This window comes from Panthera tigris, chromosome A1 (genome assembly GCF_018350195.1).
Source record: "Panthera tigris isolate Pti1 chromosome A1, P.tigris_Pti1_mat1.1, whole genome shotgun sequence".
Lineage (NCBI taxonomy): Eukaryota > Metazoa > Chordata > Mammalia > Carnivora > Felidae > Panthera > Panthera tigris.
The window spans coordinates 88468112-88539360 of NC_056660.1; the positions used below are offsets into that span (position 1 = coordinate 88468112).

Consider the following 71249-nt stretch of genomic DNA (forward strand, 5'->3'; position numbering starts at 1 on the left):
CATGGCATAGTGGGCAGGATATCACAGAAACTTACCTGAGAACGCCTGGAGGTCTTTGGGAACTCAGTGCTTCGTACCAGCACAGGGCCTTTGTACCCCCTCTGACTTCTCAGCATCTGAAAGTGTATCCATGAGTTCTGCTGATACCTGGAACTCCTCAGTTTGAGTTGGTGTGCCTGACTTTTATTCCAGTCGTTAAGTGTTACTGTTTATGTTCTCTAGGTGGGAATACCATAGAGGTGTTGGCCTTGATGGGTCGGTTGTTTTAATTTGACTTCATAGTAATTGCAATTTTCTGGCTAGAATTATGAGACTAAGGCATTCATCTCCAATAAAAAAAGGGCCTTGTTCCTTCCAGCTGAATGTCACCTTTTGGTGGCTGAAAGTCTAGTGCACGTGTCTGAGGATGTTCCTTGAGATGTGTATCAGTCCTAGAGGAACTTCCTATTCCATAACGTAATTAGAGATTGTCTCATCCAGAGATGCACACATACGAATTGATCTTCCAATGCTCTGAGCCCCCTCAATGGTTTGAGCCCCCCCTTGGAGAACGTGACACCCATGAGAGTCTATTGTGGCCTTTTGTAAGAGACACTCACAAGCAGCACCCTCCCAAATCACTATACTTACCATTTTTTATTTTGCTTAAGCTTTATTCTAAAACTGAAACTAAATGAATGGGGAATTGTGCTTTCAAAGCCAAAGGCTTCTGGAAAAGCAACCACCACCCACAGGAATTCCACAGGATATAGATACAATGTATATGGAACCTCTGTTTGGAAGTGCTTACTTAACTGGGAAAATTGACCAAGAATAACTTGGGTCACAGATGGCCCAGATGTGCTCTTGTTGACATGTCTAAATGAGTTTTCTTCTATACAGAGTTAGAGAAACCCAGCTATAACACTAAGCAACCAGAGGCTAGGAAGCCATGTAGTTCTGTCAGTGAAACCCCTGACTTCTTGAGAGGAGCCGATGCTCACAGAAGCAGACTGGGCTTCACTTGGTGTGCTGGTTGCTGCAGCATTTGGCATCTTTGGACAAAACTGGTCGTATTCTAGTCAGAAACTGGAAAATAGCTAATTCATACATCCATAAATTGTCATGCTATCTTGCCATTTGATTTCCTTTAATAATGGGGAGATCATTTGAAATTGGATCTTTCATGTTCACTCCACAAATATCAGTGAAACAAGGGCTAGATTTTGTCTGCATCTTGATTGTGTATATGTGCCCATATGTGTTAAAAGTGTGACCTATATTTTTTCTACCTCTGAATAGTATTCCTAAAAATAATTTATAGGTGAGCTCTACTTAATTGGCTTAAAATCAAGCACTTGTGGAAGACTGTGCCTTCTAAACCTCAGAAAAATAAAAACTAAAAGTGTTTTTCAAGTTCACATGATCTGGGATGAAATCACCTACACTCAGCTTTCTTGTGACTCCATCATAAAGATGCCTCATGGGGAGGATCCCAATTTATGGTCCAAAAAGATTAGGATGGGTGAAAATCTACAATACCGGACACTCTTGCCAATCGTCAGGATAATGAGAAAAAGAAGAAAGAAGACAGGCTGACACTGGAAATACTCAATCCACCTCCTCAAGCAGGAGCACCAGCTGTCCAACCCATTTCCTGCTCCTCTGCCTCCACCAGAGGGCTCAAAAGCAAGTATAGAAAAAGACATGTTTTGCAGGAGGAACAGACAGGAGTCGGTGACAGCAGAATGTTAGTCCAAACTTTGAACCTGCTTCTGGCCTTGCTGGTGGCATCCCTACCAACACACCTCTGCCCCTGCCTTCCCCTCCTCTAGTTCCTGTACTACCAGCAAGGCTTCCACTGTCACAGTGGACTCCTATCCTATCCTCCACACCTCTGCCACTATCAGATCTTGCTTCCCCTACCCTCACTGTTGAGGAGCAAAAGTACCCCAGGCTGTTGGTTTGCAGCCTTATGAGGCTCAGAGTGGAGCATCTACCAAAGCAACATGAAAAGGCTCCAGGCCTGCTTTGGCATTAAATTGCCCACTTGAGATTTCCCTATGGGAGCCCCAGGTAAAATTGTTGTGGAACAAAGTGATTAACTTTTAGTGGGTACAGATGTCACATATTTCATACTAAACATTGTTCTTTCAAGGAAGAGAGATATGTCTTCCTGAGTTATCAGTGTCAAACGTGATATAGATAATCCACTTTTATTCTACCTGAATTTATTAGTTAAATTCATGTTGTAATTATTGCTGTCAGCAAGGATTCCTGAAAGTGCTGAATGATTTTGCCTATTTTATTAAGTATTCGCTGGTTTCATGAAGTTTACTAGATCAAAGGGTAAGTTGAGTTAACGTCACTAGATGTCTAAGTCTTCCAAAGAAGCTAAAACATTAAACCATTCATTGCTAAACAGAGGTTTATCAGTTTTTGGCTTCTTATTATAGAGATGTAAAGGTAAATATGGGTGTATTGGAAACATGTTTCGTGCATTATGAAAGAGTTGTACTATGAAAGAACATGTTCTAAAAGTTACAAAATATTCATGAATTTGCTAACCTAAAGAATTCTCCTGTGATAATTCACAACTGGTCACTACTTAGTTTTCAGCAGATAAATGGAATTGAGACTGTTGAATATTATAAGGAACAATCTTTTATTTTTTTATTTTTGTTTATTTTTGAGAGAGAGAAAGAGAGAGCAAGCAGAGGTGGGGAAAAGATACAGAGAGAGATAAAGAATACCAAACAGCCTCTGTAATGTCAGTACAGAGCCTGACTTGGGGCCTGAACTCACAAATCATGAGATCATGACCTGAGCCAAAACCAAGCATTGGACGCTTAGCGAACTGAGGCACCAGGGCACCCCAAAGGAACAATCTTGTATGTAAAAAATCACGAGACATATATAGAAGGAATGAGAAGTGAGAATACATTTTTCTTGAAAGAAAAGAATGTAATTTTGCTATGAAACAAGAGAGATTATTTGGAAAGGGAAAAACTTAGGACCGAATCTCAATGAAAGAGAAAGTTGTAGGAGAATGTGAAGGCAAATTTTCAAAAAAAAAAATTATGTATGGAAAGGACTGACTGACCTAACTTCAAGCTATATTACACAGCTGTAGTCATCAAGACAGTATGGTCCTGACATAAAAACAGGTACATAGATCAATGGAACAGAATACAAAACCCAGAAATGGATCCACAACTCTATGGTCTTCTAATCTTCAACAAAGCAGGGAAGAATGGCCAATGGGAAAAGGACCATCCCTTTAACATATGGTGTTGGGAAAACGGGACAGCAACATGCAGAAGAAGGAAACTGGACCACTTCCTTACAGTGTACACAAAAAGAAATCCAGACTGGATGCAAGACCTAAATGTGAGACAGGAAACCATCAAAATCCTAGAGAAGAACACAGGCAGCAAAATCTTTGTCTTTGGCCTTAGCAACTTCTTACCAGACACATCACCATAAGCAAGGAAAACAAAACCAAAAATGAACTATTGGGAATTCCTCAAGATAAAACATAAAACACCACCACCACCAACAACAACAACAACAAACAAAAACAAAACAAAAACTTCTGTGCAGTGAAGGAAACCATCAACAAAAGTAAAAGACAGCCTATGGAATGGGAGAAGATATTTGCAAATGACATATCCAATCAAGGTTATTATCCAGAATACATAAAGAAGTTATACAACTCGATGCCCCCAAAACAAAGAATCCAGTTAAGAAATGGGTAGAAGAGGCATTCTGGGTAGCACAGTTCTGTGTCCAACTCTTGATTTCAGCTCAGGGCACGATCTCATGGTTTATGGGATCGAGCCCTTCATCGGGTTCTGTGCCAACATCATGGAGCTTGCTTAGGATTCTCTCTTCTTTCTCTGTCTCTCCCCTATGTGTGTGTGCTCTCTCTCTCTCTCTCTCTCTCTCTGTCTCTCTCTCTCTGTCTCTCTCTCTCTGTCTCACGATAAATTAATAAATCTTTTACAAATGAAATATAAGATATGAATAGACATTTTTGCAAAGAAGACATAGAGATGGCTAAAAGACACATGAAAAGATGCTCAACATCACTCATCATCAGGGAAATACCAATCAAAGCCATGATGAGATCCCACCTCACCCCTATCAGAATGGTTAACATTAACAACACAAGATACAATAGGTGTGGTGAGGATTCAGGGAAAGAGGAAGTCTCTTGTACTGATGGTGGGATTGCAAACTGGTACAGCCACTCTGGAAAACTGTATGGAGGTGCCTGAAAAAGTTAAAAATAGAACGACCCTATGATCCAGCAATTACACTCCTACTTACCCAAGCAAGAAGCAGAGGCCCAGCCTGCATCCTCCTCTGACCTGAAAGTAGGGACTGGCTGCTCTACTGAGAAGCAGAGCTATGGAACAGGAGGCACACAAGTGTCTGGGGTGTATCATCGGATGGGGCCTGAATGAAGCCCAGGCCTGGCCCTGCACCCAGGCTGGGGCAGGGGTGCTGTTCAGGAGGTCAGAATGAGGGGAGTGTGGGCTCTTCCCTGCCCCCTGGGTCACTCCCAGGTACCCCGATGACCTCAGTGCTGGCTTGCCCTCTGAATTCCTCAGGTATCCACTCAGTCCCAGGGGTCGCTCCCTTCCCAAATAAGGCCTTAACCTCATAAAGAGTCTGTAGATAGTATTGAGGAGGGCACCTTTTGGGATGAGCACTGGGTGTTGTATGGAAACCAATTTGACAATAAATTTCATATATTGAAAAAAAAGAGTCTGTAGATATTGGAAACTGCAGGCTACACCTGAAAAATGTGTACAAATTATGTCTCAAAAATTGTGCTAGTTGTACCATTCTAAAGAAATAGAGATTAATGGTATACATGTACCCTTCAGTACAAGTATGAGAGTCAAAATATTGGAATTGGCCCAATTATTCAACTTGTAGAGACACAGAGTAAATGATGATGTGTGGCCACTGAGGATGCAGAAGGGGACAGGACTTGAGCCTGTCCATTGTGGGGACATCAGGTACTAAAGAGCATACTGATGGAACCCTGCCCGCCCAACCTGTAACACAACTCATACACACACACACACACACACACACACACAAATTGCTGCACTCAAAGAGAAAGAACTGGAAGGATGGACCCCGTGTCTAATGGCAAATATTTCTTGACAGGGGTATATCATTTTCTTCATTTGTATTTGTATTTATTTATTTATTTATTTATTTAATATTTTTTCCTAATTCTTAATTTTGAGAGGGAGAGAGAGAGAGAGAGAGAGAGAGAGAGAGAGAGAATCCTGAGGAGGGCTTCCTGCTGTCAGTGTAGAGCCTGATTTGGGGCTTGATCCCATGAACGATGAGATCATGACCTGAGACAAAATCAAGTCAGACACTCAACCAATTGTGCCACCTTGGCGCCTGTCATTACTCAAATTTTTATTTTTTATTTAAGAAACAACATCTGTATAAAACCTATATCAGTAGTAAATGAGAAGATTTCATATTTGAATTTGATATTTGTTTAATATGCACCTTAAACTAATTTAAAAATGGCCTATCCAGGAAAATGAAAGGTCTTCAAGGTATTACTCTGCTCCAGACATTTCTCTTGTGGCTTTTGGCTCTCCAGTCAAACTTCTAAATGGGATCCTTATCCCAGATAATGAAGATATTTTAAGTAGGGGGCTTCACATAATCTTTGCTCTTTGGGGAATATTCCTGTGTCATAAAAATATTAGTTTCATTGAATATTTAACCAATTACTAATCACTCTCATGTTATGTAGCCAGACACAATAAGCCATGTTGTGTGATTGCACACACCTGAAAACCCCAGAGGAGCTAAAGCAGCAGAAACTGAGGTCAGTGGTTGCAGAGACCAGGGTGAGGGTTGAGCCATGGCTGATGGGTAGTATACATGTGTCTGTGATGGAAATGTTCTAGGAGTACATAATGGTCATGGTTGTATAATTCTGTGAATGTACGTAATGTCACGTCAATGTATAATTTAAAAAGATCAGAGTAAAGTTTTATCTGAAGTTATGTTTTATTTACAAAAAAAATATCTAAGGCCATTAAATATCTCTATACAAACCACAAAAATTACAAAGAACACAATGACAGCAGAAGGGCAGTCATCCTTTGGGGTTGCAGCCAACATGAGCCGCTGCTCTGGAGCTGAGGCTGGTTGCCCAGCTGCAGCAGGTGGTTGCTCCAGCCCGTCCATGACCTCGCCAGCTGGGGCTGGAGGCTGCTCAGGTTGTGGGTCCACCAAAGGGGCAGGTGGCTCTTCCAGCTCCTGACAGTGAATCAGAGCTAGGACTACCACTTCCACTGGTGGGGACGCTGCAGGGAGGGTCACCACTTCTTCTAATTGCTGAGCTCCAGAATGAGTGGTGGCTTCAGGCAGCCTGGGCTGTGAAGCTGCAGTGGGCACCACAGAGATAGCGGGGGCCAGCTCCTGAGGGACATCTGGATCTTGCTCTGGAGCTGGTGCCATAGCTTCAAGAATAGAAACTGTCATCACCATGATTGCCATTCCATGGCCCTTCCAAATAAAGGAAACCTCTCCCGCAGACATTGTCATCTGAGTCAAAGAACCCACCAGGAAGAATTCTCCCCAGATGGCAGGCTAATGGAACAGTGATATGAGACTATGCACTCCTCCTAGCCCAACCGCAGTCTCAGGAAACATGCACTGTGTGGCATACCCTGTCCCCTCCTCATGCCCACATCTCCCACACAGAGTCCTCCTCACCCACAGACTCTGGCTCATTGGGCTCAAGGTATCTCCACAATGAGAAGAGAAAGTGGGCACGGTGCTCCAGCTCTGAGCCTTGCATGTTCAGCCCCACGTATGCCAGCAGCATTTTCAGGCTGAGGAATTCTGGGGCTGGAAAAATTCCTCAGGGTAGTAGTCCATCCAGGTGCCCAAAATGGAGGAGATAGCCCTGGCGATACAAAAGTAGCCAGAAGAATCAGGACGGGGTGCTCCTCCCGCACTGATGTTCAGAACATCCCTGTTGGACCTGGCCTCTATGCCTCCTGCTCCTGGCTGTCCAGAGGCTGTTCCTACACCTTGTCCACCTGTGATTTCAGAGTCCTGCTTGAGATAGTTTAGTCACTGAAGAGGGGCTGGCCAAAGTCTTTTTGACTGGGACCCATTAACCAATGATGTGGCCAAGTCTGTCCTTCTTGGGGAAGCCAGACATACTCCTTGGTGTGTCGACCTGCCTACCTCCCACTTGAACTGAACTCCGTGCGTGAGTGGCGGGGTGGTGTCAGGATGAGTCAGTGCCTTCACTGCACACACTAGTGCTCCATGAAAATCTGAACAAATATGGGACAAAGGGACTCTGTCTCTTACCTGGGCTTGCTGGGACCCTCCTCATACCTTAAACGTGACGACCTGTGCCTATATGCTGCCTCATTCACTCAGTGCACATGTGGGTGTCCTCCCACTGACACTGGTCTCCCACAGGGTGGGAGATATCTGGTCCTTGAACCCTCACTGGGTCTCCTGAACACTTGCTAAGCACGCACTGTTGAAGTTCCATAAGGTGGTGAGCGTGCTGCTCCCCAAAACCTTTAATCTGGGTCCCCTGGTGGGGGTGGAGGCAGGGATGGGAGTGGGAAGGGATAGGATTGGACTCTCTAAGGGGCTGACTCTGTCCTCTGGTGCCCTTTTCTATTTCACTGTGCCCACAGCCTATCCTCTAACCTACAGGACAGGACCCCTTTCCTTGCTTCCAAACAGAAGCCCTCAGACATTTGCCCTCTCACAGGACTCTCAGATTTGTGGGATGCTGGGTCCTGCAGCCCCTCCCCCCACAGTCCCGGCACTGCCCTCTTGGAGAAGGAAGGCCTTCTAGCATGACCTCAGCCTACTCACATTTTCTCCTGCTTCCAGGGTCCGCCATCCTCCTCAGTGTCAGGAAGGAAGCAGCCATATCTGGAGGAGGCCAGAAGGGCATCATATAAGCTGTCCTGTGGATACTACCTCTTGTCGTATCCAGGGTCACTGACTGCTGACTAGAATGGAGCTCTGGAGGGGAGGGTGCTGTCTGCTCTGTGCATTGGATCCCAGTCAGCTCCTACAGAAGTGCTTGCATGTAGTGGGGCTTCCTGTATGTTTGATGATTTTTAGGGCCCCATTCCACCCCATCACACATATTGGAGTGGGCCTGGGCCTCATGCTTATTCCCCGGTATTTTGCTCTGGTTTGCCCCAGGATTCATACCCCCACATGGAGCCTCACATCTCATTTTCAAATGGGAAAACAGCCCAACTCAAGATCTGGTGAAATTGAGTGATGAGGCAAAAACCTCATTATGGGGTAGAGGACAATGATATCCCAGGGAAGACACAGCCCTGCCAGCAGACCTTTCCACAGGGCCAGGGTCACTTTCCATGCAGGGCCCCACTGTGTCCCTGTAATTATTCTACCCTGATCAGAGAAACAAACTGAGACTCAGGAAGGCTTGGTGAATTTCCCTAGACTCAAAGCCTTAAGGGGCTGAATCAAACTGGGCTGCAGAGGGCAGGGTGCTCACCTCATAAACAATAGTTCCAGGACCTGTTGGGTGGTAGCAAAAGCTCTGTACGTGCCCAAGAATGTGAAGAAGCAGGTGGGGTCTCTCCACAGGAAGGCAGGCACCAGGTGCTCCACTCGCTGTTCCAATAGCATCCAGCCTCCTTCGATGGTCTCCTCCACACAGTTCTCATTCTCATTCACGGGTGCGGCCTTTTTACCCTGAGGTAGAACAGAGGAGGGACACAAAGTCAGACACAGCACCATGGACATCAGGAGGGTTGGGGTCCAGAATGCAGACCAAAACCTCCAGCCCTGAGTGACTTGTGGCAAGAGTGAGACCTGGGTGCCCACAGTAGGAAAAAGGATCTTGGCATTCACATGAGAATTTGAGGTGGGGAATGACTGAACACATTAGGATCTGAGGTCAGATTGTTAGAGGAGTATGGACAGCACCTCCCCGCATTAACAGTATCGTCCCTGTGATTACCAACAACACACTCCATTCTAGAGATCAGAAAACAGAGGCATTTCCTGGGATGGGGTTGGAATCAGGATAATAGGACATGTAGGATGCTCAGTGCAGCACTGTGACATGGCAAAAGAAGAGAATCATGTGAAATCACCACAACTGTGAAGGGCTGAATGGGTGTGGTAACCAGTATCCCTTCTGGAATGTTGTCTAGGCAGTAAGGCCCCTGTTCCTGATCTGGAGGGGCTCCAGGGATGTTTTCCTTGGCAACCAAACTGAAGGGCAACAACATAATATCATGAACTGCAAGTCCCTTTTGGAAAATATCCCTGTTCATCATGATCATGTGCCAGATGTGGAGAAGGTATGGAAGGATGCCCAGGCCAACAGGAACACTTGGAAAGAGGAGGTGGGAAAATATGTACAATAGTGCACACATGCTCTAGACAGAAGGGGACGTGAAATGGTTTCAGGTCTCTTTTCTGATATTCCTACAGACATGTGGAGAGTGACTTTTTGTCTGGCCATGGCAAGGGCTGGGCCATGAGAACATGTTTGGGGAGGAGATCGGGTTCCAGGTTCATCTGGGGACAGGAGTCTATGAGGGAGTCCAGGGGAGTAGCAGTGTGGCTTCTGTGCCCTGGGATCCTTTCGCTGCCTCTGGGCCCTGGGTTTTGGGTCTCCCTGGTCCCTGCACTCACCCTGAGCCAGAACTTCATCCTGTTGGCAGCACAGGGCTTCCTCCTGTCCTTCAGAGAAGTAGAGCAGGGGCTCTCATCATTCAGCTCCTGCCCCATCTCTGCAGTGCATCTCTATAAAGACAATGCCCAGCAGCCAGGCAGGAGGCCTTAGAGCCCTGTCTGACAGCCTTTACTTGTCCTCAGACACTTGTGACTCCATTCCAGACATACAACACCACAGTGTGCACAGACCTCCACCAAAAAGGAAAAAGCAACACATCTTCAGGGCCTTTGATTAACTCTGGGACAGGTTAGAGGCACCACAGGGATCTCTTTTCCCTCCTTCCCATCATGGTGGCCATGATGGAACCACCAGGTTGTCCACTGCCATCCAACCTCTTCCAGTCCAGAACAGGACCTCCCCACATGTCCTGCTTTCCCTGCAAATGAACAGGAGGGGTTGGGGCTGCCCAGGATGGCTTAGAGCAGTGGCCTGACTTGAACTGGTCTGCTCTAGGCTGCTCTATGTACCTTACAGGACCTCCTGAAAAAGAGCCTGAGGCATCGTGAGCGTGGGTTAAGGAAACTTCCAATGTCCGAATAATCCTGCACACTGGGGTTTCTGGAAACCAGCGCCCCTGTAAGTCGAGTAACAACAAGAGAACATCTCTAACTGTCACTGTCTGTGACTAGATGAGCCTGGTATTGAACCTTACTAGAACATGGTTGCCTGGTTACAGGGGTTCCATGTTCTGTTATGGTCTCTGATCAAGGAAGTGACTTCACTGCCTAGGATCCTCTGAGTCCCCTCCTGCGATAACACCTATGAAATAGTGCTCTGGTTTGCTGACTGCTCATCCCCTTCCTCCATGAAGTGTCACATGTGTACACAGTTATACCAATGTACCCCTCTCCACAGCCCCCTGCGAAGGTCTGGGTGCAGCCATGTTCCCGGCTTTGAGACATGTCTGGGTTCAGACACAACTCCTCATTCTTCCGTATCTGACCCCAGATAAGCGATTGTGTGTCTCAAGGGTGGTCTGTGTCTTTCCTGCACAATGGAGATTATTCTAGCATGTACTTCCTCAGGATGTCCTCAGATATATGTGAGATGATACCTATGAAATTGGAGGAGTGGTGTAGGAAATTCATCCAACCGCATTTACTTCATCTCTTTACCTCCTCTGATTCTGCTGTTCGTCAGGTATCACCCTACAGTCCTTACTGGTGTGTGTTTGTGAGTGCGTGCGTGTGTTTGCGTGTGTGTGTGTATGGGGTGTTGACTGGAGCTCACTTTCTGGATGCCCAAAAGACAACAACCCCCCCAGAAAGGGATGGCCAAAACCTTCCCAAGAGTATACGCTCTCTAAATTCCAAAGCAAACCCTACAGAAGGGATTGGAGCTGTGGCCTAGAAGGTCACAACTCACTTTTACCTCAGATTTGCCAGTTGTGTGCCAGGAGCCATTCCCTCCCTTCCCACTGGGTACAATGGGGACAGGGTGGCACTCAGTGGGTTGCCGTGGCCTGGGGTCCTCCTCAGAGAAGAACATGCTGGAATGTCTCCTGTTACACTCCTCTTCAACCTCACCCCCACGCCACCTCCATGTCTGCACACAGTTATGCTAACACAACCTTTTCCAGAGCCCCCTCAGAAAACCTGCACCAAGTCAAGGACCCCACCTTGAGGACATGGAGTTGGGTTCATGCTTGGTTCTTTTTACCAGCCTGTATTCTGGGCAAGGCATTGATCCTGTCAGGGTCTTCATTTATCCTCCCCTCAGTGACTCCCTGGGATCCCCACATCCTGTGGACACATCCTTGTGTAACCCCCTTTCAGGAGTGTGGTCTAGACTTAGTGATTCACTTTTGTTCCACAGAAGATGTCAATGTAACCCAAAGCCCCCTCCAAGTTTTGGTGGTAAAATGTCCATGCACAGCCTTGGCTCACTCTGACCTGTGTTGTCTCTCAGATCCTCACACCGGGGAACAAACCCCTGTGTTGAATAATGACACAGACAGGTACACATAGCCTAGCCCTGAGAGACAACAGACAGGATATGAATTCTGCCATACCCTGAAGTGAGCTCAGGGGTTGAGTGAAGCAGGTCCTGCCTCAGTGCTGACAGCAGCCCCAAACTCCTGAGAGGCTCTGTCAGGAGCCACCAGATGAGCATTGCTGAATTCCTGGTCCCCCGAGACTGTGAGACAGTAAATGTTTATGGGAAAGCCACTAACAGTGGGGGAATATTGTCACACAGCACTAGTAGCAGAGTACTGAAAATGTCCTCCTGCCCCAGGCCCTGGCCCTCCTTACCCTCTCTCTCTGCTGTCCTCCCCCACTCCGGTCTCCCTGGTCTCCTTTCAAATGTCCACTCTGACAACACCGACCTCTGCCTCCGAGTGTCTGCACCACTGTGCCTTCTGCCAGGCTACATATACTCGGATTTGTGCAAGGCTGACTCGTTCTTGCACTGCTGCAGGAAATATTAATGTTTCCTCAGCACAGACTTGTCAGACCCACACCTAGTGGAGCTCAGGACCCAGTTGTAGCACCTCGATTTTTTTCTATGGAGTCATTGCTCATGTCATTCCCATTTTTGTTTCATGTTCTTTCCATCTTCCTATCTAGACCTTCAGCTCCTGGAGGGAAGACCTGGCTGCCTTATCAGCACTGGCACTATCTGAATGCTCAGATATTCATTCCAGTGGCTGAATGAAGAGGTAAGGGGATCCATCCTACCATTTAGCAGCTCAGTCATTATAGCCTAATTTACTTGGGTCATTTTTCAATACTTATTTTACTGATTTTGAGTCAACTGTACTCCTAACATGGGGTGCAAAAGCAAGACTCCAAGATCAAGAGCCTCTTGTACTACTGACTGAAACAGCCATTTTTAAGGGAACTAGACTGATATCGAAGTTAACTTGTAGGTTACCATTTTGTAGGTATATTAGGTTATGCTGGATTACTAGAGAACTCCCCAAAATTTCTCTAGCATGTCCCCATAGGTTCCCCCCATGACAATTCTGGGTGTGTGTTCAGGTTGGAGTTAAACTACTTCATGTGGTCACTCAGGAACCCCGAGTTCCTCCATTTTGTCCCTTCTCCCTCCCTAGGATATCACGTAATTTGCAACTATCAACACATGTAGTACGAGAACAGAGACATGCACATGGGAGGATGTTATTGGCCAGGTCTGGTTTGTCTAAAATGTCCATCTTTACACTCATTCCTTGCCTGTTTTTAATATAATTTATTGTCAAATTGGCTAACACATAGTGCATATACAGTGTGCTCTTGGTTTTGGGGGTAGTTTCCTGGTGGTTCATCATGTACATACAACACCCAGTACACGTCCCAACAAGTACCCTACTCAGTGCTCAGCCTCCATTTTCCTCTCTCCTCCACCCCAATGTTCTTTCTTTGTTTTAAAGGCAAGGAATTTAAGTAATGATCTATGAGAAAATATGTCCCACAGGCATAGAAACAGTATCATTAGATCTGCACCACAAAATATACAAAAGGTAATTCCTATGACTGAAGGAAAATATTCTACCTGAATTACAGATTACATGAAGGAAAAAAGAAGAGTAATGATATATGTGTGCGTGTGTATATAAATGTATATATTCATATAAATAGTATATATTTGAATATGAATATATATACATGAAAATTAATGTTTACTAATATATATGAATATTTTAAACAGTGAATTATCATTGCCTTCTAAAAATAAAAATTAGTAAAACAATAAGTTAACAATAATAATTAGTGAGCTTGCAGACATATAGTATTAAGATATATGACTGCGAATAAAAAGGCTGGTGGTTGATAAATCAATGTAGTCCCTCTTGAGATTGACTGTTTTGAAGTAGGAAAACTCCTATACACCACATGGCTGTAAGTGTAGGGTAGATATTAAAACTTCAGCCCAGTTAGCCAATTAAATTGAAAGAATCACATATATTATGTACACTTACGCTTAATCACCCCACTCTTTATTTCCGATGAGGTCATGATCTCTCGGTATTGAGAATGCTGAGAGACAGAGGAAGTTTGAAGAAAACCCCTTGTCTCTTGGTGCTGGTGACATGGAGAGAGCTATTGTGGGACCCCATGTTTTCCTAAGTGTTCCCAGTCCAGGAATATTACAACTCTACCTAATTCCCCTGCACAAACCGGGCTAGGCAAGGAAGTTCTGGCTGCCGCAACTTCCTGTGAGATTTGGCCCAAGATCTCTACAGATTTGACCTAAGATCTCATGAGATTTGCCCCTAGATATCATGACATCTATCATCAGGACAGAGTTAGCCATTTGCCCTGACATTAGAAGAAACACAGACTGCCCTGAAGGTTCCACAGCCTGGGAGAATCAATGAGGGCTTATTGTGTGTTCAGAGGAGCCAGGTCCTGTGCACTTTCCTTTCCCCCACACCTCCTCACCTCCTATTTCAATCCCCTCTAGCTCCACAGAAATAAAGGGCCACCAGGCGAAGTCTTCCGTATTTTCGTGGTGGTTGTTATCCCCGCTGCTCTTAGAATGCTGGATGAGTTGGTCATGGACCCTCTGTGAGGACAGGAATAGAGCTCTCACTCAAACATGAATTGCTGAGAACTTCCAGTCTTGATCTTAGATTTCCAGCCTCCAGAATTGAGAGAAAACACCTATCTCTTAAATCCATGCAGTATGTGGTATTCTGTGAAGGCAGCCCAAGCTGACTAATGTGGGTGTCACTCAGTCATCGGTCTCAGCATCTTATCCTACCTGGGCATTTCCAGAATCTAACTCAGTTTTGTCTATATTCCAGAACTGGCACTCACAGTCCACTTCACCCTTGTGAAAAACGATCTGTGAATTTACATTTTTTAAGTTAGTTCTATGCCCAATGTGGGGCTTGAACTCACTGACCCCAAGATCAAGAGTCACATGCTCTACCAATGGAGACAGCCAGGTATGACTGACCTATGACTTCTCACCTGGTTGATGATTTCATAGCACAATTTATTACATGTAGGAATGACCTAGACCAAAGATCTTCTTGGATTTTCTTTTGATCAAGTTTGACCTCAAATATCAACCTAGAATGACCTGGGAAATCTGGATCCAGATTTTGCAGGGTGACTCCTTGACCCCACATGGCATGCTCTTCTTTTTCTCTTGGGAAATTTCTGTGCTTCTGACTCTTCAGAACCACAAGACATGTATTTGACTGCTGTTGAGAGACCTGGGCTTAGTCTTGGGAGACACAGTTGAAAAGGAAAGAATCCCCAGAATCAGGGCATGTTGGGGTATATGGAATTATAGAGGATGTTCCTGTGGGAGGAAAAGAAGCTGAAGATGAGAGCCCCTCTCCCATTCTGCTTTTTTGAGGGCCAAAACCTTCCTTTCATGGGAGCAGCAGAGGAGACACTTCGGGCAATAGTAAAAAATAATAATAATAACTTATAGAAGCAAGGATTCAGTGCAGCCTCTAGGTTTGAGGGCCTGGAGGCTCTTACATAGATGCCAAGCCAGTGCAGCAGAAGAGGACCTCAAAGTCCATGAAAGGTGAGTTCACCAAGCAGATAAGGAGCTCTTTGCAGATAGCCGGAGCGTGCTTAGTGAAGGTAATCTCGCAAACGAAAACTCAGGTGGGAAGAACATGCACAGGCCAACGGCACCGTGGCCTGAGGGAGAAGACAGTCTGTTCCAACACGTGTATCTGCTCACAGCCACCAGTTCCATTTGGTCAGGCACAGGTACTCTGCTAATCTAGTTTTGCTTGGCTCCGCCTTGAAGTCTTCTTTTACACAGGCCAACACAGGAAAGGCTGTGTCAGCCTGAGGGGAAGATGAGGGAAAACTTTCCACCAGCAAGAGAACCACTAATCTTTCTCCCTGTTTGATCAGATCCTGGAGAGTGCAACATTCATGGCCACCTGCCCCCCAACCCTTCCCCCTCAGGCCTGGGCACAACAGGCCATAGGCCAATGTTGGGGGAAGGGTGACCAAAAGTCAGGAAGCCCTGTGCATTCAAGATGACACCTGCCTTCAAAATTTCCACGTACTGAACATCTGGGTGCCTGCTTCTACACTGTGGGTTCTGAAAGCAGGACCATGGCACCCCTCGTGCCTCTTGAGAGAGGCGTACAAGGATCCCAGGATTGAGGCAAGGGCAGGTCTAAGGGATACCATCCCACCTTCCCCTTTAGACCCAGCTGAGAGTTCACAGCAGGAGGTGAACGGGGTTCCAGGCACACCTCATCCCTCTCTTGAGTTCCTCCACAACTGCACCTTGGATGAGATTTCTGCAATCCAAATCAGCCCTTGGAGGGAAAAAATCCATGTCTTGAAAACAAAGCAAAACAACTATTCCGAAGACACTAGAAGAATCTGGTCAATTTTATGGTCATCAGCGGGGCACTTCTAGGGTTCTGATTTGCCTATGTCTTGATTGCGCTTCTATATATATATATATATATATATATATATATATATATATATATGAACCCTCTACCTTCATTGCCCTCTTTTAGCTTCTCTTGGTCTTTTTTCTTCCTACCATTCTCCTTTGAGCATGTATTGGGTCATTATTCTGGCTGAATTGCCAGATTCTTTGTCCATTTACTAGGCTTCATGAGGTACTACATCTTTGTGAGATCTGCAAGATCATTTTGTGTCCATTTGTGTGGTATTTGTGTTGTACTTTCCTATGATCCTGTTGCCAGAGATTGATTCTAGAGCTGCTTTAGTTAAGTGGGCTGGGTTGTTGGTGCACTACTAAAAAAGAATGAGTTCAGTGGTAAGTATATTTTGTTATGAAGCCCTTGGCTTGCCTCCTATGTCTTCCCCATTGTGTCTTACTTGAATATTCAGGACACTCTGTTCTATAGGTGTGATCTGACTAGCTCTATCACAACCTTCCTGTGGTCCTTGTCATATGCAGATAAGATAAGCCAAGAGATTCACATTGAGTTTTCAGTGACATTAAAATCTTTTGACAAGGGCTCCTGGTAACCCGCAAATCCTCACAACAGTTGTGGAGATGCATACTGTAATTTATATTTTTTGAAAACTGTAAATGGGATGCCTAGGTGGTTCAGTCAGTTGAGCGTTTGACTTTGACTCAGGTCATGATATCGCGGTTTGTGTGTTGGATCACTGAGTTGGGTTCTGTGCTGGGCCTGGAGCATGCTTCAGATTCTGTGTCTCCCTCTCTCTCTGCCCCTCCCCTGTTCATGCTCTGTCCATCTGTCTGTCTCTCTCTCTCAAAAATAAAACGTTAAAAAAAAACCCTGAAATTGAGGTCAATGTATTTATTGTAATTCTATTTCACATTAACAATCTTCATCTCATCTTGTTAAACTTGTCAACATCTGTTTGGGTAGTGTCTCAGTCCATTTGGGCTGCTCTAACAAAATAGACCACAGAAACTTATTTCTTATGGCTCTGGAGGCTGGGAAGTCTAAGATCAAGGCTCCAGCATGGTTGAGTCCTATGAGGGCCATCTTCCGGATTCATAGCCAAACACTGTGTCCTCACTTGGTAGAAGGAGCAAGGGGTCTCTGTGGCATCTCTTTTATAAGAGCACTAATCCCATTCATGAGGGCCTCATGACCTACTCACCTTCCAGAGGTCCCACCTGCTAATACCATCACATCAAGCATTAGGATTTTGAGGGGACATGAATATATGTATGTTAGCAGATGATGACATGACCATGTGTTGTAGAATCTCCACTTTGTGTGCATTGGCTGGGAGTCTTTGAGGAAATTACTTAAGCTCTCATTGATTCAGTTGGTTCACTTGTAAAAGGAGAAGTGCCTTAGTGTTGTGGGAGGCCATGGGAATGTCCCCCATTTGAAACTTAACTCTTTGTGTAGGCTGGATCAACATATTGTGAACTTGTCTCTAGGCAGGCCCTCTGGCATGTTTATTTCTTAACAGATGCACAGTGTCTCTGAGGGGATGATGACTTGGCAGTCTTTAGTCAGGGACTAACCTGGATGCTGCAGGTCCCTGAGAGTACCACATGATGTCTGCTTGTTTCCCTCCTCTCTTGCTTTGCCATTTGAAATCCCACCATACTTGAAGAGGCTTAGGTGATTGATGTCTGGGAAGAGGATGCTGACTGTTCCCTCAGGTATGAGTTAAGTGCCAGACCTGGGCAAACCACTTTGAGGACCTCCTAGCTCAGGTATGTTAATTGCCTCTTTGTGGTCTGTGAACCTCTTAGACCTTAACCTAGAGGACCTTGGTGCAGAAAAGCTTAGCAGATGGAGGGGGGAATGGAAACAGGAGCTGGATATAGAGGTTAGCCTCAGGGGAGAGAATGTGGTTTGAGTTGGGAAATGAGGAGGTGGGTAGGAGGGAAGGTGCAGATATTTTTTAGGTTTAGTGGAAATAGTCTGGGGCAACTGTGGTGAGATATCTTTCTTTTTCTTTGTTTTGTTTTGATTTTTATTAAAGTAAGCCATGGGGGTGTTGGAAAGGGTCTGAACTTGAAGCAATGGCAAAGGCCAAAGTGAGCTGTTGTGGGAAAGGCCACTTGGAAGCTGTATACCTGTGCATCGCAGAGCATCCATGGTTGAGATTTAGAACAAGCATTTCTTTCTTGTGGGGGTGCGGCAGAGATGGGGGCATAGGATACCCAGGCTCTGTGATGACTGCACAGAGAAAAAATCTGACCCTTGATCTCAGCTCAGTTCTTGATATCGTGGTGAGTTCAAGCTCCACATTGCATTTCATGCTGGGTGTGGAGCCTACTTAAAAACAAAATGAAAGAAAACAAAACTTCAATGAGGTATCACGACACACCTGTCAGAATGTCTCAAATTAACAGCACAGGTAACAACAGATGTTGGTGAGGATGCAGAGAAATGGGAACACATTTACACTCTTGGTGGGAATGCAAACTGCTGCAGCCACTCTGGAATACAGTATGGAATTTCCTCAAAAAGTTAAAAATAGGATTACCCAATGATCTAGCAATTGCACTACTAGGTATTTACCCAAAGGATACAAACATATGGATTTGAAGGGATACATGTATCCCGATGCTTAAAGCAGCATTATCAATAATAGCCAAATTATAGAAAGAGCCCACATGTCCCTTGACTGATGAACAGACTCCTTATAGAGAACAAAGTGAGGGTTGCTGGAGGGGAGTTGAATGGGGGGATGGGTTAGATGGGTGATGGGCATTAAGGAGGGTACTTGTTTTGATGAGCATTGGGTGTTATATGTAAGTGATGAATCACTGAAGTGTACTCTTGCAACTAAGATTACACTATATGTTAACCAACTGGAATTTAAATAAAAACTTGAAACTAAAAATAAATCTACAAACAAATAGATAAGATGCTGGTGATGATGAGATAACTAGCAGTTACTAGTTTGCTTATTATGTGTGAAAAACTGGTTTTTAAAACTGACACTTTTAAGTTTTATCTTTATTCTCTTTTCTTTATTCCCTTTTGTTTCCAGCTTTACTAAGGTACACTTGCCAAATAAGTTTTATGTGTTTAACGTGTACAATGTAATATTTCGATATATGTATGCATTGTGAAAAGATTACTACCGTCAAGCTAACTAACGTGTCCGTCACCTCACATAATTATCCTTTCTGTATGTGTGGTGAGAACACTTCAGATCAACTCTCCCGGCAAATTTCACATTTACAATACAGTTTTATTAACTGTAGTCACCACGCTGTACAGTAGCTGTCCAGACCTTATTCATCCTGCCCTGAATACTTGTACCCTTTGAATAATATTTCCCCATTTTCTTATTCTCCCAATCTTGATGACTACTGTTCTACTCTCTGCTTTTATGAGTTTGACTTTTTTAGATTCCATATATAAATGGAATAATGTCATATTTTTTCATGTGTCTGGTTTATTTCAATTAGTATAATGTCCTCCATGTTCATTCATGTTGTGAAAATGGCTGAATCCCTTTCTTTTTAAAGGAGGGATAATGTTATTTATATTTTTTCCATATAACTTTGTAAATATACATTCATGCATTGACACTTTGGTTGTTTCCTTAGCTATTGTGAGTAATGCTGCAATGAACATGAGGGATCAGACAGCTTTCCAAAACAGTGATTTTATTTCTTTTGGATATATACCCAGAAGCGAGATCGCTGGATCACATAGTAGTTCTCTTTTTAAAGTTTTGAGGAAACTCCATGGCATTTTCCATAATGGGTGTAGCAATTTATATTCCCACCAACAGTGTACAGCAGTTCCCTTTTTTTTTTAAGTTTTTTTTTTGTTTGTTTTTGTTTTTTGAGAGAGAGTGAGAGAGACAGAGCATGAGCTGGGGAGGGTCAGAGAGACGGAGACACAGAATCCAAAGCAAGCTCCAGGCTCCAAGCTGTCAGCACACAGCCCGACATGGGACTCGAACCCACGGACCATGAGATCATGACCTGAGCTGAAGTCAGACGCCTAACCAACTGAACTACCCAGGCGCCCCACAGCTCCCTTTACTTCACATACTTGCCAACAGTTGTTGTCGCTTGTGTTTTGATAATAGCCATCCTAACAGGTGTAAGGTGACATCTTATTGTGGTTTTGATTTGCCTTTCCCTGAAGATTAGTGTTGGGCCTTTCCTCAGTTACCTGTTGGCCATTAGTGTGTCTTCTTTGGAAAAATATCTATTCAGGTACTTTGCCTATGTTTAAATTGGGTTACTTGCTCCTTTGCTATTGAATTGTACGATTTCCTTGTATATTTTACATATTAACCTCTTACCAGATAATATGGTTTGCAACTATTTTCTGCCATCCCATAGGTTGCCTTTTCATGTTATTGTTTCCTTTGCTGCGCAGAAGTTTGTTGTTGTTGTTGTTGTTGTTGTTGTTGTTTTTAGTTAGATATAGTCCCACTTGTTTACTTTCACTTTTGTTGCCTGTGCTCTTCTCTTGGTGTCATATTAAAAAATATCTTTGCCAAGACCAATAAAAAGGAGCCTTCCCCCTATATTTTCTTATAGGAATTTTGCAGTTTCAGGTCTTCCATTTAAGTCTGACCTTGGAATGATTTTTACCTGCTTGAATTTCTTGAGGCTTGTGTCTTGAACTAACATGAACCTATCTTGCAAAATGTTCCATATGCACTTGAGAATAATGTCTATTCTGCTGCTGGTGGGAAGTTCTATCTAGGCCTGTTAGGTCCATTTGGTCTATAGTGTTGTTCACTTCCGATGTTTCTTTATGGATACCTTATGTGTGATCTATACATTATGGAGTGGAGTCGCCTAGTATTATTGTATGCCATATATTTTTCTCCTTCAGATCTGTCAATGTTTGCTTTATACATTTACATGTTTTGATGTTGAGTGCTAGTATATTTATAACTGTTATACATTGAATTGACACTTTTATCATTATTTGATGACCTTCTTTCTATTTGAGATAGTAGAATATAGAAAGTATAGTTTAGTATAGAAAGTATAGTTTGTCTGATATAAGTGTGTATATATATATATATACCAGCCCTGCTCTCTTTTGGTTACCATTTGCATGAAATGTCTTTTTCCATCCCTTTACTTTGAGTCTATGTGTGCCTTCAAAGCTTAAGTGAATCTCTTGTATGAAGCATATAGTTGGGTCTTTTTTTTTTTTAATCTATTCAGCCATTCTGTGGTTTTTTTGTTTGTTTGTTTGTTTGTTTGGAGAATTTACTCCATTTACATTTAAAGTTGTTATTGATAGATAAGAACTTTCTCTTGCCATCTTGTTCGTTGTTTTCTAAATGTTTTTGTACTTCATTCCTTTCTTCCTTTCTTGTGGTCTTCCTTTGTGATTTTTTGTTTTTTTGGTTATGCTCTGAAAATCATTTCTCTTAGTCTTTTGTATATCTGGAGGCTTACATGAAATACCTTATAGTCTATTTTAAGTCATAAGTTTACCTGCAATTGCTATAAAATCTGTACACTTATACTTCCCATATACACATTTTGTGCTATTGATGTCACACTTGTTTTTACATTGTTTATCCATTAACACACTAGTGTAAGTATGGGTATTTTTACCATTTTTGTGTTTAACCTTTTATGCTACAGTTAAAACTTACTAGCATTATGATTTTGGAGTATTATGATTTTGGCGTATATTTACTTTTACCATACGTTTTATGTCTGGCATGTTTTTGTGTTACTAATTAGTATTCACTCATTACAACTTGAGACGCTCCCTTTAGTATTTCTTGCAAAACACGTCAGTGGTGGTAATCTCCTTTAGCTTCTGTTTGTTTGAGAAAGTCTTTATCTCACCTTCATTTCTGGAGGACGGCTTTGCTGGTTAATATATTCTTGATTGGCATTTCTTTTCTTTCAGCACTTTGAATATATTATCCCACTCTTTTCTGGCTTACACAGTTTCTGCTGAGAAACCTGCTTATAGTCTTATGGTGGTTCCTTTGTATGTGACAAGTCTTTTTTCTCTTGCTGACTTAAAATTGTCTCTTTGGCTTTGGATTTTGATAATTTAATTATAATGTGTCTTGATGTAATCTTTGGGTTGATCCTGTTGGGAAACTTTGAGCTTAAGGAGCCTGGATAGCTATATACCTCCCAAGATCTGGGAAATTTTCAACCATTATTTCTTTAAACAAACTTTCTACCCCTTCCTTTTTTACTTTTCTCCTTCTCAAGGTCCCATAATGCATATATTGATTCACTTGATAGAGTGCTATAAATCCTATAGGGTTTCTTCACTTTAATTCACTCTTTTTTCTTCTGATTGAAATATGTCAAATGACCGGTCTTTGAGTTCACAGATCCTTTCTTCTTGATAGAGTAGTGTGGAAGGTCTCTAATGAATTTTTTTCATTCATTAATTATGTTATTTTTCTCTCTCTAAAATTTTATTTATTCATTCATATTTGTTCCAAGATTTTATTTATTTATTTATTTATTTATTTATTTATTTATATTTCTGAGACAGAGAGAGACAGAGCATGAGTAGGGGAGGGGCAGAGAGAGAGGGAGACACAGAATCAGAAGCAGGCTCCGAGCCATCAGCACAGAGCCTGACGCGGGGCTCGAACTCACAAACCGTGAGATCATGACCTGAGCTGATGTCGGTAGCTCAACCGACTGAGCCACCCAGGCGCCCCCCAAGATTTTATTTAAAGCCTAGTTAGTTAACCTATACTGTAATATTGGTTTCAGGAGTAGAATTTAATAATTCATTACTTATATATAACACCCCATCCCAGTTTTATATAACAGTGCTCATCCCAACAAGTGTCCTCCTTAATGCCCATCACCAATTTAGCCTATCTCCCCATCCACCTCCTCTCCAGAAGTACTCAGTTTGTTGTCTGTAGTTAAGAGTCTCTTATGTTTTGCCTCCCTCCCTGTTTTTACCTTATGTTTCTTCCCTTTCCCTATGTTCTTCTGATTTGTTTCTTAAACTCCACATATGAGTGAAATCATATGGTATTTGTCTTTCTCTGACTTACTTCCCTTAGCATAATACACTCTAGTTCCATCTATATCATTGCAAATGGCAAGATTTCATTCTTTTTCATGGCTGAGTAATATTCCATTATATACATACACCACATATTCTTCTTTTTTTTTTTAATGTTTCTTTATTTGTGAGAGAGAGAAAGACACAATGCGAGTGGGTTAGGGGCAGAGAGAGAGGGAGACACAGAAGCAGAAGCAGGCTCCAGGCTCTGAGCTGTCAGCACAGAGCCCAACGCAGAGCTCGAACTCATGAGCTGTGAGATCATGACCTGAGCCGAAGTCGGACACTCAACTGACTGAGCCACCCAGGTGCCCCATACATCTTCTTTATCCATTCATCAGTCCATGGATATTTGGGCTCTTTCCATAATTTGGCTATTATTGATAGTGGTGCTATAAACTTTGGGGTGCATGCACCCCTTCAAATCAGTACTTTTGTATCTTTTGGGTAAATACCCAGTAGTGTAATTGTTGGGTTGTAGGATAGTTCTATCTTTAACTGTTTGAGTGAGAGCTCTATTCCTGTTCTCACAGAGGGCCCTCTTCACCCTGGGGTTTCACGTATCCTTTTCTGGGTGCTTGTGCTCGGGTGGGAGGTGGGGAGCTCCAGCTCACTGTTTCAGGGACATGAAACCTATTAGATCAAGGGCCCCATGCCCCTAACTTCATTTAACCTTATATCTTCTGTAAAGGCCTTTCTGCAAATATAGTCACACTGGACACTAGAGTTCAATGTATGAATTTTTAACAGGACACAGTCAGTCCATACACACTCCTCCAGCCCTGTGCCCCCATCAAAACTGCTTGCAGCACACAACTCTGTTCCCTGAGAACCTTCAAAGCACTGGATCCTCAGATTCCTCTCACCACAGATTTTCTCCTTCTCTCCCCCCAATTCAAATGCCTCAACACTGGCACGTGCACAGTCTTTCTTTCTCTTTTCCCTTTCATTCAGTTATGTTCTGGTAAGTGTATACACGTAATATGGAAATATTTTGAAAAATGACAAGCTCTCCTCAATTTCTGCAGCAGCAAGCACAGAGCTGAATGTATTGCTTCCTTCAGGAAGGGCAAGCCCTGTCAGTCACTCACGGTCTCTCTGAACCGGCCACACTGCTGATCTTAGGTAGAATTTTTGGGAAGTGTGGAGTTCTGGAAATGGTTAATGTCAGGGACATAAATGAGTTGGTGTCACCTGCTGACATGTTGGCACTCAAAAGCAGTAGACTGAGGTGTGGTAACATGCTTATTTACAGGAATGAGGAGATTGCATTGATTGACATGCTTTAGAAATGTGTTCACTGATGGGGGTGGCTATGGTAGAATAGAGCTTCCCACAAATGTCCACATTCTCACCCCATGAATTTGGGAATATGCTACTTTACACGGCAATAGAGACTTTGTAGATGTGATTAGATTAACGAACTTGATCTGAGATTAGCCTGGAAGGGCCAATGTAATCACAAGGGTCCATGTAAGTGAAAGAGGGAGAGTCAGTGTCAAGATAATGTGATGTGAGTGTAACTGATCAGACATGGCCGGCTTTGGAGATGGAACGGGCTCTGAGCTGACAATGTGGGCATCTTCTAGAAGCTGGAAGGGACAACAAACAGATTCTTCCATGGAGCCTCCAGAAAGAAACACAGCCCTGCTGCCATGTTGAATTTAGTGCAGTGAGACTCATTGTGGACTTTTCATGTTCAGATGGTAAGAATAAGTTGGTGTAGTTTGAAGAAACTAAGTTTGTGGTAATCTGTTACAATAGGAATAGGAGGCTCCCAGGGTGGTCATTGACGGATATAGATGATTGAAAAATGAACCAAGTCCCTGAGAACTTTCCCAGGCTTTGGACATTTCAGTGCAGTCTGTGTCATCCTGCCCCTGAATTCACAGCCACTCTTCCCTGTTGACTAATAGTGCTTGATAAAGGGGGAAATCTCCTGAGATCTAAGGTCATATCTCAGAACACGTGTGTCCAAAGCTCACCAGATCTTGAGTCACATCTTACAGGAAATTGGCAGCAGGAGGAACTCCCTGGTCTTTCCTGGTACCTGCAAGGCACACTGCCAGGGCTGGGACATTTTTGGATGGGGACTGCTGCGACATCCAGGGTTGTACAAAAGCCAACAGACACCATAAACAATTCACACGAAGGGCCTCGCTCATACTTTCTGCCGCTCCCAGCCTTTAGGTACACTAGAGCTAAATACGGACCAATGAAATAAGAACAAATGGGAGGCACCGGAGGCCCCTTTGTCAACTGAACTACAGGACAGAGAAACCTGAGGGCAGGAGGGGAAGGGAGAAACAACATGCACAGAAAGTGGCTTCTGTGATCACACAAAGAGGCTACCTGAGAGCTGTCCCAGACATTGGACATTTGAGCATAGACTGTGTCTATCTTGAGTCCGTAAAACGAAGCCACAGTCCCCTGTTCACAAGTATCCCGTGATCTACAGACAATTCTCTGGAGATATAAGGCCAAATCATGCGAAATCATACTGCACCTCACAGGAGATCTCGGGACAAATCTCACATGAACTCAGGAGGAGTGGGAACTCACTAACCTAGTCTGGTTTGGGCAGGACAGGGACATTCATGGATTGGGGACACCTAGGAACACCTGGGGTCCTACAAATGTCTTCAGACTCCAACATCAAAATGCCATAAAGTGTCTCTACTAGTACTCCCCATCCCTCCCAGCATTCTAGGAGCTGTGGAGGTAACAAGGACCACTGACCTAGGAAAGAATGGCTGTGAGAAAAAAAGCTAGGAAAAACAACAACAACAACAACAACAACAACATAAAAAGGAAAAAAAACAACAACAACAAGATAAAAGGGGCCAGCCAGATGCCTGAAGCCATATGCTCCCCATGAATTCTTTTGGCTTCTGTAATCTTGTTTGCCTCCTGCCTCCACCAACTATCCATGTAGCACCACTGATAAGGACCCTTCTATTTTTCTATTGTCTCTCAACTGCCTAGCATCACAGCCAGATAAGCAGGAGAATGCCAAGGTACAGGGATCAGCGTTTGGAGGTGACTCCACTGGGGCATCATGCGTGTACAATAAACAGTTTTTTTCCGATTCCCCGAGTTCTGTGGCTTGTCCCTTTCTGGGCACTGAGTATTTGCTGTAACAGCTGGACTTCATATTGTTCATGTTAAACTAGAGGTGATACAAACAGGAGATCAGGAGGTACAGAGAGAAAGAAAGTGCATAGGAGCCACCTCTTCTGAACACACAGGCAGCCTGCCATTGCACCTCCCAGGGTGCAGAAACTTCAGGGTATTCTGTGTCTCTCCTGCAACCAGAGAACACAGCCACCTTGTCCTTGTTGACAAGTCTCCTGTGATCTAGGGGCAGATCTCATGAGATCTATGGCCAAATTTGGCAAGATCTCTTCCAACCTCCTGGAACTTGGCAGGAGCAGGAACTAGGTAGCATAAACTCTTTTGTGCAGGATAAAATAGTAGAGTTGTGATATGCCTGGGTTGGGGACACCTTGGAAAACCTGTGGTCCCACAATAGACCCTGCCATGTCACCAGCACCAAGACACGAGGGGTCGTGTTCATATCCAGTCTGTCTCAGCATCCTAGATGTGGTGGGTGAAACACCTGGTCACAGAAACAGGGACTGATGGACCAGACTGGCCCGTTATTCCCAGTAAACTAGAGGCGCAAGACACAGGAGAGAAGGAGGAGTGGGGTGAAGCACAGTGCACAGAAATTGACTCCTGTGAACACAGAAAAAGTATCCCTGAGCGCTTTCCTAGACCATGGACACTTAGTGCAGTCTGTGTCTGTCCTGACTCAAAAAGATGCAGCCACCTCTGCTCTGTTGACAAATCTTACGAGATCTCCAGGCCAAATCTCACGAGATGTCAGGCCAAATATAGCCAGAAGGGGGCAGGCAGGAGAACTCCTTAGTGTAGTCACCTTTGTGCAGCTTAAATTGGCAGGGTTGGGACACTCCTGGTTTGTGGACTGCTACCAACACCCAGGGTCCCACAAACAACCCAAGGCCATCACCATAAGGATATGAGGTCCCTGGCTCATACTTTCCAACTTATCCAGCATTCTAAGAGCAGCGGGGGTAAGAACTACCACTAAAATATGGAAGACTTGGCCTGGTGGCCCTTTATTTCTGTGAAGCTAGAAGGGATTGAAACAGGAGGTGAGGAGGTGTGGGGGAAAGGAAAGTGCACAGGACCTGGCTCCTCTGAACACACAATAAGCCCTCATTGATTCTCCCAGGCTGTGGAACCTTCAGGGCAGCCTGTGTTTCTTCTAATCTCAAAGCAAATGGCCAGCTCTGTCCTGTTGATAGATGTCATGATATCTAGGGGCAAATCTCATGAGATCTTAGGTCAAATCTGTAGAGATCTTGAGCCAAATCTCACAGGAAGTTGTGGCAGCCAGAACTTCCTCGCCCAGCCCGGTTTGTGCAGGGGAATGAGGGAGGGTTGTAATATTCTTGGACTGGGGACACCTAGGAAAACATGGGGTCCCACAATAGCCCCCTCCATGTCACCCGCACCAAGACACAAGGGTGCGCCTTTGAACTTCCTCTGTTTCTCAGCATTCTCACTACCGAGAGATCATGACCTCAGCAGAAATAAAGAGTAGGATGGTTAAGCATAAATGTACTTAGATATATGTAATTCTTTCAATTTAACTGCGTAACTGGGCTGGAGTTTCAATATTTACACTATATTTACAGTCATGTGGTTTATAAGAGTTTTAGTACTTGAAAACAATCAATCTTTTTTTTTTTTAATATATGAAATTTACTGTCAAATTGGTTTCCATACAACACCCAGTGCTCATCCCAAAAGGTGCCCTCCTCAATACCCATCACCCACCCTGCCCTCCCTCCCACCCTGCCCTCCCTCCCACCCCCCATCAACCCTCAGTTTGTTCTCAGTTTTTAACAGTCTCTAATGCTTTGGCTCTCTCCCACTCTAACCTCTTTTTTTTTTTTTTTTCCTTCCCCTCCCCCATGGGTTTCTGTTATGTTTCTCAGGATCCACATAAGAGTGAAACCATATGGTATCTGTCTTTCTCTGTATGGCTTATTTCACTTAGCATCACACTCTCCAGTTCCATCCATGTTGCTACAAAAGGCCATATTTCATTTTTTCTCATTGCCACGTAGTATTCCATTGTGTATATAAACCACAATTTCTTTATCCATTCATCAGTTGATGGACATTTAGGCTCTTTCCATAATTTGGCTATTGTTGAGAGTGCCGCTATAAACATTGGGGTACAGGTGCCCCTATGCATCAGTACTCCTGTATCCCTTGGATAAATTCCTAGCAGTGCTATTGCTGGGTCATAGGGTAGGTCTATTTTTAATTTTCTGAGGAACCTCCATACTGTTTTCCAGAGCGGCTGCACCAATTTGCATTCCCACCAACAGTGCAAGAGGGTTCCCGTTTCTCCACATCCTCTCCAGCATCTATAGTCTCCTGATTTCTTCATTTTGGCCACTCTGACTGGCGTGAGGTGGTATCTGAGTGTGGTTTTGATTTGTATTTCCCTGATAAGGAGCGACGTTGAACATCTTTTCATGTGCCTGTTGGCCATCCGGATGTCTTCTTTAGAGAAGTGTCTATTCATGTTTTCTGCCCATTTCTTCACTGGGTTATTTGTTTTTCTGGTGTGGAGTTTGATGAGCTCTTTATAGATTTTGGATACTAGCCCTTTGTCCGATGTGTCATTTGCAAATATCTTTTCCCATTCCGTTGGTTGCCTTTTAGTTTTGTTGGTTGTTTCCTTTGCTGTGCAGAAGCTTTTTATCTTCATAAGGTCCCAGTAATTCACTTTTGCTTTTAATTCCCTTGCCTTTGGGGATGTGCCGAGTAAGAGATTGCTACGGCTGAGGTCAGAGAGGTCTTTTCCTGCTTTCTCCTCTAAGGTTTTGATGGTTTCCTGTCTCACATTCAGGTCCTTTATCCATTTTGAGTTTATTTTTGTGAATGGTGTGAGAAAGTGGTCTAGTTTCAACCTTCTGCATGTTGCTGTCCAGTTCTCCCAGCACCATTTGTTAAAGAGACTGTCTTTTTTCCATTGGATGTTCTTTCCTGCTTTGTCAAAGATGAGTTGGCCATACGTTTGTGGGTCTAGTTCTGGGGTTTCTATTCTATTCCATTGGTCTATGTGTCTGTTTTTATGCCAATACCATGCTGTCTTGATGATGACAGCTTTGTAGTAGAGGCTAAAGTCTGGGATTGTGATGCCTCCTGCTTTGGTCTTCTTCAAAATGACTTTGGCTATTCGGGGCCTTTTGTGGTTCCATATGAATTTTAGGATTGCTTGTTCTAGTTTCGAGAAGAATGCTGGTGCAATTTTGATTGGAATTGCATTGAATGTGTAGATAGCTTTGGGTAGTATTGACATTTTGACAATATTTATTCTTCCAATCCATGAGCAGGGAATGTCTTTCCATTTCTTTATATCTTCTTCAATTACCTGCATAAGCTTTCTATAGTTTTCAGCATACAGATCTTTTACATCTTTGGTTAGATTTATTCCTAGGTATTTTATGCTTCTTGGTGCAATTGTGAATGGGATCAGTTTCTTCATTTGTCTTTCTGTTGCTTCATTGTTAGTGTATAAGAATGCAACTGATTTCTGCACATTGATTTTGTATCCTGCAACTTTGCTGAATTCATGTATCAGTTCTAGCAGACTTTTGGTGGAGTCTATCGGATTTTCCATGTATAATATCATGTCATCTGCAAAAAGCGAAAGCTTGACTTCATCTTTGCCAATTTTGATGCCTTTGATTTCCTTTTGTTGTCTGATTGCTGATGCTAGAACTTCCAGCACTATATTAAACAGCAGCGGTGACAGTGGGCATCCCTGTCGTGTTCCTGATCTCAGGGAAAAAGCTCTCAGTTTTTCCCCGTTGAGGATGATGTTAGCTGTGGGCTTTTCATAAATGGCCTTTATGATCTTTAAGTATGTTCCTTCTATCCCGACTTTCTCAAGGGTTTTTATTAAGAAAGGGTGCTGGATTTTGTCAAAGGCCTTTTCTGCATCGATTGACAGGATCATATGGTTCTTCTCTTTTTTTTTGTTAATGTGATGTATCACGTTGATCGATTTGCGAATGTTGAACCAGCCCTGCATCCCAGGAATGAATCCCACTTGATCATGGTGAATAATTCTTTTTATATGCTGTTGAATTCGATTTGCTAGTATCTTATTAAGAATTTTTGCATCCATATTCATCAGAGATATTGGCCTGTAGTTCTCTTTTTTTACTGGGTCTCTGTCTGGTTTAGGAATCAAAGTAATACTGGCTTCATAGAATGAGTCTGGAAGTTTTCCTTCCCTTTCTATTTCTTGGAATAGCTTGAGAAGGATAGGTATTATCTCTGCTTTAAACGTCTGGAAGAACTCCCCTGGGAAGCCATCTGGTCCTGGACTCTTATTTGTTGGGAGATTTTTGATAACCGATTCAATTTCTTCGCTGGTTATGGGTCTGTTCAAGCTTTCTATTTCCTCCTGATTGAGTTTTGGAAGAGTGTGGGTGTTTAGAAATTTGTCCATTTCTTCCAGGTTGTCCAATTTGCTGGCATATAATTTTTCATAGTATTCCCTGATAATTGTTTGTATCTCTGAGGGATTGGTTGTAATCATTCCATTTTCATTCATGATTTTATCTATTTGGGTCATCTCCCTTTTCTTTTTGAGAAGCCTGGCTAGAGGTTTGTCAATTTTGTTTATTTTTTCAAAAAACCAACTCTTGGTTTCGTTGATCTGCTCTACAGTTTTTTTAGATTCTATATTGTTTATTTCTGCTCTGATCTTTATTATTTCTCTTCTTCTGCTGGGTGTAGGCTGCCTTTGCTGTTCTGCTTCTATTTCCTTTAGGTGTGCTGTTAGATTTTGTATTTGGGATTTTTCTTGTTTCTTGAGATAGGCCTGGATTGCAATGTATTTTCCTCTCAGGACTGCCTTCGCTGCATCCCAGAGCGTTTGGATTGTTGTATTTTCATTTTCGTTTGTTTCCATATATGTTTTAATTTCTTCTCTAATTGCCTGGTTGACCCACTCATTCGTTAGTAGGGTGTTCTTTAACCTCCATGCTTTTGGAGGTTTTCCAGACTTTTTCCTGTGGTTGATTTCAAGCTTCATAGCATTGTGGTCTGAAAGTATGCATGGTATAATTTCAATTCTTGTAAACTTATGAAGGGCTGTTTTGTGACCCAGTATATGATCTATCTTGGAGAATGTTCCATGTGCACTCGAGAAGAAAGTATATTCTGTTGCTTTGGGATGCAGAGTTCTAAATATATCTGTCAAGTCCATCTGATCCAATGTATCATTCAGGGCCCTTGTTTCTTTATTGACTGTGTGTCTAGATGATCTATCCATTTCTGTAAGTGGGGTGTTAAAGTCCCCTGCAATGACCACATTCTTATCAATAAGGTTGCTTATGTTTATGAGTAATTGTTTTATATATCTGGGGGCTCGGGTATTTGGCGCATAGACATTTATAATAGTTAGCTCTTCCTGGTGGATAGACCCTGTGATTATTATATAATGCCCTTCTTCATCTCTTGTTACAGCCTTTAATTTAAAGTCTAGTTTGTCTGATATAAGTATGGCTACTCCAGCTTTCTTTTGGCTTCCAGGAGCATGATAAATAGTTCTCCATCCCCTCACTCTCAATCTAAAGGTGTCCTCAGATCTAAAATGAGTCTCTTGTAGACAGCAAATAGATGGGTCTTGTTTTTTTATCCATTCTGATACCCTATGTCTTTTAGTTGGCGCATTTAATCCATTTACATTCAGTGTTATTATAGAAAGATATGGGTTTAGAGTCATTGTGATGTCTGTATGTTTTATGTTTGTAGTGATGTCTCTGGTACTTTGTCTCACAGGATCCCCCTTAGGATCTCTTGTAGGGCTGGTTTCGTGGTGACAAATTCCTTCAGTTTTTGTTTGTTTGGGAAGACCTTTATCTCTCCTTCTATTCTAAATGACAGACTTGCTGGATAAAGGATTCTCGGCTGCATATTTTTTCTGTTTAGCACACTGTAGATATCGTGCCAAGCCTTTCTGGCCTGCCAAGTTTCAAAGGAGAGATCAGTCACGAGTCTTATAGGTCTCCCTTTATATGTGAGGGCACGTTTATCCCTTGCTGCTTTCAGAATTTTCTCTTTATCCTTGTATTTTGCCAGTTTCACTATGATATGTCGTGCAGAAGATCGATTCAAGTTACGTCTGAAGGGAGTTCTCTGTGCCTCTTGGATTTCAATGCCTTTTTCCTTCCCCAGTTCAGGGAAGTTCTCAGCTATAATTTGTTCAAGTACCCCTTCAGCACCCTTCCCTCTCTCTTCCTCCTCTGGGATACCAATTATGCGTATATTATTTTTTTTTAGTGTATCACTTAGTTCTCTAATTTTCCCCTCATACTCCTGGATTTTTTTATCTCTCTTTCTTTCAGCTTCCTCTTTCTCCATAACTTTATCTTCTAGTTCACCTATTCTCTCCTCTGCCTCTTCAAGCCGAGCCATCGTGGATTCCATTTTGTTTTGCAATTCGTTTAAAGCGTTTTTCAACTCCTCGTGACTGTTCCTTAGTCCCTTGATCTTTGTGGCAAGAGATTCTCTGCTGTCCTGTATACTGTTTTCAAGCCAGCGATTAATTTTATGACTATTATTCTAAATTCACTTTCTGTTATATTATTTAAATCCTTTTTGATCAGTTCATTAGCTGTTGTTATTTCCTGGAGATTCTTCTGAGGGGAATTCTTCCGTTTGGTCATTTTGGAGAGTCCCTGGCATGGTGAGGACCTGCAGTGCACTTCCCCTGTGCTGTGGTGTATAACTGGAGTTAGTGGGCGGGGCCGCAGTCCGACCCGATGTCTGCCCCCAGCCCACTGCTGGGGCCACAGTCAGACTGGTGTGTGCCTTCTCTTCCCCTCTCCTAGGGGCGGGATTCACTGTGGGGTGGCGTGTCCCGTCTGGGCTACTTGCACACTGCCAGGCTTGTGTTGCTGGGGATCTGGCGTATTAGCTGGGATGGGTAGGCAAGGTGCACGGGGGCTGGAGGGGCAGGTTTAGCTCGCTTCTCCTTAGGTGGTCCACTTCAGGAGGGGCCCTGTGGCAGCGGGAGGGAGTCAGATCCGCTGCCGGAGGTTTGGCTCCGCAGAAGCACAGAGTTGGGTGTTTGCGCGGAGCGAGCAAGTTCCCTGGCAGGAACTGGTTCCCTTTGGGATTTTGGCTGGGGGATGGGCGGGGGAGATGGCGCTGGCGCCTTTGTTCCCCGCCAAGCTGAGCTCTGCCGTCCGGGGGCTCAGCAGCTCTCCCTCCCTTTGTCCTCCAGCCTTCCCGCTTTCCGAGCAGAGCTGTTAACTTATGACCTCCCAGACGCTAAGTCGCGCTTGCTGTCGGAACACAGTCTGTCCGGCCCCTCCGCTTTTGCCAGCCCGACTCGGGGGCTCTGCTTGGCCGGCGAGCCGCCCCTCCGCCCCGGCTCCCTCCCGCCAGTCCGTGGAGCGCGCACCGCCTCGCCGCCCTTCCTACCCTCTTCCGTGGGCCTCTGGTCTGCGCTTGACTCCGGAGACTCCCTTCTGCTAATCCTCTGGCGGTTTTCTGGGTTCTTTAGGCAGGTGTAGGTGGAATCTAAGTGATCGGCAGGACGCGCTGTGAGCCCCGCGTCCTCCTACGCCGCCATCTTCCGGAACCTCCCGAAAACAATCAATCTTAAGAGGCACTTAATTGATTTCTCAACCACCAGTCGTTTAATTCATACTGTCATGTATCTTGATGTAATTTAAAAATTTTTTTTAATGTTTATTTATTTTTGAGACAGAAGGACTCACAGCGTGAGTCGGGGAGGGGCAGAGAGAAAGGGAGACACAGAATCTGAAACAGGCTCCAGGCTCTGAGCTGTCAGCACAGAGCCCAATGAGGGGCTCAAACCTACGAACCATGAGATCATGATCTGAGACAAAGTCAGTCGCTGAACCCACTGAGCCACCAGGCGCCCTGATACTGTCATATATCTTAATACTATATGTCTGTAAGCTCACTAATTATGATTTTTAACTTATTGTTTTACTAATTCTTCTATTTAAAAGTCAATGATCATTCACTTCTTAAAATACTCATATATATTCATAAAACCTCATATTCATTAATATGTATAAATCACACACAAACACACACATAGTACTCTTCTTATTTCCTTCATACAATGTGTACCGGAGGGAGAAACTTTTCCTTCAGCTCAGGAATTACCTTTTGTATATTTTGTTGTGCATATCTAGGGATGCATTTTCTATGTTTTGTGGGACATCGTTTCTCACAGATTACTTAAAAACCCTTGCCTTTAAAACAAGGAATGAGTGTAAAGGTGGATATTTTAGGCACTCTAGACCTGGCTGATAGCACGCTCCCATGTGCAATTCCTTGTTCTCTTTCCCCTTTATCACCCCTGTCCTGTTGGTTGTGGAAGTACCTGATATCCTTGGGAGGGAAAAGGGACAAAATGGAGGAACGCTGGGTTCCTGAATGTCCACATGAAGATTTTTAGTCTCCAATCTAAACACGCACCCAACATTGTCATGTGAGGAAATCTATGGGGACATGCTTTTGAAATTTGGGGCGTTCTCTGGTAATTCAGCATAACCTAATATACCTACAAAATGTTTACCTGCAGATAACTTAGAATTCAGTCTAGTTCCATTAACATTGACTGTTTCAGTCAGTAGGGCATGAGATTCTTGATCTTGGAGTGTGATTTCACGCCCCAAGTTAAGAGTATAGTTGACTGAAAAAATACAAAATAAAATAAGTATTGAAAAATGACCCAAGTAAATTAGGTTATAATGACTGAGATGCTAAATGGTGGGATGGATCCCCTTACCTCTTCATTCAGCCACTGGGAATGAACATCTGAGCATTCAGATAGTGGCAGTGATGGTAAGGCAGCCAGGTCTTCCCTCTAGGAGCTCAAGGTCTAGACAGGAAGGTGGAAAGACCATGAAACAAAAATGGGAATGACATGAGCAATGACTCCATAGAAAAAATCGAGGTGCTACAACTGGGTCCTGAGTTCCACCAGGTTAGGTTCTGACAAGGCTGTGCTGAGGAAACATTAATATTTCCTGCAGCAGTGCAAGAATGAGTCAGCCCTGCACAAATCCGAGTATATGTAGCTTGGCAAAAGGCACAGTGGTGCAGACACTCGGAGGCAGAGGTTGGTGTTGTCATAGTGGACATTTGAAAGGAGACCAGGGAGCCTGGAAAGAGCTGGGGAGGACAGCAGAGAGGGAGGGTGAGGAGGGCCAGGGCCTGGGGCAGGATGACATTTTCACTACTCTGCTCTAGTGCTGTGTGACAATATTCCCTCACCCTTAGTGGCTTCCCCATAAACTTAACATCTCACAGGCCCAGGGGGCCAGGAATTCAGCAGTGCTCAGCTGAGGGCCTTGACAGAGCCTCTCAGGAGGTTGGGGATGTTGTCATCACTGAAACAGAACCTGCTTCACTCAACCCCTGAGCTCACTTCAGGGTGGTGGCAGCATTCAGTCCACATCGAATGCCTTAGTTCTTCCCTGTTGTCTCTCAGGGCTAGGCTGGGTGTACCTGTCTGTGTCATTACTCAACACGGGGGTGGTTCCCCAGTGTGAGGATCTGAGAGACAACACAGAGAGTGACAGTGAGCATGTGGCTGGGCCATGGACACTTTATCAACAAAATTTGGTTGGCTTGGGGTCATATTCCCATCTTCTTTGGAACAGAAATCAAACACTAAGTCCATATCACACTCCAGGAAAGAGATTACACAAGTATGTGTTTACAGGATGTGGGGATCCCAGGGAGCCCCTGGGAGGGGAGGAGAAAGTGAAGACCCTCGCCGGGTCAGTGCCTTGCCCAGAATCACAGACTGGTAAAAAGTCAGAACCAGGCATGAACCCAACTCCATATCCTCAAAATGGGGTCCTTGACTTGACCCAGGTTTTCTGAGGGGGCTTGGGAAAAGGTTGTGTTACTGTATCTCTGTGCAGACATGGAGGTGGCGTGGGGGTGAGGTTGAAGAGGAGCATAGCAGAAGACATTCCAGCATGGTCTTCCCTGAGGAGGACCCAAGGCTAGGGCAACCCACTGAGTGCCACCCTGTTCCCATTGTACCCAGTGGAAAGGGAGGGAATGGCTCGTGGCACACTACTGACAAAGTCTACATAAAAGAGAGTTCTGACCTACTAGGCCACAACTCCAATCCCTTCTGTAACGATTGCTTTAGAAATTAGAGAACCTAAGCTCTTAAGAAATTTTTGGCCATCCTTCCCTAGGTGGGGATGTTATCTTCTGGGACTCCAGAAAATGAGCACTGGTAAACACACATACACACACACACTTGAATGCACACACGTATGCGCACACGTACGCCCACTTGGGATCAGAGGAGCAACAGAAACAAAGGAGGTGAGAAGTTGAAGTAAATGTGGTTGGATAAATTTCCATCAGGTGACACCATTCTTCCAATTTCACAGGTATCATCCCACATATGCCTGAGGACATCCTGAGGAAGTACATGCTAGAATTATCTCCACTGGGCAGAAAAGACATGGACCATCCCTGAGAAGCACAATCACGAATCTGGGACCAGAAAGAGGTAAGAATGAAGAGTTATGTCTCAACCCAGATATGTCTTACAGCTGGGACCCTGGCTGCCCCCAGACCTTCCCAGGGGGCTGTGGAGAGGGGTGCATTGGTGTAACTGTGGACCGATGTGACATTTCATGGATAATGGGGGTGAGCAGTCAGCAAATAGAGGACGATTTGCATAGGTGTTATCCCAGGAGCGGACTCAGGAGGTGGATCGTAGTCAGTGACATCACTTTGCTCACAATAGGTCTCAGGAGAGCTTGGAACTCCTGTAACCTGGCACCCATGTTCTAGTTAGGTCCCATACCAGGCTCACTTGTCTACAGACACAGAGAGTTTGGGATATTCTCTTGTTGTTTTCCCAGTTACCAGGGCTCTGGATACCAGAAACCCCAGTGTAGTGTACAGGATTATTCGGATGTTGGAGGGGTTTCCTTCACCCATGCTGGTGATGCCTCAGGATGTTTTCCAGGAGGTCACATAAGATAATACAGAGCAGCCTAGAGCAGGCCAGGTCAGGTCAGGTCAGGTCACAGCTCTGAGCCATCCCTGGGCACCCCCATCCCCCCGTATTCAGTTTCAAGGAAAGGGGGACACGTGAGGTGCTCCTGTCCTGGACTGGAGGAGGTTGGATGGCAGTGGACGACCTGGTGGACCCATCATGGCCATGCAGATGTCATGCTGGGAAGGAGGCAAAAGGGATCTCTGAGGTCCCTCTAACCTATAACAGGGTTAGTCCAAGGCTCTCAAACCATGTTGCTTCTCCTCCTTGGGGGTGGGGGGGTGTGCACACTGTGGTGTCATATATTTAGACTGAAGTCACATGGGTCTGAGGACAAGCAGAAGCAAGCAGACAGGGCTTTGAGGCCCCTGACTGCCTGCTGGGCACTGTCTTTACAGAGGTGCACTGCAGAGATGGGGCAGGAGCTGAATGATGAGAACCCCTGCTCTACTTCCCTGAAGGACAGGAGGAAGCCCCGTGCCATCAGCAGGATGCTGCACTGGCTCAGGGTGAGTGAAGGTACCAGGGAAACCCAACACCCAAGGCCCAGAGGCATTGAAAAGAATCCCAGGGCACAGAAAACACACTGATACTCCCCTGGTATCTCTCATAGACTCCTGATCCCAGATGAATCTGGAGCCCCATCTGATCCCCAAACATGCCCTCATGACCCAGCCCCTGCCATGGCCAGATGCAACGTCACTCACTCTCCACTTATTTGTAAGAATATCAGAAAAGAGATGTGAAACCATTTCACGTCCCATTCTGTCTAGAATATATTGCCATTGTTGTATATGTTTCCTCAAGGACTATTCCCAGGTGTCCCTTTTCACCTGACCATCCTTGCACACCTTCTTCATGTCTCACATATGTTCATGATGAACAGGGAGATATTTACCCAAAGGACATGGGGCTCATTGTATTATGTCTATTACTCTGCACTTTGGTTGCCAAGGAACATGCCCCTGGGGCCCCTCCAGATCATTCTGGAAATGAGACCACTTACCTCACCCATTCAGCCCTTCACAAATGTGGGACTGTGACATGATTCCCTTCTGTTACCATGTCGCAGTGCTGCACTGAACATCCTACATGTCCTATTACCCTGATGTAACCTCTGCCAGGAAATGTCCCTGTCTTCTGATCCCTAGAACGGACCGTGGTGTTAGAAATCGCAGGGAAAATGCTGTTAATGCAGGGAGGTGCTGTCCATACTCATCTAACAATCTGACCTCAGATCCTAACGTGTTCAGTCATTCCCCACCTCAAATTCTCATGTGAATGCCAAGATCCTTTTTCCTACTGTGGGCACCAGGTCTCATTCTTTCGACAAGTCGCTGAGGGCTTGGGGTTTGGTCTGCATTCTGGACCCCAACCCTTCTGATGTCCATGGTGCTGTGTCTGACTTTGTGTCCCTCCTCTGTTCTACCTCAGGATAAAAAGGCCACACCCGTGAACAAGAATGAGAACTGTGTGGAGTCGACCATCGATGCAGGCCTGCTGAAGCAGCAAGTGGAGCACCTGGTGCCCGCCTTCCTGGGGAGAGACTCCACCTACTTCTTCACATTCTTGGGCATATACGAGCTTTTGCTACCACCCAACAGGTCCTGGAACTATTGTTTATGAGGTGAGCACCCTGACCTTCACAGCCTAGTGTAATTCAGCCCCTTAAAGCTTTGAGTCTAAGGAAAGTCACCAAACCTCCCTGAGTGTCACTTTGTTCTTCTGATCAGAGTAGAATAACTACAGGTACTCAGTGGGGGCCCTGCATAGAAAGTGACCCTGGCCCTGTGGAAAGATCTGCTAGCAGGGCTGTGTCTGTGCTGGGTCATCTTTGTCCTCTTCCCCATGATCAAGTTTCTGCCTCATCCCCCACTGTCACCAGGTGTTGAGTTGGGCTCTTTTCCCATTTGAAAAGGAGATTTGAGGCTCTGTGTGTCTGAGTCCTGGGTCAAACCAGTCAAGGATGCCCAGGATGAGCAGGAGGCCCAGACCCACACCAATATGTGTGATGGAGCTGATTGGGGGCCTATCATTCATCAAACATACAGAAAGCCCCACTACATGCAGGCACTTCTGTAGGAGCGACTAGGATCCAATGCACAGAGCATACAGCACCCTCCCCTCCAGAGCTCAATTCTAGTCAGCAGTCAGTGACTCTGGATATGACAAGAGGTAGTATCCACAAGACAGCTGATATGATGCCCTTCTGGCCTCCTCCAGATATGGCTGCTTCCTTCCTGACACTGAGGAGGATGGTGGACCCCGGGAGGAGGAGAAAATGTGAGTAGGCTGAGCTCATGCTGGAGGGCCTTCCTTCTCCAAGACAGCAGTGCTGAGACTGTGTGTGGGAGGGGCTGCAGGACCCAGCATCCCACACATCTGAGAGTCCTGTGAGAGGGCAGAGTTCTGAGGGCTTCTCCCTGGAAGCAAGGAAAGGGGTCTTGTCCTGTCTGGTAGAGGATGAGCTGTGGGCACAGTGAAACAGCAGAGGGCATCCAAGGACAGATTCTGCCCCTTAGAGAGTCCAACCCCATCCCCTCCCACTCACAGGCTTGCCTCTACCCCCATCAGGGGACCCAGAATAAAGGTTTTGGGGAGCATCACGCTCACCACCTTGTGGAACATCAACAGTGTGTGCTTAGCAAGAGTTCAGGAGACACAGTGAGGGCTCAAGGACTACATATCACCCAACTTATGGGAGACCAGTGTCAGTGGGAGGACACCCACATGTGCACTTAGTGAATGAAGCAGCATAGAGACACAGGTCGTCATGTTTAAGGTATGAGGAGGGTCCCAGCAAGCCCAGGCAAGAGACAGAGTCCCTTTGTCCCGAATTTGTTCAGATTTTCATGTAGCACTAGTGTATGCAGTGAAGGCACTGACTCATCCTGACACCACCCCTCCACTCACGCACAGAATTGAATTCTAGTGAGAGGTAGGCAGGAGGACACACCAAAGAGTATGTCTGGCTTCCTCAAGAAGGACAGAGACGACCACATCATTGGTTAAGGGGTTCCCGTCAAATAGAATTTTGACAGTTCCTCTTCAGTGACCAGGACTCTCTCAGGCGGGACTGCCAAATCACAGGTGGACAAGGTATAGAACTACCCTCTGTACATCCAGGAGCAGGAGGAATAGAGGCCAGGTCCCACAGGCCTGTCCTGAGACATCAGTGCGGGAGGAACACCCCATGTTGATTGTTCTGGCTACTTTTGTATCCCCAGGGCCATTTCCTCCATCCTGGGCACCTAGCTGGACCACTACCCCGAAGACTTTTTCCAGCCCCCATATTTCATCAGCCAGAAGATGCTGCAGGCATATGTAGGGACCCACATGCCCGGCTCCGAGCTGCAGCACCACACCCGCCTTCTCTACTCAACGTGGAGAAACTGTGAGACCAATGAATCAGAGTCTCTGGGTGAGGAGGACTCTGGGTGGGAGATGTGGGCATGTGGATGGGACAGGGTTTGCCACACAGAGCACGTTTCCTGAGACTGCGAGTGGGCTAGGAGTTGTGAGTAGTCTCAGATCACTGTTCCATTAACCTGCCATCTGGGAGACTTCCTCCTGGTGGGTTCTTTGACTCAGATGACAATGTCTGCGGGAGAGGTTTCCTTTATTTGGAAGGGTCATGGAATGGCAATCACGGTGATGACACTTTGTATTCTTGAAGCTATGGTACCAGCTCCAGAGCAAGATCCAGATGTCCCTCAGGAGCTAGCCCCCACTATCTCTGTGGTGCCCACTGGAACTTCGCAGCCCAGGCTGCCTGAAGCCACCACTCATTCTGGAGCTCAGCAGTTAGAGGAAGCGGTGACCCTCCCTTCAGCGTCCCCACCAGTGGAAGTGGTAGTCCTAGCTCTGATTCACTGTCAGGAGCTGGAAGAGCCACCTGCCCCTTTGGTGGACCCACAACCTGAGCAGCCTCCAGCCCCAGCTGGCGGAGTCATGGACGGGCTGGAGCAACCACCTGCTGCAGCTGGGCAACCAGCCTCAGCTCCCGAGCAGCGCCTCATGTTGGCTGCAGCCCCAAAAGATGAATTCCCTGACCCTGTCATTGCGTTGTTGGTAATTTTTGTTGTTTGTATGGAGGTATTTACTGTCCTTATGTATTGTTTTATAAATAAAACATAAATTAACTTCAAAAAGATTTACTCTGATCCTTTTTTTTAAATTTTTTTTAACGTTTATTTATTTTTGAGACAGAGAGAGACAGAGCATGAACAGAGGAGGGTCAGAGAGAGAGGGAAACACAGAATCCGAAACAGGCTCCAGGCTCTGAGCTGTCAGCACAGAGTCCGACGTGGGGCTCGAACTCACGGACCGTGAGATCATGACCTGAGCCGAAGTCGGATGCTTAACTGACTGAGCTACCCAGGCACCCCCTACTCTGATCCTTTTAAATTACAACTTCAAGTGTCATCACATACATTCACTGGATTTTACACCCATGACCACTATGTACTTCTAGAACATTTCCATCACAGAGACATGTGTACTACTAATCACCATGGTTCATTCCCTCTCCCCAGTCTCTGCAACCACCGATCTCGGTTTCTGCTGCTTTAGCTCCTCTAAAATTATCAGGTATGCAAACACACAACATGGCCTGTTGTGTCTGGCTACAACATAAGGGTGATTAATACTTGGTTAAAATTTCATTGAAACTAATATTTTTATGACAGAGGAATATTCCCCAAAGAACAAAGATTATGTGAAGCGCCTATTTGAAATATCTTCATTATCTGGCATGGGGACCCTTTGAGGTTTGACACAAGAGCAGAAGCCAGAAGAGAAATGTCTGGACCAGAGCAATACCTTGAAAATCTTTCATTTTCCTGGACAGGCCATGTTGATATTGGTCTAATGTGAATATTATAAAAATACCTAAATGAAATATTCAATATTCCATGTATGCTAATCTATTAAGCAATAAAGTATAAAGTTCTTAAAGGTTTTCTACAGGTGACATTTATTTAGTAAAATAAATATTTAAATAATGAGAACAGGCACCAAGGTGGCTCAATCGGTTGAGTTTCCGAGTCAAATTTGGCTAAGGTCATGATCTCATGGTTCTTGAGATCAAGTCCCAAGTCAGGCTCTGCAATGACAGCTTGAAGCCCTGGTCAGGATTCTCCTTCTCGCTCTTTCCAAATAAATAGATATGAAAAAATAAATAAATACGGAGAAAAAATTTATATTCTTCGAAGAAATAATTACCCATAAGACATGGTGTCATCTTCCCAGTCCTTTTGCTTTGAGTGCAGCAGGTGTCTGTGTTTGAGTCTACGAGTGGTGTGACAGGTTGGGTGTGGAAGGATCCTGGACTATGGTCTTGTAGTACGTGATGTCCCCACAGTGGACAGGTACAGTCCTGTCCCATTCTGCATTCTCAGTGGCCACACATCATCATTTACTCTGCGTCTCCAGAAACTGAATGACTGGGCCAATTCCAATATCTTGACTCGCATCATTGTACAGAAGGGGACATCTGTACCACAAATCTCTCTTTCTTTAGGCGTGTACACCTAGCACAACATAATTTCTATGCATTTTTTGGGTGCTGCCTCCAGTTTCCAGTATCTACAGTCTCTTTATTACATTGGGGCCTTATGTGAAAAGCAGGGACCCCCGGGACTGCCTGGATAACTGAAGAATTAGGAGAACAAGCCAGCACTGAGGCCATCAGGGTACCTAGGAGTGACCCATGGGGCAGGAAAGAAACCACACTCCCTCATTCTGACCTCCTGCACAGCATCCCTGCCCCATGTCCCGGAACACACTCGTCCAGGCCCCATCCCATGACAAACCCCAGCCACCTGTGCGCCTCCTGTTCCATAGCTCTGCTTCTCAGTAGAGCAGCCAGTCCCTGCTTTCAGGCCAGTGGAGGATGCAGCCTGGGCCACTGCTGTCTGCTTGATGGCCCTCCACCCAGTACCCATAAGCGCAAGTCAGGTCAATGAGTTAAAGACCATGACCTGAATGTGTTCATCTTGAGGACTGAGTGACAGCAGCAAGAACCACTTGAACCTCCGCAAGCAAGAAAGTCCTTTACAAAGCACATCAGGAGCTCAAGGAGACTGCAGGATGGAGACTCAGTCAAGGGTTTGGCACCAAGTAAACCTCCCCCCCCCCCACCCTTCAGGCTCCTCCAGCAGTGAAGCCCTGCACCTGCCAGCCCCATCTTTGGGGAACAGTGTCCTTGTCATGAGCAGCCACACAGCACCCTCTGGTGACCACAAGACACACAGGAATACTGCAGGGCTCCCTGATCTCTCAGCAAAGAAAGTGCCATTCCAACTTAGACATCCTCAGAGGATTCCAGGCAGATCAGAAACAACTCTGTAAAATTCAATGACATTGAGGTGCCTTTCAGGAAGTCTATGAAAAATATAGGTCTCTTCCCAACTGCAGTATTCTGAGATGAATTCACTGAGCAGTGGAGCCAGGCACTGGGTTCCAGGACAGAAAATAGAGACAAGGTGGCTGCCTCCCAAGATGCACAAGGTGTGTTGTGGGAATGTGTTGGGAAGGATATGTCTATGTCACAGCTCTCTGTGTCTTTTTTAAAGAAAACGTATATCCAAACAAACCTTATTTATGGAGTTGTTTGTATCAACCACAAAACATTTCAGAAAATTTGCATAGTATCACTCCATATATCTGCTTACTCTCATCTAAATTCGATCACATCATCCTATATTCCCAGGTACTTTTTCACTTATTAGGAGTGCATGATATGTTATATAGAGACTTCAGTGACTCTACAACATTACTGATACACCTAATAAATGATTTCAGTAATGTTAAGATATGTATGTCGATATATATAATGTGCTTAATTTCTTTACATGAATCACAAACTATCAGAGAGAGAAATTAAGGAAAGAATTTAAAATCACTCCAAAAGAATAAAATACTTAAGAATAAATTTAGCCTATGGGCACCTGGGTGGCACAGTCAGTGAAGCATCTGACTGTGGGTCAGGTCGTGATCTCATGATTTGTGTTTTCAGCGCTGCATTGGGCTCTGTGCTGACAACTCAGTCTGGAGCCTGCTTCAGATTCTGTGTCTCCCTTTATCTCAGCTTTTCCCCACTCATTCTCTCTCTCTCTCTCTATCTATCTATCTATCTATCTTTCTCATAAACATAGAGAAGTTAAAAAAGAAAAGAATTATTTTAAACAAGAAGATGAAGACCTCTTTACTAAAAACCAGAAATCAGTGGAGAAAGAATCTTAAGAGACAAAAATTAGCAGAAAGACATTCCATGCTAGTGGATCCCAAGAATTAAGATGGTCAAAATGTCCACACTACTTAAAGCCATCTACACATTCCCTAGGTGTGTTCCCTATCAAAGTTTAAGCACGTCTCCAAAAATAGAATAATCCTTCAATGAGGACAGAACCACAAAAGGCTCTGAATACCAAAATCATTTTGAGAAGGAAGAACACAGTTGGACACATCATGCTTTCTGATTTTAAACTAGATCTCAAAGCTACAATAACCCAAGCACTATGGTATTGGGGTACAAACAGACACACGGATCATTGGAACAGAACTGAAGGCCCAGAAAGAAACCCAAACATATGTAACCAATTAATTCACAGCAAAAGAACCAAGAATATAACATGAGGAAAAGGCAGTTTCCTCAATAGGTGGTGTCAGAAACCCTGGGCACAGAAAAACAACATGCACAGAAAAACAACTTGACACGTATTTAACACCACACACAGAAACGAAGTCAAAATGTGTTAAAGACTTAAGACCTAAAACCAGAAAAATCCTGGATAAGAACTTGGGCAGAAGGTGTGGGAATTCGCACAACTATGTCCTGAGTTAGGAGATTATAGGGGACGCTTTGCAAAGCAGACCACTGCTCTCTGGCCTTTCTGCAAACAGCCAGCAGCAGTTCACTTACCTAGTTGGTGTGTATCTGGGGGGCAGGCTAGACTTCGTTTACCTAGTGGATGTGTATCTAGGGGTTGGGTTCTGCATGTGCTCACAAAGTCTTTAGTGTCTAAATTTGGTTTGCACCATGTCTTCAATACATTCTTTCTAGCATGTGGCCCACTGATGTGTTGCACATTGTTTGTAGGTTTAATGACTATGGGAGCTTGAGAGCAGCTCGTGGAGATGTCCCTTAAACTCCCTGTCACCTCTCTTGACTTGCATGGAGTCTTAAGCAATCATTTCTGCTGTCCTTGGCTTTGCTGGACAAAGCCAAATGCCGAACCCATGAGAATGTTTTTGATCTCAGTCTTGACACTGAGTTTTGGGATTTGACACCAGAAGCCAAACCTACAAAGGAAAAATAAAGAAGTGGGACTACATGAAACTAAAAAAACGAGTTCTGCACAGTAAAAATATCTTCAACAGAATGAAAAGGCAACATAGTGAATGGGAGAAAATACTTGCAAACTACATACATGGTAAAGGGTTAATATACAAAAGATATAAAGAACTCCTACAGCACAACAATGCAAAAGCAAAGAGCAATTATGAAACTGGCAGAGTCCTGAAGAGGCATTTTTCCAATGAACACATACAGATGGCCACCACATACATGAAGAGATGTGCAATGTCACTCCACATTAGGGAAATGAAAAGCCAAACCCAAAGAGATATCACCTGAAACCTGTCTGAATGGTCTTATCAAAAAGACAAGAAATTACAAGTGTTGGGTAAAAAGACAAGAATTACAAGTGTTGGGAAAGCGAATCATTGTGCTCTGTTGTTGCACTGGAACTTGTGGCAGCGGCAGTCAAAAACAATATAAAGTTTCCTCAAAAAATTCAAACGAGAACATCCATATCATCCAGCAATTTCCTTCAATTACCCTCCTAGGTATTACTCAGAACACTAACTCCCAAAAATACCTTCACACCTGTATTATGCCACATTATTTATAATAGCCTGGAGGTCATTATGCTAAGTGAAATAAATCACACAGAGAAAGACAAATACAAAATGCTCGCACATATATGTGGAAACTGAAACAAAAAATAAGAAAAGAAACTACAAAAATCCTCAAAACATAATAAAACAAACCCATAAATACATAAAGATGATTGCAAAGGTGAGGGGCAGGAAGGAGGGAAATAGCTTAAAGGTCAAAAGACATCAGTGAATAAAAAAGACCATGTCAAGAGCAAAATAGAGAGTAAATGTGACTTCAATATCTCAAATTCTAGCTTGCTCTATTTCAAAGACCTTAGTTCATTCCATTCCATTCACCAGACCTACCTGAATAATAAGGAATTTTTATGACTCGGCAGTTTTTGAAAGATGAGTTCTTTACTTAGTATTTCATATCAAAAAGGACAGAGTGCTTAGATTACTAGGTATATTAGATTTTCAATTATTTTTTATGGTTTATTGAAGTATCATTATGTCACAAAAATCTGCTTTGATCTAAGTGGACACTCTCATCACTCTTACCATATGCACATGCCACTGAAACAGTACAATAAAGGTAAGGTACATTGTCCATCACACAAAAGTGATTTTTTTCTCCTTGTTGTAGCGAGTGTTTTGCAATGAAATGTTTTGGGAATCGAGCTCATGTATCAAATTCCATGTGATGGGTTATGCAGAATATAGTAATCATGGTAATCATGAAAATAATGATATTCAAGATAATCATAATCTCCTTAATTCCTCAGAGAGACAACTCACCCCCTGGGGACAAAACAGATGCTTAGGAGCGTGAGCTGCTAAAAGTGGCCTACACCACACCATCTTACTGAAAACATAAAAGTACCAGTCATCTTGATATGTAAGTTTGTGAAAGCCTCTGCTCTTAGGCTTTTGCTTTCAGTGAGATCACGGTGCTGCCTTCAGGATGTTTTCAACCTTTGAGACAGGATTGGAACACTCTATTGAAATGAGAAATTCCTATGCAACAAAACAGTGTCTTTGGAAAGAACTGGGTCTCTAACGCAGTCCGGACTACATACAGGCCACGGCACCACACACACACACACACCCCAACAACCTGGGAGAGGTAGAACCCATGGAATGAAAGAGCATTTGCTCAAGAGCTGATTTCAAAAGGAGGCTGAGAGGCGAGCACTGCCTGCTCAAGTACACATGCACTGGTTTCTAGGGACACGGTGGGCTCAGAGTCACTTATCCCTCATGCTCCCTGGTGAGTCCCGGAGGAGTTGTGATTCCTAAGGTCTGAAACTCTTGAAACATAGAACGAATGCAACACAGGAGGCGCTCCACAGAAACATGAAGCACCACACCCCACGGATATGAAGAATAAAACTGACAAGTCTGCCTGGACCAAGGAACTTTTCCATCCACTTTCCTTGGGAGAGTGAGAAGAAGACATTCCCACCCAACATTTCCCAAAAAGATGACTTTGTACTCAATCCAAAAAACCCAGTCCTCTCCAGCAAACAACTCCAAGTAGGAAAGAGTCTGGACCACCCTCTAAAAGAAAGAAGCTCCACTTGTTCATCGCCCATTTGCTTTGAGTTCATTGATTGAATGCAAATTGCCTTCAGAAATGAAGAGCTCAACAGGGAGTTGCACAACCCCTAATTCAGACTCCACACCCCATAGTCCCATTAACTCCCATGTTAGAGGACCGCCTTTAGCACAAAGCGGGGTGGGATCTCCCTGCCCCAGCAGAGAGTGCAACTTTGCTGCCAGGGGTGAGGCGGGGCAGGGCAGGGGGTGTGGAGGGGGGAGGCAGGAGGCTTGTGTTCACCTGAGGCTTCCACTCTAAATGGCTTCAACAAGTTCCCTGGCTGGGCTCCAGCAACTCAGGCCCACCACCCTGACTCTCCCTGGAATGTTTCTCTGGAATCTGAAGTCCCTGTGCTTCATTTTCACAGGCAGGAATGTTGCCTCCTGCTCATGGCTGCGACTTCCCTGGCCCTGCCTTGGCATTTTCCCACACCCTCAGGTCCACGCGTTCGTTCGTGCGTTCGCACCTCCACCCTCCAGCCACCAACCCAGTCAGACCTCCAAGGGCACTCAGGGCGACCCCTGCTCTGTACCTGCGCTGCTCCCCACCAAAGGAGCCTAACCCCCTACTGGATCTCGGGCCCTCCTCCTCCAGGGAACCAGGATACAACCCATAAAGTCACTCCTGAGTCCTCCAGACAACAGCCAGAAAGGAGCTCAAGAAGAACCCGGGAGCACAAGGGAGAGGGGGTGGGAATGGAAGGGAAGACAGAGAGGGGCAGGGGAAGGCCACATGGGACCCTGTCACGGGGATCCCTACCTCGGCAGCACCACGACTGAGGCAGGTCCTGGAGGGAGGCTGTGGGTCTCAGCTGCTCCACCTTTAGGCTTCTTGCAGATGGTCTTGGGGGCGACTGGGGGCATCGCATCGCGCTCAGCCCCTGGCAGTGTTGGCACTCCACCAGCGCAGCCGCAGCCAGAGGTGCCCCAGGGAGCGCGGCCCACACCTTGGCCTTTGCCTCCAGGAGCAGCAGGAGCAGCACGGCCGCCACCCTCCGGGGCTGGAGGCTCATGGCTCCGAGTCCTCTCCTCGAGTGCCCCGCTACTGCTAAGTCTACTGCTACCTCCACAGCTACCGGGTCACAGGCGCCAGGCAGCAGCACGTCCCCGGTGGGGGGTGGGGTGGGCTTCAGCCCCTGACTTGCCTAGAGACTTGGGGGCTTGGGGCAGCAGGCAGTCTGGGAGCCAGGACGCAGGGCACAGATGCAGCCTCAGCTGCCTCACTGGGCTCCGCCCCTGGCCCATGCGCCTGCGCGCACCCATGCCCTTGCTCCTGCACACCTGCTTGGGTCCGGATCCAAGCCCTCCCTCCTCACCTCCCCCCGCCCCCATCCGCAGGGGGCACAGCTGCTGGGAGCCAGAGTCTGCAACAACGCACCTCGGTCGCCCACCAGATGGTCTGACCGCCTACCCACCAGCCTGACGCCCAGGAGCCAGGAGAGGGCTCCAGAGACCAGGCCAGTGGGAGAGGAACTGTCAGGTGTCTCCTCCCCAGGTTGGAGACCTCCCTGTCACCCCTGAAGAGACCCAGGAAGCTTTTGCAAAGTTGGTTTCACAGGGAGGTGGCTGTACATGAACCTAGTGCTCCCTCTTCATCCTAGGCTATATTAATATAGCCACCACTGCTCTCTTTTGGTTATTGTTTGCATGGAATACATTTTCTTCCTTTCATTTTCAACCTGTTTGTGTCATTGGCCTGAAAAAAAGTCTCTGGTAGACAGCATATAGTTGGATCATGTGTTTTTATCCATTCTTCCAATCTCTTTTGATTGAAGGGTTTAATTCATTTGTGTTTAAAGTATCCATTGATAAGGAAAGACTTCTCTCATGCTATTTGTTTTCTATATGCCTTATAGTTTTTCTGTCCCTTATTTCTTGCATTACCATCTTTTTTTTGTTTTCAGTTGATTTTTTGTAGTGAAATGCTTAATTCCTTTCTCATTTCCTTTTGTGTATATTGTATAGCTATTTCTTTGTGGTTACTATGGAGATTGTATGAAACACTCTAATGTTAAAACACTGTAATCTGGGGGTGCCCTGGTGGCTCAGTCGACTGAGCATCTGACTTCAGCTCAGGTCATGATCTCATGGTTTATGAGCTCAAGCCCCACATGAGGCTCTGTGCTGACAGCTCAGAGCCTGGAGCCCACTTCAGATTCTGTGTCTCCCTCTCTCTCTACCCCTCTCCTGCTCTTATCTGTCCCTCTATCAAAAAATAAACATTAAAACATTTTAAACACTAATTTGAATTTTTACCAGCTTAACTTCAATAACAGACACAAAATCTGCTCCTTTACAGTTCTGTCCCTTCCCTTTCAATGGCTGATGTCACAAAATTACATCTTCGTATGTGATGTACCCTAAAACATAAATCATTAGTTATTTTAAATGCATTCATCTCTTTTTTTTAATATGAAATTTATTGTCAAATTGGTTTCCATACAACACCCAGTGCTCATCTCAAAAGCTGCCCTCCTCAATACCCATCACCCATCCTCCCCTCCCTCCCACCCCCCATCAACTCTCAGTTTGTTCTCAGTCTTTGAGATTCTCTTATGCTTTGGCTCCCTCCCTCTCTAGCCTCTTTTTTTTTTTCTTCCCCTCACCCATGGACTTCTGTTAAGTTTCTCAGGATCCACATAAGAGTGAAAACATATGGCATCTGTCTTTCTCTACATGACTTATTTCACTTAGCATCACACTCTCCAGTTCCATCCACGTTGCTACAAAAGGCCATATTTTATTCTTTCTCATTACCACATAGTATTCCATTATGTATATAGACCACAATTTCTTTATCCATTCATCAGTTGATGGACATTTAGGCTCTTTCCATAATTGCATTCATCTCTTAAATTATGTAGAAAACAAGATTTTAAGTTACAAATTAATGTTACATTAATGTTAGTTTTTACACTAATAATCATTTTTCTTTAAATTTATTAGTCTCTTAAACAGTGTAGAAAACAAAAAGTGCATTACAAACAACAGTTACAATAATACTTTTTATAATTGCCAAGGCATTTCCCTTTTCTGAGATGTTTATTTCTCCATATGGCTTCGAGTTACTCTCTAGTGTGTTTTCATTTCACCTCTCAAGATTCCCTTGAGCATTTCTGGCAGGGCAAGTCTACTGGCTGCAAACGCCTTCAGCTTTTGTTTATTTGGCAATGTCTTAGTTTCTTCCTCACTTCTTTTTTTTAATTTTAATTTTTTAATGTTTATTTATTTTTGAAGGATACAGAGACAGAGGTGAGTGAGGGAGGGGCAGAGAGAGAGGGAGACACAGAATCTGAAGTGGGCTCCAGGCTCTGAGCTGTCAGCACAGAGCCTGACTTGGGGCTCGAACTCACGAGCCATGAGATCGTGACCTGAGCCGAAGTCGGACGCTTACCCGACTGAGCCACCCAGGCACCCCAGTTTCTTCCTCACTGCTGAAGGAAAGTTTTGTCCAGATACAGGGTTTTTGATTGGCAGATTTTTTCTTTTAGCAGTTGGAATATATTAGTTCATTGCCTTCTGGCCTCCATAGTTTCTGATAAGAAATCTGCTTATGGCAGATGCTTATGGATATCAACAATAGCCAAAGTATGGAAAGAGCCCAAATGTCCAATGATGGATGAATGGATAAAGAAGATATGGTATACACACACACACACACACACACACACACACACACACAATGGAGTATTACTCGGCAATCAAAAAGAATGCAATCTTGCCATTTGCAACTATGTGGATGGAACTAGAGGGTATTAAGCTAAGTGAAATTAGAGAAAGACAAATATCATATGTGCTCACTCACATGAGGACTTTAAGACACAGAACAGATGAACACAAGGGAAGGGAAGTAAAAATAATATAAAAACAGGGAGGGGGCAAAACATAAGAGACTCTTAAATATGGAGAACAGAGGGTTACTGGAGGGGTTGTGGGAGGGGGATGGGCTAAATAGATAAGGGACATTAAGGAATCAACTCCTGAAATCATTGTTGCACTGTATGCTAACTAATTTGGATGTAAGTTTAAAAAAAAAAACTCACATTAAAAAAAAAGAAATATGCTTATGTTCTTATTGAGGATCCACTGTATGTGATGATTCACTTCTCTCTTGTTGCTTTCAATATTCTTTCTTTCAATTTCAATTTCAATATTCAAAGTCTCTGGCTTTTGAAAGATTGATCATAATGTGCCTTGGTGTGGCTCTCTAAGTTCCTCTTACTTGGAGTCTGTTCAGCTTCTTGGATGTTTATATCCATGTCTTTCATAAAATTTTGGAAGTTTTCAAACATTATTTCTTCAAATATTCTCTGTGCCCCTTTTTATCTCTCTTCTATTTCTGACACTTCCACAATGCATATGTTGGTCTGCTTGATGGTGCCCTACAAGACTCTTAGGCTCTGTTCACTTTGCTTCAATCTTTTTTCTTTCTGTCCCTCAGACTTGATCAATTCTATTGTCCTGTCTTCAGTTCCCTGATTGTTCCTTCTGCTTGTTCAGATCTGTATTTGAATCCATGTGGTAAGTTTCTCACTTCACTTATTGTACTTTTTAGCCTCAGAATTCCTTGTTGTTCTTTTTTTAGGTTATTGCTTTAATGATATTTCCATTTGTTTATACATTGTTTTCTTGACCTTCTCCACATATTTCTGAGCTATTTGTTTCTCTTGAGCATCTTTAAGACACATATTTTAAAGACTTGTCTAGCAGATGTACCATTAGGTATTTTTCAGGAACAGCCTCTTTATTTAATTTTTGCCTTGAATGGGCCATACTTTCCTGTTTCTTTGTAAGATTTGTGATTTTTTTGTTGTTGAACATCAGACATTTGAATCTAATAATGTCATAACTACGGAAATAACATCCTCCTCTCCTTCCCCACAGTTTGCTGTTGTTTTGCTAATATTTTTATTTTTATTTTATAAAATTAATTGTTGTAGGCTGTCTCTGTGCTGAGAATAAGCCTGAAGTATAGACTTATGGACTTCTCAGGTCATTTCCGAGCTTTTCCCTGGGATGCACGCTCTCTTTCTAACTTTCCTGGTATATGCACTTGGTTTGGAACATCCTAGTCTTTACTGTCTAGCTCTTAAAGAGGAAAAAGTGAAAAATGAAGGGATGGGGAGAAGGGCACTGGCCTTCTCAGCCAGAGCAGGGAGACACTTGCAACAGCGTGGGGAGGTGCAACAGGGGCTGCCTGCCTCTTTAGTCAGTAGCAGCAAACACCATCAGAGTGCAGAGTACCTATATTTGAAGGACAGGGTCCCTTTGCCCACCCTGCTCCTGCTTGCTATGTGCAAGCTCCCCAAGGAATATGTGCCCAGTGGCCTTTCAAGGGGCCTGAGTTGAGGACGGGTGACTGCCACTGAGCTGAGAGCTGAAATTGACCAGGTGAACCGTAATTTACCCTCCAACTCTTCCCTGTAAGTGACAAGCGTTCAAGAGACTTAAAAATTCCAAAATACGGTTGACCCTCAAACAACACCAAGGTGATGAGCACCAACTGCCTGTGCAGTTAAAATCCGTGTATAACTTTTGACTCCCTCAGAACTTAACTAGTAATAGCCTACTGTTGACTAGAAGCCTCACTGACAACATAGACAGTCAATTAACACATATTTTGTATGTTATATGTATTATATACTGCATTCTTACAATAAAGTAAGCTGGAGAAAATGTTAGAAGAATGTCATAAGGAAGAGAAAATATACCACCTGTACTGTACTTTATGTATCGAAAAAAAATCCATACCTAAGCAGACCCACACGGGTCCACTTGCACCTGGCGTGAGGGTAATGGAGGAGATGTATGTGGGGGAGTATACAATGTGTAAATGGTGGAGGAGGGTGATGAGGGAGCATCCATGTGTAGCTGGGGGCAGTAAGTGATGAGGAGTACACCATAGGTACATGGCGGGGGGGGGATGCTGGTGATGGGGGAACAGCCATGTGTAAATAAGAGGAGGGTGATGGGGAAGCACACCATGTATACATGGTGGGGAGGGTTTAGATGGACACAGAGTCTTTTAGGCAGAAGAAATCACAGTGCAAAAGACACCAACATCACAGCCCAGTAGGTTTGAGGTAAAGCAAAGGCCAGTGTGCAGTGGGAGTGGAAGGAGCCAGGAGGACAGGAGCAGGAGAGGTATGTGGGAACAGAAGAGTAGGAAGAGGGGGAGACTTAAGAGACGGAGAGGAGCCTTGTTAGCTATTGCAAAGACCTCTGACTGTGAGCAGGGCAAGGTGGGTGGACTTTGGAGAGTTGTGAGTGGAAGCCCTGACCTCTCTTTGACCATTTGCTTTGTTGGAAACAGACCAAAGCTGGGGAAGGGGGAAGCAACAAGGCTAGTGAGGAGGCTCCTATGGTAATCTGGATAAAAGGAGGCAGCAGGAGAGGGGCAGACAGGATAAACTGTCATGATGGCTTTTAGCCTGAGCAACTGGCAGAACAGACTAGCCCTTTGCTGAGTTGGGAAGATTGGGTGGGGAGGCTTGGGATGAGGTGGGGTGAAGACCAGGCCCTCGGGGTCCTCCCTCACTTCTCTCCTTCATTTGCTCAGCTAATGATGTAGGGGGTATTCTTTTATTCCCAAGTGGGAGCAGATGATTTATTTGCTCATTTATAGATTTCTTAAAACTACAAGGTTTAGAAACAGTAGGAGAAGCAACTATTGCCACTTAGGGAGCATTGCCTCAGGCCCGGAGCTAAGTATAGTCTACGGATCAACTCATACACAATTACCCTAAGAAAGTCTCTTACGATCTCAGCCTCATAGTCAGGAGCTTGAAGCTTAGGGAAACTGAGTCACATTCCCAAGATCTAATAGAGAGGCATGAAGACGGAAATGAACCCGAGAGCATCCTAGCCCAGACCCTGAGGTATGTGATTTCTGCTTTTGTAAACCTACCCAGATTTTCTTTGTGGTGTACAATTCGATAAATTCTTTTAAGTGCTCCATTAATTTTTATACTTCGATCAAGTCAATAGTAATGCAAGGGCACTCCACATTCTTTCCTTTCATTTCTAAGTGTTTGTTTCACACACCTGAAGTTATTCAATACATATAACTCAAGTTATGTCTTCACAATACACAATTATCTTAATAGTGTGAAAAAGGCTTCCTTTATATATGTGTATATATCCAGAAAATCATGGATTATGTCTTCAAAGATAAATATCTGTTAAAAAATATCGGTAAGCTGAAAGAAGGGAACCAGGAGAAGAACTGACTTGAATGTATTACCCATCACAAAGAAAAGGGGGGGGGGCTTACTCTACTGCTTCTTTGGGAGGAGGGGGAAGGAGTTAAAAGGAGTATCTGTATTAGGTACCTAATAATTTCATCCTGACCTGTCAGGGTTTTATAGAGATGATGCAGTTGAAATACAGCTGAGACACATGTGAACGCTGGGGCCCCAATGTGTCACCAAACTTTGTGAGCAAGGTTAAGTAGGGAGAAAAAAAAAAAAACCTTCCACGAAAAGTCTTGACTTTTTCTTTCCTGGTTGTATAAATCAGAAGTTGATGGAAGAAAATAGTTTTGCTCAATTCTGACAATGTTTTGAAACAGAAGCCAAAATAACTGCTAAGAATTCAGTGTTAAGTGGTATTCCACAGAGCAAATCCTAGAACACAAGGCAGAAAAAGAACAACGGCCATCACATCACCCCAGCACACATGGACTAAATTCTACTCCGGTCCTGTGGATCTCAATGGTTCATCCGCAGGTTTTGATGCTTAGCTTCTATGAGATTACTTATTGCCATCACTGGCCCCCCGCATTTTGTTCCTTATCCAACACCTAGTACTCCCCTGTGCGGTCCTATTCTACTCACTGGGGATCTTGTTAAAATGCAGATGCTGACGCAGCAGGTCGTCTGGAGAGAGTCCGCACTCCTAACAAGCTCCCAGGGGGGCACTTATGTCTCCAGCCCCAGCTTTGAGTAGCAAGAACTAGACACTTTAGAAGTACCTGTTGATCTTCATAACATATTATTATTCTTCCTCTCAGAAGAGAAATCGGAGTCATAACGAGATTAGGTCCCTCCCTTCACCTGAACTCTTCCGTAGGTCCTGTGAGCTCTAAGCCCAGAAGGACCCCACGCTGCTCTGTTGCCACCACCCTCACCCAGGCCACCGCTGCTGTCAAATCACCTTTGATCATTCTACTTCTCTGCTAAACACCCCCTAAGGCATTCCTATTCCTTTTCTGTTACGTTCTTCGTCTCTCTTCAAAGCAGTAAGAAATTGGGTTTTTAACACAACCTGATGATACTTTAACACATTTAGAGTCACTGTAATATATATTGTAGGTAGTCTTCTATTGCCATCATAGTTTGCTTTTATAACTCCTCCATGTTTCTCTTGTCTTTGAAAAAAGTTTATTACTATCTTTGATGCTGATTTAGAATGCACACATGTTACTCTTAATCCCAAGAGTAAACACTACAAAGATGTATAATAAACCATCAAACTCAATAGTGGCGTTCCTTTTGTCCCTCCCGTCCACTCCTCTGCTAGTCGTTATCAACCGAACCTGGGATAGACATGCTCTTTCTGCTTCCCACCTCATCGTGTGCTTCCCCGGTTTGGAGAAGCCTCACAAACAAAAATGCTGGGCAGAGGCACCCATGGACGGCAAAAGTAACACTGGAGCTGACTTTGTTTCACTGCAGCGTCCGTTGACAAATGGGAGGCCAGTCTGGGGGTGGGGAGCAGAACACAGAGAACTGGCTCATCAGCTGGAAGGCGGGCTGGAACCCGACTACTGGTAGGATCCTGTCACTTCATAGGATCTTCTCTCCTCCTTTTTGGAGCTAATAAAACATTCCTGTTGGCCACAAACCCAGTGCTAAGCCCATTCTGTTTTCAGTAATAACGATTACCTTCAAGGGTCTCAAATGAGTAGCCAGCCTACCTTCCCACCAGACAGCTTTTCCTCCACAGAGATGTAAGGGTTAAAATATCAATGTACAACAAACAGCAGACAGAAAAACAATATCTCACATCATTTGAAAGTACTTCCCTAAGACATTAAAAGTCTAAAAAAAATAGAAAATGTTTTAGAGGACACTAAAAGTTTATAAAAGATCAACTGAAAAGGTAAAAGGCAGGTCAAATGGAAAATGTACATTGTATTTTGGCTGAAGTTCCACAGACGACCCAAATGTGTAAGATAAGAGAAAAAGAATTTCAAACTTCATCATTTTTAACTGTGGGATCTATAGCTTCCACATTTTTCTATTAGAGCAGAGGTCAGGAGTTTCTACTGCCATCACACTGTCTCGCTGTCCTTCAGGAGCCCAGAGGCAGGGGTCATCTGTTTAATATCCACTGTATGGCACTGAGGCTAAGCACAGCACTTAACACATGGCACCTGTGCTAAAGACACATTTGGCAGGTGACAGAAGGAAACTGTGTGGGTACACACCATCATTTGGGGACCTCTCTGCCACTGCTCTGCCCTCTGTCTAGTTTGACCCAAGTGTGTCCTTACTTCAGCTCTGAAATAACTGAAGTCATTTCAAAGAATTTAGGGGGAAAAGTTCATGATGACAGACCGGGGAGGTGGCCTGGACAGACGAAGAAGCAGACTTGAAAGGTAAGCTAAGGACCTTAAATGCAAGCAAAGGGGGTGGAGACAATCTGTCTGACCAGCTCTACATGCTGGAATCATGTAAGGAACACACTTCAGACTTGTGTCGTCCTCCCGGAGGTATGAGCAGTTTTTAAGAACTTGGACTAGGTGCTCAGACTCTGTCTTCTCTCTGTCATTGGCAGAGCGCAGAATAAGAAACAGGAGACTTAAATATGCTAGAAGATTCTGTCCCCGGTGACCAAAGATTATAGATGGGAATGCTGTTGTTATTAAAGTAACAACATGAGCTGCCTAGCAACAGGGCAGGCTATGAAAAATGCCGTTCCTTTTGAATTGCACTCTGTGTGAAGTGTGTTATCTATCTCTAGTAGCTAAAGATAGTAAATGCTTTTATGCAGGGAAAAAAACCTCAAATTACAGGAAAAAAATTAAACTCCCATTTTTATATGGGAGAAGACTCTAGATGTATCTACTTTATATGAACTGAGTAATGCAAATTGTAAGAAATAGCAATTGAGTTGTCACAGGGGGAAAAAAAGGGCATCAGAGTTCGAAAGAATTATCAGAGTAACAATGGCAGAAAGAGTGAGACACACAGTCAGAAAATCAGACAGACACACGGAACTTTCTGGGAAAAAAAAATATCCAGGAGGAACTCCATGCTGTGAGGAAATAATTCTTGGGCTTCACTAGATGAAACCAATCTCAAACCACACCTCTCCACCAACCCTAATTATCTGGTCAGCTAGTCACCTTCTGCCATTGGGATGAACTGGTAAGAAGAACCCTGGTAGCTGTGAAAAGTATATCAGTATCTGTACACAGGCATTTGTGACTTTTAAAACAAATAACTTAAAGATTTCCAGTTAGTTTCTTTCACCAAAACCATAAATTCTAAACTAATTTCATCCTCAAGGGGGTGCCCAAGAGCAACACAGTGGAGGGGAATGGCTGAGAGTCCCAGGGAAGCTCAGGGTCCCTCCCACCCCCGACTCACCTGGGTCTCTTCAAAACCATGAACACCTTAGAGCTGCAGAGGTCAGAGATGGCGACAGGTGACTGCAGGGCTGTCTCATCACTGTCTCCTCATACCTGAAGCACTGTCTCATTGAAGACTTAATGCTTATTCCCCTGGCTCTAAAACAGGCTGCCCCAGAACTGAAGCAGCTCTGTTTGTGTCTCAGCCCTGGTTTGGAAGGCTATTAAACTGTCAAAACACACTCCCCACTATTTCCATTTTCCTGCAGTTGGGGTCATTCAGTCAGACCACTAGAGTCACTGCAGGTTGACAGATTTGGTACAAGATTGAGACATTAGAACAGTCAGAAAACCATCAACAAACTCACCATAAATGCACCACTGGAAAGGAAGAAAAATGTATCTCCCAGTGGAATACTGGATGGGATGCTGCATCTTCTATCTTTTTAAATCAGTATTAGTCACATTAATCAGTATTAAAGCAAATCATCTTTCAAGAAAACTCAGATCGTTTTAACACCCCCGATGTCATTACTGACTGTTCTCTTTGATCCCTCTCTGTGCATTTGTGCGATTACACAGTCGGAATCGCGTACTCAAAATAGCATGTCACCCACTGCCCTCTTACCTGAACATGGCTTTACAGTTGTCTGGTTAGTTACATGGCCTTGATTTTGACCATTAACTTTGGTGACCACATAATATCCCATAAAGAAGAGAGGCCATCATTGAATCATCCTTTTCTTGTTAGCCCCCATTCCTCCCCCTTCCCCACATTCCTCTTGTGGGCACCACGTTCAGTTCAGGCCACCACTCAGACCTTCCTGAAATCCAGGCCCTGCCTGCCCTCCTCCAGACCCACAACTCTGCTTTACCACGGCTTTTATGTTTTTTCTGATTGTTCTCAAAGTTCCTTTTTTCTTCCAGTTGTGCTGAGGTATAACTGACACAGAGCATTGTGTAAGTTGAAGATATAAACATTATTATTTGATATATACCTATGCATTGTAAAATGATCACCACAATGTTATCTAACATCCATCACTTTGCATGGTTACATATATATTTTTTCCTTTGTCATGAGCACTTTTAAGATCTACCCTCTTAACAGCTTCCAAATATGCAGTAAAGTATTGTTAACTATAGTCACCATGAACTTACTTACCTTATTACTGGAAGCTTGTACCTCTGACCCTCTTCCCCATCCCACCCCTCGTGCCACAAGCTGTGAAAGGGCAGCAGTGTGGACGTCTTCGTCACACCTCTCCTCCTGTGTGAACACAGCGGCTGCTGCCAAGTTAGCTAATGTCTGAATGAATGAGTGAAGTCTATCTTTCCTCCCTACCCAGCAGGACATGTCCAATGGGCCCTGTCAGCAGCATGATGTGGAAAGATCGGGGTAGGGGGGAGACAGCATTTAGGGAGCTCTGGCTTTCTCCAGTGACATTTTGGCTTCCTCTATATAGAAAGACTAATGAAAATGAGGAGTGCTTTTCTTTATATGATTCCATTTTGCAGATAAAGTGCTGAGGCTCAGAAGGGACATGGTCCACTCTGATCTCACAGACCTTAGGCCTCCTAAGCCCCTGTCCATGTGCCCCTTTTTGTTTCCCAGACCACAGCTTCTCTGCACATCTCTCACCTAGCTCAAGGCCCAAATGAGCTAATGGTAGGCCCTAAGCTTCACCCTTGGTTTCTTCTGGTTCCTGGGCAGACTTGGAGCCCTACCTCTGAACTTCAGTTACACACCTTGTTTGTCAGTATCTTCCCCTAGGTATTGCTCTGAGGTCACAGTTCTCCCCTTGTCCCAGGTAGAAGCAGGTCTGCAATGGTGTAGATCTTCTTTCCTCCACTCAGCCACGCTGGCCTGGGGTGCTGGTCCCAGCTGGAACACAGCTGTGTGTCCCTGTGCGTACCAGGACGTGAGCTGCCACTCTCCCCCGTCCTCCAGTGAGCTAGTAGGTTCTCTAAAACCTTCTGCCTTTTCTTCTTCATGCATAAGCAAAGCTCACCAAATCCACTTCCCACCCCCCAGATCAACAGAGGAGAAAGGGAGCCACCCCAGCAAGTCCACAAATACTGGCTTGTGTCTCGCGAAGATACCATATTCCTGAGCGGTTGATTCTGCATAATGCTTATCCTGCAAACTTACCATATGATGTCAGCGCACTGAGTTTCTCTTCCTAGACTGCCACGTCCTGCATGGCCCGGAGCTCCGTGCTCCAAGCGTGGCCACTGTGAATCCCGACCGTGGGCTGACCAGTTCCCTCAGCTGGCAGACATAAGACTGCCTGGTGCCTGAGATGTGAATCGTACTGAAGCACGGGCTCACTGAGGGGCCCAAAGTATACAGAAGGGATTAAAATTCAGCACAATCAATGCTTGTTAATGCATTTGGCAAAGCACCCAGGAGAGAAAAGCAGGAAGTGATGACAGAAAAAAAGAAGAAATTTAGAAGCCTTTGACCCAATTTCTCTGATTTGTTTCTTTCTTGAGGGGAAAAAAAAAGATGGACTCAGACTAATCCAGATGAAATCTGATTTTGAGCCCCACCCCCCAACTTTAACTGAAAATTTGCACTTCACCTGATGTTGGAATATGAAAGAATAAAAATCCGCTTACACGTGAAAAGTGGTACTAACCCTGGTTGAAAGCTTTTAATGCACAGCAACCTCTGAACTGTTACAGAAAATACATATTCAGATCTTTTAGTAACATTAAAAAAATAATAAAGGCGATTCCTTAAAAAAAAAAAAAAAACTGGGGAGGGGCGCCTGGGTGGCTCAGTCGGTTAAGTGTCTGACTTTGGCTCAGGTCATGATCTCACAGTTTGTGAGTTCAAGCCCCGTATCAGGCTCTGTGCTGACAGCTGAGAGCCTGGAGCCTGCTTCAGATTCTGTGTCTCCCTCTTTCTGCCCCTCCTTGCTCTCACTCTGTCTCTCTTTCAAAAATAATAAATAAACTTTAAAAAAATTAAAAGAAAACTGGGGAGTATCTGGTGGAAGAAAACTGTAAAAGATCTAAAAAATAAATGTCTGTCTCCACTCCCCTTGCATCTTGAGAACAGCATGTCCTCATGAGAACAGGAGTGAGAAAACTTACACTCAATCCCCCCAATGCTTTTTTTTTTTTGAAAAAAATTTATGATGGATATACAAAAAGCTGGACCTATTTAATGTATACAACTTGGTGAGTTTGGAGATAAATACATACTGTGAAGTCGGCACCATTATATATGTCGTAAATCTATTCATCACCTCCAAATTTATTACTGTTATTATGGTGATAAGAACCCTTAATGTAAGAGCTACCGTCTTCATAAAGTTTGAAGTGGACAATACAGTGCTGTTAACCATAAGCTCTACACTGTAAAGTACATCTCTAGGACATATTCATCCTCCATGACTGAAACTTCGTAAAAACCAAGGCAGGAACTGCTCCTAGAATTGTGTCTACCTGGGGCGTGTAATGAAAAGAGAGCTCCCGCCTTCCACTGCCTAGGTGGAGACTGTGTCCAGTAGGGCAGCAAACACAGGAGGGATGCCTGTCGCCTCGCCTCAGCACATAGTGGCCAAAAGACAGGAGCTCTACTGAGCAATCCCCAGCCACCCTGCTATCCCTTCCTTCTCAGAAGGTGCCCTCAAAGGGAAGGAAAACATCTCACATATAACGTCAACAATAGGGAACCAGCCTGTGTCCCAAGGGAGGCCAGAAATCACCCTCCATAGTACCTGAGAGTTTTAGATAGGGAAAGCAGTTTTGTAAGAATTAAGAAACCACTAATTTTTTTTTGAGTCTGTGGCATCACTTTGGGTAATGTTCCCTATTAGGCCAAATGTAACTTTGCAAAAATGTGCTCTATTTATAAGTACTCAGAATACTAGTGAATGCATAGTAAATACTTGCTGAATGAATGAATAAAAAGAAAAACAAGAGAAAACAAATGGTCAGCAATGACAGAATATCTAAGCAAATCACCATTTAGTAGCATAATTAATATTTAGTCCCAATGTATTATGATGGCAGGGACACTACTGCTTGTATAGAAATGTATACGAAATAATTTTTAAGGGTGACGACAGAGAGCAAACAATATGGTTATAGGAACTGCAAAAACATGCATAAAAGGTGCACCACTAATTAGGTAAGAATATGAGGTAACAGACATACAGTCCAATAGATGCTGCGCTTTATATCAACACAAATGCACAGTGAGAACCAGATGCACATCAGAACTAAATGAATAAACACGGCCTGAATTTTCTCTTCTAGCAAATTCCATAGCAGTGACTTTCACAAATGCTTGCAGAGGACACATAGAGTGCACAGAGCAGAGACAAGGATGAGGGGTGGGCTGACCTGGAGTGGCGTTGGGGGCTGCCTGGTGTAGGACACGTTGAAGGCAGGCTCCTAGATCAGCAGTGGGGGATACATGTGCCTCTGGATGAAGAAGCCAGCTCCGCAGCAGAAGAGCTCACCTATCATCAAGAGGATCCTGAATGAGAGCACAGCGGTGAGGTGGGGCTCAGGGCGCAGCTGGGATACTGGGGTTCAGGGCACAGCAGTGGGTCTCAGGGTGCAGCAGGGAGCTGGGGTTCAGGGCACAGAGGCGAGATGGGGTTCAGAGCGTAGCGGGCAGCCGGCACTCAGGGTGCAGCGGTGAGGTGGGAGTCGGGACACAGTGGGGAGGTGGGGCTCAGGGCACACAGTCGTTGGCCTGGGCCCATGGACTCGGAGATCCCTGGACTAGGGTCAGAGGGCGGGGCTCAGCACCCGGCTCCTCAGGCTAGCCTTCCTCTGACATTTCCCCCAGGACCTTCTTGGCTGTGTGACACCAGGGAGACCACTGGCCTGCAGACTTCTGGGATGCCCCTGAATGCAGCCCACTCACACTTAGAAGGTCTCTCAGTGAGCTTTCTGTCTCAAATAGCTCCAAATGCTTAGCTGCCTTGCAAGGGTTGGTGCGATCTCTTTCCTGTCCATGGCTCTGACCTAAACTCAATTTTAGTCAAAACAGGAGATGCTTTCTCAATCTTGCTTGAATGCCATGGCTGACCCAGCTTTTGCCTCGCTGCCCATGTCCCCCATTTTCCATTCTTCACTGGGAAAGCAACACGGATAAGAACATTTATCCTTTCTAGCCATTTTTTCTCCATTGTTACGTGAATATTCAGAAATAAATTTTACATGGTGACCTTCAGAGAGCACACCTTAAATATAGAAAAACTACAGGACTAGAGAAAGTACTCATACTCCATAAAAGAGCCGCAGATATAAAATCTCTACATTCTAAGTATGGCTGACCTCCTATGTGACCTTAAAGTCTAATGAAGAGTAGAGCTGACTGCTTTAAGGACAGGACCTTTGTCTAATTCATCTGAAAATTCTCTGATGTTGTCACATCACTGGCATTCAATAAATGACTGACAAATGGATAAATGGTTCTTCCCACCTCACATTTGTACTATACCTTGTATTTCTAGAAACACGGGAAGTCATTCTGAGAAGGGCCAAGTTGTCTGTCCTGCACAGACACGGCTGGGGAACTGTGATGGGACTCGTGGAACCTTCCAGAACCTCACCCAATATGCCCACACTGTGTGGGCACCCTACTACCTTGTGAAAGATGAATGAGCAGGAGAGCCAGCTGCATCGTGGTCAAAGCCACGTGACCACACAGAAACGAAATTTAAGAAAAAAGGAGGCGATAAAGTCTTTAAGAATATGAATACGATGTTAAGTGTAAGTCCATCAGTCAGTCAGGAAATGATTCAGGAAAGGGCTGAAATTGTGTCTCTCAGACCTGTGTTCTAGTTCATTATTCATTCAATAATGTTTAAGCACATGCTCTCGTCCCAGAACCATGTTGCGCATTATAAAGAGTAAGGTAAAGTCCCTCCCCACCCACTAAACCTGAATTCTGATAGAGGAAGGGGACAGCAAACAACAAATTTACAAAATCACTGATTTACAACTCTGGTAAGTGCTAAGAAGGAAAACTGAAGGTGCAGTCATAAGTGTGTGTGTGTGTGTGCGCGCGTGCACGCGCGCACAGCCACGTGTGTATACAGTAAAATATACATAATGTAAAAGTGACCATTTTCACCATTTCTATGTGTACAATTCAGTGCAACAAGAGGTTTTAAACAAGGGTATGTGTTATAGCGAGGAGATCCAAAAAACTTCTTTTCCTTCAAAGCAGTATCTGAGCTTAGTTCTGAAGGATGGAAAGAAAGAGGCCAGTTGAGGGGAAGGGAAGGCACTTTCTGGGTGGAAAGAACAGCACATGTGTGCCAGCGGGAAGCTGGGTCAGCAAGAGGTCCCAGAGGATTGCTGTGGGCCGCAGACGGGGGAGAGGCCGAGGGGGCTGCTGTCTTGGGATACCAAAGAATCCCACTGTGCAGGGGCCTGGCATCTCGGCACCGAGATGCTGGAATCACAAAGGGAACTGTTTCGGCTCTTAAGACTAATTTCCCTGGGGTGAACTCAATGGTAATCTTACATTCAACAGTGGGCTGAATTGTAAGTATCTGAGCACAGAGAGGCTGACTGTGCGTAAGGGTTTAGGTACAGGATTTATAGCGTTTTTCAAACAGTGCTACCACTCAGTCCCAAGAGATGGGCTCCCTGGTTTTGAAAAATGCACAAGAAATCTGAGATAGGGGTCTCTTCCATGGGACAGGCCACGGTGTTGGTTCCACTATCACATGGAATTATTCTTCTCCTAGCCAGATATGAATGATATTGAGGCACCTCATCTGATATTGCACCTTAGACTAACAGAGACCAAGTAAGTACCAGGCATGGGCAGAACAAGTCAAAAGGTAGGAGACTGACTACCAGCTTCGGTATCAATCATCAGATTCATTCCTCATTGAAATATTGGTCTGAGAGAACTTATTTTAAGAGAGAAACTGACAAGGGGTCAGGAAAATGAGCTTATAGAACAAGGAAAGAGAGGAAGGGGAAAAAGAAGAGTATAGTAAGAAAAGCTGTTCTTTGAAGCACTAAAGGGTGATTGTGCTCTAGATGTTCCCTTTCATTGCTGAGCAGGTTTTGGAAGCTTTGCGGGGATGAAGGGAGGAAGTTCATGCCTTTTCTATTATCCAAAGTAATCTGGTTTCTTCAATTCAATGTGTTTTTTCAATCCCTTCTTGCCCCCCCGCCCAGCACTCAGCACAGCAGCTCTCTCCCTGAATGCACATCCCAGGCATCACGTGAACCATGATGCAGACCCAGGTGGGTGGGAGCCCCCAGCGGCAGGGCTCACGCACATAATAACCCTGCTGGTTTTTACTCCTTCATAGTGTACTTTCCAGCTCTACTCAAGGGTGCTACTGGTCTAGTTCTTCAAACCATGAAGATTTCATTCAGACTGCATTGGTCAAAGATTACTCAAGATTTTAGAACTGGGGGGACTTTTGGAAGCATTCTCCTCCAAACCTTTGTTTGATGGTAAGGAGACAGAATTCCTTAAAAATGAGGTGGGACCAAAGTTGGAGAGTAGCCCTTCCTTCCCTCTATGTCCAGCTCCATATTTCTATCTCCTATGCTTCCCCCTCAAACACCTGCCTCCCACATGACTCTCCTGCCATTCTCTCACCATGTTGGTTCTTCTTACCTCCTTGTCCCACCAACATGCTGGTCCCTTTGAACAGAACACCCTCTCTGACACCCAGTCAGAAGCTTTGCAGCTTTTCCCAACTTTTCTGGGATCAGAGGCTCCATCCTGTGTTTCCAGAACACCAGTTTAAAACTCTCCACATAGAATTACCTATTTAGACACCTGCTTCTTTTAGGAGCCTGACTACCCTAAGTGCCTCTCCATGGGGCTCTGGTGTGTACAAGACACTTCATGTTTACTGAGAGATGGAATGCATAGGAGCCAGACCCAAGCATCCTTTGACTTTAGCTGGGGCACCTCAGACTCACATCTCCAGCTGTTCTCTGGATGTACCCCCACTTTAGAACCTATTGTCAGAATCTCCTCTTCTGTCATCTGGCACTCCGTTTGATGGCACTCATAAGATGTCTCTGTGCAGGGATCCTGCTCATTCACTGCATACTGTCTTACCAATGTGTCCCAACTCTGACAAGTGACCCTGGCTGGCCTCTAAAAGGCACTTGGCTGCTGGCTCAGGTAAAGTTTCCTGGGAAAGCCAACAGAAGATGCTGTAGCTTCTAGGCCCTTATGTTTCTCCTACACTCTAAATTTTTTTAAAAAATCACCTGATGGGGTGCCTGAGTGGCTCAGTTGGTTGAGTGTCTGACTTCGGCTCAGGTCATGATCTCACAGTTCATGGGTTCAAGCCCCACATCGGGCTCTGTGCTGACAGCTCAGAGCTTCAGATCCTGTCTCCCTCTCTCTGCCCCTCCCCCACTTGCATTCTGTCTCTCTTGGTCTCTCAAAAATGAATAAATGTAAAAAAAATTTTTTTTAATCACCTGATACCTAAACCTTGACAAGTTTTTTTTTCATTTTTAGGAACATCTGGTGCTTCAGGCTAACCTGGGATAACTTTCTAAGCATTTCAGGACTCTTGCCCCAGACAGTCCTGTCTCCATCTACCACAAGGCCCCATGGAGGAAAGTTCTGAGGGAAAGCATGCATGAAACTAGGCAAAGCTCTGAAATACCAACTATCCTGGTCCTCCTGGTCCCTGCTTTGGTACTGGCCCACTTTACTTGAAGTGTACTCAGAGATGTTTACATTCAGAAGATCTTAGGCTAAAAAAAATTTACCTTCTATTATAGAGTTTTAGGCACCAACGTGGCACTTGGTTCAGAAGGGCTTGCCAGAGGTAGTGACATCAAGACAGGGGATGTCCAAGCCAACCCTAAGGGGGGCCAGGCCAGGGCCCGACGTGACAGGTGAGTTGAGCCCCCAAATGGCCAATGCCCCATCAAGGAGGTGGTGATGGTGATATGGAAGCAGGCTATCCTATCAAAGACAACGTGACATGTGGAATCCCACTTACTGGCATTTTCCCTAATCAAACTTGGGAACAGTTGTCAGAAGGGAAAGACAAAACCTCACAAAAAATTTCAAGTGGCTGCTGTAACATGCTTATTAGTAAAAGTCTTAAAGTCTTCGGAAGTCAGTGATTTCAGAATCTAAAAGTCATAGAGAAGCTTAAGTCTTAACTCTTTGTGGAGCTTGCCTGGATGACACTACCATTGCAATGGAGCAGAGGAGAGGGTTTGCGGGTACAGGAAATGCTCTTTTGGTTTTAGGCACATCCTCTCCCACTCACACCCTGCCGTCCCTGAGATCTGAAGCAGTGTCTCTCAACTATAGACCCAAATACATTTTTAGGCACACCCCCAAGCAGGCACCCTCTGAAGAGGGCAATCCCCTGGGGAATTCTGTTATTAACGGAAACTGCACCTCTCCCCTTCCAGGATGCTTCATCAGCGTCACTCCCTCATCCCCTCTCAAGGTAGAATTTTACAGACTTCCCTTAGGAGAGCTGGAAGAGGGACAAGGATGCAGGCTGTCTGTCCTGAAAGTTATCTACTCAGCTGACACCATGAGTGGGAATGACTTCCAGGAAGCACAGACTTGATGACAAGTTGGCTAATTCTGAGTCTTTCGGACAGTCATCCTCAGCTCCATCTCAGAAACTGGCACAGCAGCTTCTGGAGACCAACAGTCTTCCAGCCTATCTCCCAAAGACAAACTCTTCTTTCCAGCCACCGCCTGTGAAAACGGGAACAAGCTTTCTGAAAACTTGGTGAGGCAACCTGAACATGCCTGTGTGCTTGACTGAGACTGTCCCCGAGACCAAGACCTCAGGTGAAGGTGACATGACAATAAGGCTGGCAGAGCCTTGTGGGGTGGGTGGTAGACCAAGGCATTTGAGACGAGGAGGGGTTGCAACCTACCAAAAATACCACAGCCTCTGTATGGAGAGGGCCCGCACACAGCACCTGGAGCCACAGCAGTCCTAGTAAGGGCAGCATCTGTAGGAGAGAGGGGGCAGAGGCCAGTCAGTGTCCTGGGTTGGAAGGAAGTCTGAACCAGTCATGAGATCCAGGCCAAATCAGGGCAACGGGCAGAAACGCCACCACTGCACTTCACCAACCAGAACTGAGTGCTGTCTGGTGGTCCAAACAGAAGGTGCAGAGATGGATGTGGCCAGTGCAGATCAGTGTGACTCAAAGCGCCACTACCATCTCCAGATGCTGAATCACAATGATTCCCTTCTGGTGGGGCCTGTGAACCAAGGCCAGCATGAGTCACGCCAGCACTGCAATGGGAAGGAAGTTCAACAGACCCGTGTCTACATGCTGTAGACCCTGCTTAGCACTCGAGCCCTGATGATGGTCCAAAGCTGGGAGCATGCCACTGGCAAGTCCCCTGAGGTTCAAAGCAGAGCTTATGAAGTCAGACAGATTAGCAAGTTTAGTTCTGGTCTTGCCACTTAATGGCTATGGGACTCTGGCAAATTACTGGACCTCTGCAAGCCTCAGTTTCCCCATAACTGAGTTTTTGTAGTTTCCCAGTGAAAGGGGTGGGAGGGCAGGACCCCTTTACAGTGCTACATCCTTATATACTCCGCTGATGGGACTGTCCTTGTCTCACTGCCCCCCTCCCCTCCAGGGTGCCTGAGGCTTGGGGCCCTGTGAGGTGCAAGTGGGGCTCAGGGGCTATTCCTCCCCTAGAAGAGCTGCCCAGTCAAGGCCCTTCGGACTCAGTGCAGGCTCCAAGGAGTCAACCCAGCTTCTTTTAAGATGCCTGCCACCCTCTTTTTTTGGAAAAGAGAGATGACTATGAAAGCTGAAGCCCCTTGGTTCTGCTCCTTGGTATGTACAGAGAAACTGTCACTTCAGTGACTTGAGTCCATGTGGCCATAGGTGGGGAAAAGGGAGAAGGTGGACTGTTTCTCAGTAATGTTGGATGATCATATAGTTGCCATCTAGGTTCCTGCCAACTTTCTTCTTTTAAAAAATGGCCGGGAGAAATACACAATTTGATCCAGGATCTTAGAAACTGAATCTGTAGATAATTCTGGTACAAATTGGCTTGATTTATGAATAATTGTGTAGAAAATAGCTCCCTGGGAAGTATTAGTGAAGATTAGTTAAGACGGAGAGTTAGGAGTTATAGTGAAACTCAGCAGACCTGAGTTCCTATGCCGTTTCTCCTTGGTTGGCTCCCAGGGCTTGAGTCTATCTTTTTATTTTATTATTATTATTTTTGAAATGTTTATTTATTTCTGAGAGAGAGAGAGAGAGAGAGACTGTGAGCAGGGGAGGGGCAGAGAGAGAAGGCAACAGAGAATACCAAGTAGGCTCCATGCCATCAACACAGCGCCCAATGCAGGGCTCAAACTCCCGAATGGAGAGATTATGACCTGAGCTAAAACCCAGAGTCGGACACTTAACTGAGTGAGCCACCTTGGAGCCCTCTTGTGTTTATCTTTGTAAATACCCAGCACCCAACTGCTGCTAAATCTATCACTTCAAGGACAAAACTGATCTGAGAGACTCCTGCCCAGTCATCACCACCACCAGTACCTCATTCTCCATATGATACAGATGTTTTCACATCCAGTCCTCCCATAATCCACAAACACGGACTTCTATGTACTAGATAGAACTTGCTATGATTTCCATGAGATGCTTCCATCAATCGGTGACATAAGGTGATCTGTTTAACTTGCCTTAATCAATCAACACATAGTAGAACACTGAAGTGTGTGCCTAAAAATGCTGCTGATCGAACGAAGGAAAAAAGAAGCAAACAAATCCACAGACTCTTAAATACAAACAATAAACTGGCGATTCCCAGAGGGGAGGTAGGTGGGGCAGAGTGAAACAAGTGAAGGAGATTAAGAGTGCACTTACTCTCATGAGCACTGAGTAATGTATAGAATTGCTGAATCATCATATTGTACATCTGAAGCTAGTGTGACACTGTATATAAATTATATTTAAATTAAAAAACAAATTTAGAGGTGCCTGGGTGGTTCCATCAGTTAAGCATCCGACTTTGGCTCAGGTCATGGTCTGACACTTTGTGGGTTTGAGCCCCGTGTCGGGCTCTGCGCTGACGGCTCAGAGCCAGGAGTCTGCTTCTGATTCTGTGTCTCCCTCTCTCTGCCCCTCCCCCGCTCACACTCTGTCTCTGTCTCTCTCTCTCTCTCTCTCTCTCTCTCTCTCTCAAAAATAAATAAATATTTAAAAAATAAAAATAAAAAATAAATTTAAAAAATGCCATGGGTTCTCATAATCTATGCATCCATTAAAAAGCCACACCAAGGTGCTACTAAGGAGCTTAGCTTTGCACTGGACCCTTGGATGGGGCGTGAGGGATGGAACAATGAAAAGCCAGACAGAAGTCCCTGCCAAGGAGGAGCTTCCTATCCAGAAAAGGGAGGCAAACAATAAATAAAAAAAATATATGAACTGTGTTGGATGGCAGTAAGTCCCACTGTAGTGAAAAATAAAGTAAGACCTGGCAGGCTGAGAGCAAGGGAGAGGGGGTAGTAGATAATAACACAAGTTTAAACAAGGAGTTGAGGGATGACTCACTGAGAAGGTGACATCTGAGCAGAGACCACACAGAAATGCAGCCTGGCAATGACCTGGGCCAGCACAAGGGCCTCAGTGGTGGAAGAGTGTGGCTCTGGGGTGGCTGGACCTGCTGCCCCTCCAGTCCCAGTCGCACAGGGACTGTGGCTGCATTGTGGAGAAGAGTGGTTAAGCATAGAGCATGAGAGGAGATGAACTGCCCTGTTCAGGGGGCTGGGGGTGGGGGTAGGGAATCTGGGCCAGGGCTGGACCAGCAAGGACCCAGCACTGCCCAAACAGCACCCTCTGTTAATGTGATGCACAGCATCGTCCACAGTGACCCTGTGGTGCCCTCCTCCTCAAGAATCTCCATGGTCCTGAGTAACCAATA

At 44.8% G+C, this 71249-nt stretch overlaps 2 protein-coding genes and 1 long non-coding RNA gene across 9 annotated transcripts; 1 reads left to right on the forward strand and 2 right to left on the reverse strand.

Moving 5' to 3' along the window:
• Positions 1–6065: 6065 nt before the first annotated feature.
• On the reverse strand, positions 6066–10343 carry LOC122237322 (ral guanine nucleotide dissociation stimulator-like). Of its 5 annotated transcripts, XR_006215739.1 has the most exons (6): positions 10204–10343; positions 9694–9804; positions 8543–8742; positions 7882–7941; positions 6748–6940; positions 6066–6491 (listed from the first exon to the last, which is right to left on the reverse strand). XR_006215739.1 is itself a non-coding variant. In XM_042981422.1 (5 exons), the coding sequence occupies exons 2-5, from the start codon at positions 9787–9789 to the stop codon at positions 6392–6394; spliced, it is 456 nt and encodes a 151-aa protein (XP_042837356.1). In that variant the 5' UTR covers positions 9790–9804; positions 10204–10343; the 3' UTR covers positions 6066–6391. The 5 variants fall into 5 exon arrangements, 4 of the variants coding, with proteins under 4 accessions (XP_042837356.1, XP_042837374.1, XP_042837370.1 ...); XM_042981422.1 differs by lacking the exon at positions 6748–6940; XM_042981440.1 differs by lacking the exon at positions 6748–6940 and having other exon boundaries at positions 6066–6506.
• Positions 10344–18383: 8040 nt separating this feature from the next.
• LOC122237337 lies at positions 18384–38670 on the reverse strand. 2 transcript variants are annotated; one of them, XR_006215759.1, is made up of 3 exons: positions 38549–38670; positions 35038–35130; positions 18384–18422 (listed from the first exon to the last, which is right to left on the reverse strand). It is a non-coding gene; the product is annotated as an uncharacterized LOC122237337 (long non-coding RNA). The 2 variants fall into 2 exon arrangements; XR_006215758.1 differs by lacking the exon at positions 38549–38670 and adding an exon at positions 38118–38171.
• Positions 36695–41373, forward strand: LOC122237332 (ral guanine nucleotide dissociation stimulator-like). Of its 2 annotated transcripts, XR_006215753.1 has the most exons (5): positions 36695–36789; positions 37683–37793; positions 38719–38911; positions 39508–39567; positions 40512–41373. XR_006215753.1 is itself a non-coding variant. In XM_042981485.1 (4 exons), the coding sequence occupies exons 1-3, from the start codon at positions 37415–37417 to the stop codon at positions 38908–38910; spliced, it is 402 nt and encodes a 133-aa protein (XP_042837419.1). In that variant the 5' UTR covers positions 37050–37414; the 3' UTR covers position 38911; positions 40512–41373. The 2 variants fall into 2 exon arrangements, 1 of the variants encoding a protein (XP_042837419.1); XM_042981485.1 differs by lacking the exons at positions 36695–36789; positions 39508–39567 and adding an exon at positions 37050–37513.
• The last annotated feature ends 29876 nt before the right edge of the window (positions 41374–71249 follow it).

Bases quoted from the DNA above. Each gene is read 5' to 3' on its own strand.
- LOC122237322 (XM_042981422.1), bottom strand. From the start codon at position 9,789: ATGGGGCAGGAGCTGAATGATGAGAGCCCCTGCTCTACTTCTCTGAAG. The intron at 8,743-9,693 runs GTGAGTGCAGGG...GTTCTACCTCAG, and splicing joins GGATGAAGTTCTGGCTCAGG to GGTAAAAAGGCCGCACCCGT. The intron at 6,492-7,881 runs GTGAGTAGGCTG...CTATTCTTGAAG, and splicing joins CCCTGGAAGCAGGAGAAAAT to CTATGGCACCAGCTCCAGAG.
- LOC122237332 (XM_042981485.1), top strand. From the start codon at position 37,415: ATGGCAGTGGACGACCTGGTGGACCCATCATGGCCATGCAGATGTCAT. The intron at 37,514-37,682 runs GTTAGTCCAAGG...CTGTCTTTACAG, and splicing joins TCCCTCTAACCTATAACAGG to AGGTGCACTGCAGAGATGGG. The intron at 37,794-38,718 runs GTGAGTGAAGGT...GTTCTACCTCAG, and splicing joins GGATGCTGCACTGGCTCAGG to GATAAAAAGGCCACACCCGT.